A 72,089-nucleotide genomic window follows, 5' to 3' on the forward strand; every position below is an offset into this window, starting at 1 on the left:
ATTTGTTGAAAATATTTTCAATTTTTTGTCAGCCCAGATCACTGCTTATTGACAATGACCTTGCGTTTACCTGTATGGAGCTAAAGAGGTTTCGCTTTGGAAACGCCATTGGACACCTCACCACCAATTAATATTATCCTCAGCGTTCTGTTGGGAAAAAAGTAAACCGGACCCGTAATTTTCGTTAGTAATATTCCGTGCATGGGCTCAGAAAAAATGGGATGTACTGATTCTTTTGTTAAATTTGTCTTCCATTTCCTCTCTTCCTGAGGTTATCAAGGCAATTCCTGCCCCTTAATGTAAAGCTACCTCCTTAACTCTCCTTTGGCCAACTTGTGGTCGAGAAATGAGCTCCTCCCTGATAAAATTACTCCGCAGACTACTGAGCAATATTGCAGAAAAGCTAGGAGGAACATAGAGCTTCAACATAGCAGTTAGGCCCGTCGTTATAACTGGGGGAGACGTGACTTTAGGATCAAGGTTGGTGTTTTCATTTTCAGTGCTGCAACGAGTGGGGTTGCTGCGATTTCTCGTAAGTTATCCCCTCAGTTTTTGGGCTGTTGTGGGGTGATAAGGTTCTCGAGTTCGCTTGACCTCTTGGTTCATAACTTGATCACAGAAAACACAACATACAGAGGACATATCATCCAAGTAAAGAAAACTGAGACGGGCGGAAAGGTCTTGTATCCATTCCGTTTTCAATAGGAGTCACGGCCTTTAGTTTCCGGCTGGTCGAGTCGACGAGGTAGCGCACAGCGGTGGAGGCAGTGTTGTGACGAGTACGGGCAGCTAGTGTGAAAGTGGACGTGAAGTGAGTAGAGACATGGAGTGCAAATCTGTACGGCCGGGCAGTTGGATTTGGTATTTGTTTGCTCATAGTATGATGTGCCCTGTTCGCGATGGTCGCGCTGTAGCGCCTTCCTGAGCGTGCCATGTTGTAGAAAATAATCCGCCTTCACCGTGGTCAATGATTTATTTCTTGGCTTACTCGAAAGTCGTTCCGTATTGGGAAATTGGATTGTTATATGTGGGAACTCTCTCATTCCATACTTTTCAATTACTTTCGCTTGGTTGTAGCTATATCAATGTATGAATTAGAAAGATCTTTTTAAGCTATTATATGAAGTTCGCACCTCGATATTTGTATGTTACCTCCTGTTTTTAAGAAAGGAAAGGAGGAAACTGCTGTTAATTTCCTTGTGAGTTTCCTTTGAGCTGACTGCTGAGCCAGCATAAACTTGGTTTTGATGAGCAAGACGCTCTTTCCATGACGTTGAAACTAAACTGTGTGCCACCATTTTCTTTTTATTCCTTACATTAAAAATGTAGTGTGTTCTAGTTGTTTTCCTTCGAGTGCCACTAACATAGAACCTCAAAGTGCAGAGATCAGCCTTCTAAGGAAAGAGCGCATGTTACACTAAAAACATGGATATCGTCGACATTCAAGAAATGTTAAAAATAAACCACATACTCGCACCATGAACACCAAATCAAAAATGACTCAAAACAGTAATTACAGAGTTTCACATCATCAAGATAGAAGGAGGACTCCTGGGGCGTTACAGCTAGGTATCCTCTCTTAAAAAATCCACGTAGAATCATATTGATGTAGCGAAATTATTAGAACTGACGGAATGTGATGGCATGCAACCGAATGCGAAACAGTCTGTCGTGGAGCGTATTATAAAAGTAGCTATCATTTCTGGCGTAGCTGCAGTTAATGCGCTATGTTTTATAGGCACGGAAATAAAACCATCCAGAGGCCGAATTTCTCCAGTGATCCAGGTGGTATGAATTGCAGTGTTACACTATTCAGGAGGGGGAGTTTGATCTAAAGGAGTATGATTTTGATACGGAGAACAGGTATTACTGAAAAGCAAGTTATTTTGACCAACTATTGGCTAAACTCAATGCTCATACCATAGCTGAAGTTCTCTTACGCCGATTTTCAGCACCTGCTTGCTGTGTAATATTCCCTGCGGCCATTGCAAGATCACATACACGAGAAAGAATCGTAGGGGTAAGAGCACCTCCAACTTGTCGCAGCACAATAAATAACTTTCCAGCCAATAGACTGTCCAGATTAACAGTCGGCATAATAGTGTACGAATGCGTTAGGGCATTGATGCTAGTCGATCTTGATACAGCTCTTGTGGTACCTCCAACTTCCAGAGTTCCTTACATATTCATTTTCATTTCTGGCACGGAAAAAAAACACCCAGATGCTGAATATGTCCAGTGGTTCCAGGTGGTATGAATTGCAATGTCACGCTTTTCAGGAGCGGCAGATTGATCTAAAGGAATATGATTTTTATACGCAGATCGGGAATCCACCAAAATCAAGTTATTTTGACTAACAATTTGCTAAAGGCAGTGCTCATACCATAGTTGAAGTTCTCTTACACCCATTTCGCACACTTGTTTGCTGTGTAATACTCCCTATTGTCCTTCAAGAACTCGCACACGAGAAAGAATCGTAGAGGAAAGAGCACCTCCAACTTGTCGCAGAAAAATTATATACGAATACAGCTGTCTTGGTACCTCCAATTTCCGGAGTTCCTTTCATATTCATTTCCTATTCAAATTCCGAATGGTCTGATTGCAAAACAAATTTTTTACTGAACGACGGGATAAGTCTGCTTATCTCTTCTACAAATTTTTGGGCCCATCCCGCAGTGTGCTGTGTATCATCAAGTTGACGCTTTGTCTGAAATTTCGTTGACTCACGTCTTCCAAGTTTGCAGCCATCCGCTGCTTCCCTTGAAATTATTGTAATCTGTGTTGCACGCAATCTGATGTGCATAACTTGGTAGGTCACCATCATGCACATTCTGTAAATTTTAGCGGGCATCCTTGAACAGCGCAAACACCAATTTTTGTAACAAGTGCGCCTACTCCTCCCTGGAATTCGAGTAGTTTTTCTGATGCACTACACTGTCGTACTGCTACGGAATTATTCGAAATCTCTTCACAATTGTTTTCTTTTACTATGATGTGAATAATCTTCCACGCAATTAATTACGTTTAATACCTACTACTCGCACAACGATTGTCCTATATTAGGTTTCACTGGAGACGGGATTGGTCGCTCCCTGTCAGACAAGGATGGTGAACTGCATGGCTCGACGTTTGTTTCAATATCATTTTCACTTGCTAAGCACGAATCGTCATCATTTTACTCGTCATGTGCATTGTCAGCACAGTTGGACGTATGCAACACATATCCAACGGACATTTTACCGAAACGCTAATATTTCATCTGTCATTTCTTTTTCAGTCTGCGGAATTCCTTGGATTCCTTTCTGATGAAAAATCGTAACTTCAGCAACTGTTGTTGGAGATCTAATGCAGAGTTTGCTTTGTTTATCGTTGTCATTGCTCTGCAATCTATCAACACTACACCTCTAACACTGTAGCACTGTTGTGAGTTACTCTTCGTCTACGCAGTTCAACTACGATCGGTAGCCTCATGCTGTGCACACCATTAGATAACCCCAGTCCTCCCCCTACAGCCATTAGCAGCCAATATCGTTGTTGCGTAGTAGGCAATATGTCGAGCGTCTAATGCCATAAACATCCTTGACCTTTTCCTACCTCACACTGAAGGGGTTCTTCGTAAGAGCCGTTGCATGCTTGGACACGATCCGATTGTGACGCCTGACGCTTTGGGCATGTCTTTACGTGTACCCACTCGTACACTCGATGGAAAAAATTTGCGAGGTGAATACTGTAAGATATTTTTGTACAAGTAGCAGTCCTTTATGTTCCTTTAGATATTTAAAAGTTAAGTTTCGATGTTTGTGCTCCTCTGAAGGCTAATGATAGTTCGTAGCGCTAATGTTATGTTTCGAATACCTGCATTTTGATAAGCAAGCCCTCACAGGGTGCATAACAATCTTTTATTTGAAGTCACTCTCACTGTTTTATTGCGTCGCTACGGCAAGAAATTTTTGAAGTTTGCTACTGTTGATATGTGTCTTTAGTAACTAATTAAAGATGCAGCTTGAGGTCGGGTCAATACTAATTGTTACTTCATTCTTAATCCAGCCAAACGCTGTCAATGAACTATTGTCACGGTAATGATTAAAGTTAGGAAGTAAATTTTAAAGCTTCTCTGTTTCTGTTATTTGTAGCTTCTTTTCATTGACTTTCCCTAAACCTGCTCATTCTACTCTCTCTTTCGCATCGAGACTGGTACTAAACGCTAACTGATAGTCTTGTGGCTGTACTGTAGGTGCACCTGGCCATAGATGTGTTATGTAGAGGCTTGATAAATGTTATACTCTTGCTGTGTCTTTTGACCTATCTCAGCACTGGAAATCGTTTTGCAATCACGGCCGGCGTTCAGTACCACCAGCCAGTTTAGACCAGCACCTTGATGTTCGGGCACAGCCAGCAGACACATGAGAATGGTCAGGTACCATTTCAAGCAGCTTGGTACTACGTGTATTCTGCTTATTAACATTTTTTTTTGTTTTGTTTGGCCTGTTGTCACGACCAGAGGAGTTAACAGTTTTCCTAATTTTAAGAGTCTTGTAATTTTTGCGATTGCTTATGTGGTTCTTTCATTCTTTTGGATCTTAAATTCTGCCTATTATTGTTTAAGACTGTTAATTTATTTTAATACGGCTTTACCTTGAGTGCAGCTGTTGTTTTGTCCAATTTGGAATTGTTCATGTAATTTCATGCTACTAAAATTTCAGTCCACTCAATGTTTTCTTGGACAATGAACTCAAAAGAACTTTTTTAACTTTTGTAAAGTCAGCAGTTGTTACTGTCAATCCTTTTAAAACCTGAGTGTGAAATAAAGCTGTTGCCTCTTTTAATGGTGAATGATGTTTTAATTTACCCGAAGTCCAGTTCTTCCACTCAACATCACTTGCCGGTGGCGAAAAACGTACAGTTACCAGGCTGACTAGGCTGTACCTGTTTGTGTATACTTCACCTTTCCTTTTTGGTGAGATTGTTCAGTGGGTTAATCTACAAACTTTTGTTAACTGAGCCTAGCGGATTGTTTAACTTATAATTTGGGAGAAGCTGTGGTGTTTTGATGTCAATATAAAAGGGCAAATAAAAACTGCTTTATGTTAAAATTAATTAAAATGTTATTAAACATTGTACCTCTCCCAACTCAATCATAGCCCTACCACCTCAATTAAGATGATAGTTGTGGGTCGTAAATTAGATTACGTAACACTTGTGTATATGTTACTGGGATCACAAGTGATCGATTCTTTTGCATTAGGATAATTAATTGCAGAGCTTTATTTACATGGTATGGATAGGCCAAGGTGCCAGTTTGTTTCCATAAGGAGAGCAATGAGCACATTGATCCTGTACTCTCTTTGCTCCTCTACTATCAATAATTGTTACTTTCAACACTAAAGATATATATTTGTTGGATACATATTGCTTAATAAACAGTGTATGCTACACCGTTATTGGGAATATCACGATTAAATAAGTAAAAAGAAAATACACCTAACTCGTGATCATGAGTGTTCTAATGCAAAACTCTACCCACTGTCTTAACTTGGGGAGTATGGTTGTATTTATTAAATGAAGATTCGTGTCAAATATGTGATTACAATGTTGTCAGAATGAGTACCTATGACGTCCATTTTTCATCGAAAATAAGCATGGGAAGAAATTTTGTAAGAGAAATTTTTACATCTGGTTTGCAAGAAGTTTCGCTGTGACGTCCATGTGCGAGAATTTTGGTTCGCATTCAACAGTAGAAAGTAAAGGCTTATCGAGTCATCTCTGAGTCTCCTGCACCTCGGTAAGTTTCCGTCACTATGAACCTTAGCCTGACAGGAGCTGTTGTATTTGAAAATGGTTCCAGCCATAACTAACATCGTAGCTTTTAAGTGGACCTAATCTCGAGTATTCCTGAGTACCAATGCCCTCCTATTGAAGAATAACGCAACTCTTACAAAAGCATTTCACATTAACAGTCTCATCTATACTGTCCAAAGGAAATATTACGCAACAGCGATATTTTATTAAATAGATATGTGCTACTTCTTTTACGACAGTCATTCGCTTCATTCATTTATACAGCATTTTCTAATCACAATATAAACGTGTTCAAAACAAATAGATCTCTGGCACAAGCTACATGTTAGAAACCGCGCACGTTCACACGACGAATAAAAGTGCATTACCAATGTCAGAACAGTATATCACTGAATTTTCAAAGTGATCTGGCCAGTCGCTGTTGCAGCCGCTTAGATACTAATTCTACTGGAAGACCGACCGAAATACTGGTGCGTATTAACTGCTTGTGAAGAAGAGATTGCATTTGAGGGATGATACTGCGCTGGTTGAAGTTCAAATCGACACCTAAAAGTTGTATCGATTTGGTAAACCTGGGGATAAAGCACTTGAATATACGAACGCCAAATACATCCAGCAGTTGACTGTATCTTGTTTCACCTGGTGGGATAGAAACTGCTGCATCTTCTACATTCTCTTCACGCGCTGACAAGCTTTTCGTTGACGGAAAATTAAAACTCTTCTGCTGCCATCTTGTAGAATTTTAGAAAACATCTTCTGTGTTGAATGTTCGTCCTTGATTCTTCCAGAAGATGAGGCGACTGCTATAACATTGTCCGCATGACGCAAACTTCGTTAGACTCGCGCTCCAGACGTTCCACTCAGAACTTTTCCTGAACTGTACTCTGCGCATGTGTAATTTATCTAATAGTTTTAAGACTTTGTTAAAAGCTGATCATGTTGCATTTTACGGTTTGCCATTGCTAAATGTGGTATAAGAAACTGCCTTACATGAGGAATAGGCTATTTTAGAAGAATAGACATTATAATTTTTTCTTACCTTTGATGATGATTGAAACAATCGTAAGCGGTCGAATAAATATAATTTATACAGCTGCCTGGTAAATAAAAAAAAGCTTTTCTATAAATATCACACGGCTGTAGCCAGTAACCTATACACATCCTAGAGAGATCCAGTGCGTATTCGAAAATCCGCCAGGGTTTGATCTTTCGAGGAGACAATGGGCCAAGCTAAATAGAATAAGAAGGAACCACAGAAGGTGTGCAAACCCCTTGTATAAGTTCCTGAGTGTGACTGCAGTGCTGAAAGACAAACGATTCGAGACATTATCGAGGAATGTCCTCTTAAAAAGTAACAAGGACAGACTGTTGGTTTCCTGAATGAGACCGAACAGGCCAACGATTATTAATCTGGATTTATATCTTTATTTATAACTACGTTGACATTTTTCTTTACGAAATTGTGATCTGCCTCTTACTTTTATTTGTGTTCTTCTCGTACATTTACGAATTTATGTGCTTTTCGCTGTAGTATGTTTTTTGCCTACCCCAATTAAAATAAATTGTTTGGATAAACTTCACTGCGAATCGTTTGTCGTAGAAAACCGTTCTTACTTTGTTATTTCTACTACGTGATATCATTTTGTCAACTGCTGCTGAAATGTTACTACATTTTGTCGATGCCGCTCACAAACATACATAACATACGTAGCAAAACTGACTTTTCTTAAACGTGGTGATCCGCAATATTTCATTTTCTGATTAATTTAGTATGTACGGGCCTTAAACGTTTAACCTAACGTTTTGTTATATATTCAGTCCTCTCAAATCTCAGACTTGTGGCTTTACATTCACTTAACAATGGAGTAATAAAGGAACATTCATGCCATTGTAATGCAATGCTGTCCCAATTACGCAAGGGTCAGTAACACTTTGTGTCCCCAAGAGCTTCAGTTCATTACAAATATACCAGTGTCATTATATAAAATATTTCCGAAACACCTTTCATGTTAACATATCGATTGTGAATAGTCTTAATACTGATGACGATACAACGCCACTGTGTGGGAGGGCTCTCTCTAAATTCACTTTTTATGTGCCTACCAAATATCAGGACTTAAGTCTCATGCAACAGTTATCAGTATCAAAATAAAACCGCAGGGAACATTTCATTGGCTACACGTGTCTTGTAGATAACTCCTTCACTCTGCTGTAAGCACAGGCTGTTTCTAGTTACGCGCCTATCCTGTAGAACAGCTCTGGAACGGGAGATAAGTACTGTCGTATCGGTCAAGTATCATAGTTACATAACACACAATCTACTTTGTTACCATCTCATTGACGTACTGAGTGATATACAATGATCTTCTACACCCAAATCAGAACCCAGTTGGAGCTTTACAGTGTTTCGGAACGTGGAGATACCATGCAATATCTTGTGCAACCACGTCATTTGACAGTGTGTACCACTTAAACAGCAAACAAATGAATTAACTACGGCCAAAGTAGTATTGTAACGAAGTCCTATTACGGTAATGGACTTCTGAATGAGTGTGAAAGACAAAAAAAGTTATACATCAATGAACAATGGAGCTTTTGGTGGTGGAGGTGCCGCTTATCACCACCAAGATGAACAGAAGAAATACATCCTCTGATTCTGTTAGACTACATTGCTGCCACATTATTATGTTACTTCACAACAGATTTATTCTTCAGTAGCATTTTAGCAGGAATGACCGAAGGATTAACCGAGAGCATTTTGATACTGTGATTAATATTAGTTCGCAATGTTCAGTGAACCGAACGAAATGGGAAACCGTTTTGAAATGAAATAGCGTTGCCGGTATGTTTGGCCTAATAATCATCATTTTGGAATATTTTTGTAATGTACACATGATGCACAATGGAACGCTTTTATCAAACATATATAGACGTGTAACACTGTTTCATTGACATAAAACAGTTATTTTCCCATGGAGCAGTGTCTAAGTCTAAATCTGAGTTAAAATATTTCTTCATAATCTGAAATGTTCCAGTTGTCTTTCCAGTTTTCCTTCCTGCGTTTCGGTGTATCTACTGAGCTATCTGGTTTATCCTTGTAAGGTCATGCAAATGGATGAACAGCAGGCTGGTAACAAGTGCCATCCACATTTCAAGTTACTGATAAGGTATGCAGTACCTTGCTGTTAACTGAGAGAGGACAAAGAACAAGGAAGTCCTTCAGTGACGTGATACTCGTTTCAGTAAACACCTTCGTCCAGTATGTCTGATATCTGACAAAATTTCTGTCCTGATATTGACAAGGCAACGAGGAAAATTTCTGCGAAGGGAAGTCGCACAGTTTATCACTCTCCGCAGTTAGCAACACCAGTAAAAATTTTGTCTCCACCCGTCAGCAACACCTTTTCATAAAAAACTTGTTGATTAAAAAGCAGTGAGACAGTTTCTCTCATGCTTATTGTAACAACCGCACTACGAAAATAAACGAGATGTGTACAGAGACTTCTACAATTTCATATAGGCTGTCTGATGAAAAGTATCCGGGCACGCCTATTTAATGCGGACCGCACCAGTAGATGTCACGACAGGCAGACATGCAAATGGAATTGGGGAGTACTATCTAGAAGAGTACTACACTGAAGAGACAAAGAAACTGGTACACCTGCCTAACATCGTGTAGGGCCCCAACCAGCACGCGGAAGTGCCATAATACCACGTGACATGGACTCGACTAATGTCTGAAGTAGTGATGGAGGGAATTGATACCATGTATCCTGCGGAGCTGTCCATAAATCAGTAAGAGTACGAGGGGCTGGAAATCTTCTGAAAAGCACGTTGGAAGGCATGCCAGATATGCTCAATAATGTTCACGTCTGGGGAGTTTGATGGACAGCGGAAGTGTTTATACTCACAAGAGTGTTCCTGGAGCCACTCTGTTGCAATTCTGGAAGTGTGGGGTGTCGCACTGTCTTGCTGGAATTGCCCAAGTCCGTCGAAATGCACAGTGGGCATGAATGGATGCAGGTGACCAGACAGGATCCTTTCGTACGCGTCACCTCTCAGAATCGTATCTAGACGTATCAGGGGTCCCATAGCACTCCAATTACACATGCCCCACACCTATTACACGCAGTGTGGTTGCAAAAAAAAATTTTTAAACTTAACATATTGTTTTACCGATTGTTGCAATATATATTTCCTTAATTTGCAGAATTTAACCTTGAGGTCTTCAGCCATCATATTGCGTTTGTTTATCTCTTACTTTTCATCTTGTGGGTCATCAGCCCTTTTATCATCTTAAAACATTGTGGCCTTCTGCCTTCAGTAATCATAATAGTATATTTGGAATTTTGAGATTTAATCCGGCAACCATCAGCCGCTCCGCATGCTGATCTCATATATGTATACAATTTATCTTACTTGTAAATTTAACTGTGTGTCATGTCTTTTCAAAATTGAACTTATTCTAAAGCATTTGTTTGGAGGTCTTCAGCCATGAAGCAAATTTAATTCTTTCAAAAGTGTTCCAATTTTTCCTCCTATCTATGTAATTATGTAGTTATGTAGTTCTCAATTCGTTCGAGCAATCAATCATTCATAACAGGAAACACAATCATAACTCAATCACTCAAAATGATTCAGAAATTTTACTTGTTAGAATGAAATCAGGCGATGATTCTTCTTCTCCACAAGCTCGTGCTTTGTGGCTGTCTGCTAATCTGTACAAATAAAATCCCTCATAATTCTGGGAGCGTTGTATAATCAGTCAGGAAACCTCAGATCTAGCGGATATTTCGCTTTGATGAAGTTTAACCTTCCAAAGAAGTAATGGAGCTCTTGGATTATTAAATGCAGCTTCGTATCCAGTCTTTTGGAAGTTCCCTTCTGATTAACAACTACATAATTCATCAATGAATATCATTAATTCTCAAATGTCAAATACACACCTTTTGTATGAAGTAGCAATATATATATATATAAAATTTCCCTTTTAATTGTACAATTTCGTATCAGTTATCTTTTGTCATAAATCTCAATATTCAGATTACAATTCTTCAAACAAAGCTCAGGCTAATCGGCACGAAGACAATCTCGGAAGTTTTTTTTCTAACAAGCACCAGAGGGAGTACTACAAAGAATAATTATGTGCTCATGGCATAGCTATTGTATGAAACTACTTTGCACATGGATTCTGCGAGTATGAAGATAGAAAATTAGTAAACATCATTCAAGGGTAGAATTGTATCAGAATAATTCATCGAATATAATGAGATATTACAGTGTATTTGGGAACTAAATGATAATAAATTACAATTGTGAAATGAATCCGGCCGCAAATCCCTTGGAACTTTCCACAATCCTAATTACCTGTTAGCCTTTCATGACTTAGCGGTCGTTTCACCGATTATAGGCTTATATAAACAGCAACAGAAAATCTTAACATAATTTCACATATCGCTGTATTTCCATAGGAGATTTTTTTTCTAGAATTCTGATAGGGCATCTGCTAAGACACCAGGGAATAACTGCAAGGTACTCGAGGAAGCTGTAGAGGGTAAAACTGTAGAGTAAGACAGAGACTGGAATACATACAGCAACTAATTGAGGAAATGTGTTGCAAGTGCTGCTCTGAGATGAAGAGGTTGGTACAGGAGATGAATTCATGGCGTTCACATCAAACCAGTCAAAATATAGAGGACTCAAAAACAAAAAGAGAGGTTTTCACTCAGTGGATATTACAGGACAAAGCAGAGGTTTCTCTATTGGCCTCGTGAAGGGAAACTTGCCAAGGTAAGAGAAAAAACAAACTGAAAAGAGTTAAAATCATGGAAAGCACGAGACTGACAAAGAGAATGTGTTAATATCACATCAGGTTGTAGGTTATGTGGCATGTACTTGTGACCCATGTAAACCCATCTAGATTTATGATTGACTACCTCACTGTCCATGGACCATACCCTGAATATTTCTACAGGAAACCACCTACAAATAAGTTCTCATGTGAAAAAGTGGTACATCAGACCACATTATGCTGTAGCGGTGAAGTCTATGAAGATCTACAGACTCAAATAACTGGCACTGGTACACTAAGTGAAAGTGTTAGAGGCAATGAGAAATGGCACCTGGTGAAGGAGGTAGCAAATAAGATATCTTGGAGGAAACTTAGATAGTATTTAGAATATAACAGAGAAAATGAGTGAGGTGTGAGTGAATATGACCGAGGATTGAACAATTCCAGACATGAAGAATGTGTAAGTTATGGCAGAACTGGCTGAATGAATCGGAGTTTATAGGTGACTTATATGAGTCTCCCAACAAGAACAGATAGGTTGGTGTGCTGAATGAGTTAAATTCCATTGATTGACTCCACTGGGATTGTATCCACTGGGACTGAGGACGATGACATGCTTCACCAGTGGCCCCCTCTCAGGACAGACGTACTGTGGTTTCAAGATTGTTTCGGAATGATGTGGGTTTCTTGGAACTCCAGTTCTATACATTTAGCAACAGGCAACTCACTCACTCATCTAGCTGTAAGTAATAGCAGTATGAGTTATGGATGTAGATATCCATGATTGCAGCTACCTGAAAAACATGTTTTGCAGTGGTTGAATCAAGAATTCACAGTAAGCCACCTGCTGCAAAGATGGTGCAGATTATTAACAAATGTAATATCATGCTTTAAAGATTTTGAGTGTTTCGCCTTTTCACTGAATATTTAATAAATTTTCTACTTTCCTTAAATTAATTTCACTAATTACTGGAAACACTTAAATTAAAAACCTTAATCACATTTGTATACAACTTTCTGTAGCTGTTTGAAAACACGACCCACATTTAACTCCATGTTGCCGGTGGCAGCACTATAAGCAATGGTAAATAAATAAATAATTAAGAATAATTAATTACCATTCTTCGTTAGACCTAATGTATCTGTAGCACTGAAACACCCCCGTTATGTCCTTTATTGGGTTTTGTGTGATTTACCAAAGCCGCCAAACAGTTAATTATAATGAATATATGACCGTTTGCTTAATGGATGAAAGGCCATCGGTATTCCTGCTGTGGTTTTGCGGGTATTTGAACCGAGTGCGGCTGTTCTGAGACGGAATAGTTTGTCTATTATTAATGACCATAAAGGTTGAGATATAAAACTGATATGTATGTTCTACTAACACAGAAATTCTGAGGCAGTTTCTACCTTCACCTTACACATTTAATTATGGTTATATCTTTCGCTGGTTGCTGATTTTAAGTACTTTGTCACACGCAATGATGGTGCTTAACATTCACAACAATCCTCACTGCAATCCATGGTTGTTGCTGGCTGATGGGGTTGACATGAAACATGTAATCGGAACTTGTCACTTTCGGATTTATATCAGTATCGGTGACGGTCAACCCCACGATAATAAGGGAGATGCACTCATTTGTCACACTCTGGTGAATTTACCATTTACTACTCACTCAGCACATCCGCCATTGGCTCCATACTCAGCTCGACCGTCATTCTTGCCCGTCTTAACACTACTGCTGCTCACTCGATTCTCATCTCACTGCCTCCTGTAGTGCTCAACAATCGACTCCTGTCTGCTATCGACCTGGGTGTCGAATACTAATATTTATGTTTGTGGTATCACGGATCCCTTACAGCACACAATGGTGTGCTGGTGCCATTATTACTAACGTATCTGATATGCGTTTTATTTTTGGTTCACAAATGCCAGAGATGACCTACCAAATTTTCAACATTGTTACATTGACCTGAGATTACGTGTTAGGCTTCCTGTCACTAGTTCATTTTGTATTATTCCTTGGATTACGCAAGATGCTCAATTTCTGAATTTCAAGGATCTGAATTGTTGAAGTCGAAAGCTTCTATGTACACTATCTGATAAAAATATCTGGATACATAGTGGACATTGGTACGAATTTTGTTCCCCCTTCGCCTTTACGACTTGAACTCCACTGGGAGGTCTCAAAGTGAGGTGACTGAATGCCAGTGGAGTAATTGCAGCCCAGCCTTCCTCAGGATCTGAAACCAAAGGCAGTAGTGATGTTAGACGCTGGGATTTGGATGAAGTCGCCGTTCTGACTCATCCCTCCAGGTGTTCCACGGGGCTCAGGTCAGGACTGTGGGCAGGCCAGTCCATTTCAGGAATATAATAGTCCACAGGGCATTGCCCCATAGACGTTACTTTATGACTGCTGAAACAAGCGAACATCGTCTCCAAATTGTTTGTCTGCTGTACACAGTCCACCATTCTGATAAATGTGTGTGCTTCCTTCAGCGTAGAACGTTTCCTTAAGTGCAATAAGGAACTACACTCCAAGCAAGAAAAAAAATACCCCCACAGCCTACTCCATACATCACCGTTGGCACTACACATGAATGGCAGGTAGAGATTACCAGTCATTCAGCAAACCCAAACGGTTTCACCAGATTGCCAAAGCATAGATTCATCGTTCCAAATGTCTCGCTTCCAGTCATACTTTGTCCAGTGGCATTGATCTTTACATCATTTCATGAGTGGCATAGCACTGTCTACAGAGATGTGCGACATATTTGAGGTTCTATAAGACTCTCTACACGAAATCACTATACTAGCTAGACTGCTGGTAGCGCTTTGGCGAGTGATTCCTTCTGTTGGCCTCACGTGATTTTTAGCATCACCCTCCCCAATGCTCGATATATCCTATCCACCAATACATGATCGCTGCCACGTCCTGGTTTAACTGTAGTTGTTCTCCTGTGTATCCACTTCACTTTTGCATCATCATCAGTCAAGTTGAGAAACTCTGGAAGGACTGAAATATCCCAAATGAATATAAGAGATGAGGTGACATCCAATGACTACTGCACGCTCAAAGCTGCTGAGCTCTCCTGACCGACCAATTCTGTAGTTATTGCTTTTCTACTAACAATGCAATACTCTCTGCCTCCTTTTGTACTCACGGATCTGCCTCTCGTAACATCTAGAATTTAAATCCGCGTTTTACATGGATGTCCGGATTCTTATGATCAGATGGTACACTCCTCACTTTGATAATACAGAGAGGCTTGTGTCGGGTGCTATGTTTTTATGGATATAAATCCTAACTCTACTGGCAGTTGCTAGCGCCTTTGCATAACTGATCTGGAATTAACCCAGAGTTAAAGAATAGCCCATCGGTTGGCTGATGTCCTGGAACCCAGTCAGAAGTAAACCATCCAAAAACTATTTTTGTGAACGACTGCCAACACTAATAATGGTATCGCTATTAGTCTGACACTTTTCACTAAGTCTTTGACAATCAGAATGCCGCAGACCATGTCATGTACCAAGACAGAATAAGCAGTTGATGGTAAACTGGAGGACGGACAGTCCAGATACTAGGGAGTTCAATAAGCAATGCAATTTTTTTCTGAAAGCAAGATGGTTTTATACAGGATTTCAATACATCGTATTATTTCCAACTCTTTTGGCTACAAGATTCTGTACTTCATCATAATATCCATTCATTTCGACGGCCATACTCAAATTTACTGGGATGAACTATGTGCCTGCCTGGTACCACTCTACTGGTCGACGTCGCAGCCAAAGTCTTGTTGTATTAATATTCTCCCTATCATCCACGTACTGCATCCCATGGAGTGCATTCGTCGTTGGGAAGGAGAGATGGAAATCGGAATGTGCGAGATCCGGCTGTAGTTGGATGCAGAAGAACAGTCCAATGAAGATCTGTGAGCTCCACTCTGGCATGCAGACTTTCGTGAGGGCTTGCATTGTCGTGGACAAGGTGAAGCTCGTTTTCAATGTTGTGGCGACGAACACGCTGAGGACATTAAACAGAATAACCCTCCAGGATTCAAGAAGATCGTCACCATGGCTTAGGTGGCTCTGGATGCGGCCTTGAACTTCTTCATCGGAAGAGAGCTGGTGTGGGGCCATTCCATCGACTGCCCTTTTACTTCCGGTTCGAAGTGATTTACCCATGTTACATTGCCTGTGGCGACAATCGACAAAAATTGTGTCGATCAGCCTCGGTAACACGCAAAAAATTCCGCGTAAATGGTCCTTCGTTGCTCTTTGTGGTCTTCTATTAGGTGCCGAGGAACCTAGCTGGCAGACATCTTTGAATACCTCAACTGGTGGAAGATTGTGTCAACACTACCTTCGGAAATGTCCAGTAGCGCAGTGTGGTGTGCTTGTGATCTGTGGATCACCTCGAATGAGAATGTCTATACTTTTCAGAACCGCAGCAGTTGCATCTCCATACTGAAGATTGGAGCGCGGGAGATCAGACAAGTTTGCGCGACCTCGATGCGATGGTGACAGGCACCTCGCCCAACGACTCACTGTGCTTTGGTTCAGTATTATATATCCGTATACAACAAATTCAGCATTTTTCCAACTGAAATTCGCCAAGAAGAAAAAGGGTTGCGTTAGTTACTGAACGCTCCACGTAAATGGGATGCCATCTAAAATGATAATATATTGATTTTAAAGTGTAACTGTGGTAAAAGTAACAACAGATCTGGAGTTGAAATTGTGACAATGGTTTTTCGCAATACCTGTCTCCAAATTGGGTGCAGATACTAAAATGATAGTAGAACGCTGCGAGCACAGTATACTCAGTAAATAACTACAATAAAATGGTACTGTTCCCTTGCAGAAGATGGTCTGGCGAGCAGCACAAAAAGGAACAACAGTTCAATTTCAGCTCAATAGTTAATGAAGATTTATAAGATATAGCAAAATAGGTACAAAAGAAGTTGTGGCTATGAAGGTGTTAGCTGAAAATATGTTTAAACTACGTGAAAGAATATGTGCAACACAGAAAAAAATCACATGAGGTCTTATAAAATCCCAATCTTTTCATAAGATTATGCTGCCATTACACAAAAATAGGTTCTAGACATTTGCTGACAACTTATACAAGGCATATGTTGCAAAACTTGCCAAGATTATGTGCTCTTTGATGCCTGCCCGGCCGCCTACTGTCAGTTGTTGGTGGCTGGATGCTCAGTCCACTGGTCATAACACTGACAGGGGTGATCAATTATACATGTCGTTCTGTCTGCAACATATTTTTACACCATTTATACACAGAGGTTGCCCTGGTTTGGCCCATGGCTGAACTCTTGTCTCTCTCTTCATTAAACATCATCACAATTCGACCATGTCACAGAACTGGCTTTTACAACATAAATAAATAATAAAATAAATAAGAATAAGGGCTTATGACTATCGAATTCTAGGTTTTCATGATTTATCAACTCTCAACTGTCTGCAAAATTTTGTCTGCACTTGTTGCCACAATGAAGTAACAAGATGCAGAAAACAGGAAAACTAAAAAAAATATCATTATGCATTACATATGTAGTGTACCAGGTTTAACTACAGGACACATCACACAGCGAGTGATTAGAGGATTGTATTTATAATTAATAGTACCTTTGGTATATTTCAATCAGTGTCAATTACTTAACTGGTGGGAAAACTGTTTGATGGGTTTGTCAATTTTTGCTTGTAGTATTAAAGTTGCATCTGAATATCTGAAACAGCTTGTAGTGCAGCAAATACTAATCTCTTTCTCTTAATGCAAATGACCGCAATGTGCACTGCACTCACATAACAGTTCTTTAAAAAAGTCTGTATTTAAAGTGTAGTTTCTGTTTCTTGTTATGAAACTAAAAAAAATCTGTTAAATGGCAAAGGTCACAGTTACAAACAAGTGGCAGTCTGGTACTGATAACAGGGTTGTAATTGCCTAACATGGTGTTGATATTTTTTGTAGTACCATGCATTTCCAGGCAGTTTTTATGGACTTTCAATAATCACCACAGCTAAAGTTTTGATTACTTACAGTCATTATCAAAAGAATATGTCTTGCTGTTCTTAACAATGTAAAGAATTTCATCCACATGTATTAAGTACTATATTGGTTACAAGGTATCATTTGTCTCAGATAATCGTATCAATAAAATTTTTTATCTTTCTTTCACTTCAACTTTATCTCCATATCTTATCTCATGTTATTCTGATATATTTAGAATCTGTCATTTCCAACTCATTTTATACTTAACCACCATAGTTTGCCTAGAATAATTCTATACAAATTAGTATCAAAGTTGTTCCAGGGTTGTATTTGGATCTATATCTATATGCATAGCAGAGTCATCCTTGTTTTACACATGAATGACCACTTTTTTCTGACATGATGTTGGTGAACCTATATTGCTATTATTTTGGAAACTATAATATGCCTGATAAATGAGGATTCATGTACTCATAGAAGTAGATAATTGCATAGTTTTTGAAAATCTTAATAGCAGACACAAATCATTGCAATTTCTGGCAGCTCCTGTATTACTGTTCATTTGTAGAAGCATGTCTCCCTTATGAAATATATAGTATGTAACAGAACAGAGAAAGTCATTTCAGTTGTTAGTTGATTGAATTTATACATTATCAACCTACTGATATCTCAGCTGCACATGGTCCTGCTTTAAATTTTCAAGTTTCATATTTTTTTTTTGCTGTTTGATAAGTAAGAATAGAATTGTTTTTATTGGATAATCTGTTACTGAAGCTACATGTGGTTTCATGAATTTTTGTTGCAAGTTATCTTTGATAATGAAATACCATTCTACACAATAATTTGTTATTTTCTGCTGCTCCTTTCTTTTTTATATGCCAGTATTAAGTTCTGTCTTGTCTGTATGTTTTCCTGTCATGCGTTTTTCGACCTCTTATACCAATTTAAATTTTCGTTTAGAAAATGTTATTTTTTCTTCGATTACTTATTGTAACTGCAATACAACTGTGAACCTTTGCACATTGCTATAGAACTTAAAACTTATCAATTTCAAAGTTAAGGTAATTTCTGTGCAAAATTTGTGTGACAGTTCAAGTGAAATTCAAAAACGTATCTTACCATCTACTCCTTCCACATGCTATGATCATGTAGATTCAATAACTAAAGATTTCATTTACCAACCCTCTTATAACACACATGTAACTATTATTTATAAGGAATATGGGTGTGCTTATGAGGATAATACTAATAACTAAGAAACACAACTGCTGTATTCTACACCTGAGGAAGTATCATTTTTTCTTTTCCTTTTTATTACAGAAAAGGTACTAACTTTATTCTTATTGCTACTGTGTTAAATTTAGTATGAGGAAGCACAAATAGTTTACATGTTTATGGGAATATTGGTTGCTCAGAGACAATTCTGTTGTTCTGCAGCATTAAGGAGCGCATGGTGTTAATATTTTCACTTTTTTTTCGTTTGACATAACTGGCTGGGAGGCCCCTTACAGGGCAGGTCCAGCCGCCTTGGTGCAGGTCATATTACATTCGACGCCACATTGTGTGACCTGCGCGCCAGATGGGGATGAAATGATGATGAAGACAACACAACACCCAGTCCCTGAGTGGAGGAACTCCCTGACCCAGCCAGGAATCGAACCTCAGCTCCTTATGACAGCAGTCCATCACGCTGACCATTCAGCTATCAGAGCAGACAATATTAACACTAAAAGATGAAAAATTGTTGCAGAATGGTAGATAAGAGTGAACAATATTTTGTGCTATAGATATCTGTTGACTGAGTGAACTTGGAACATAAGTGTTAAATCAAAGATTTTGTTACACGAAAAATCGCGATATTTTTGTCTCACATGAAAAATATGTTAACACAAATAGCGACAGAGGCTGGCGTCCATTTTTGATTTGGTTGGGTCTATTTTGGAACTGTCTGCTAAATAAGACGAAGTAAATCTTTCTAATACTGCAGTGACTGTAACAACACCAGGTAAAAGACACTATTTTGGCACAAGTTATCATCTTATGCAGCTAGTTTACAAAGACAGTAGGCTATATTATTCACAAAGTACTGATATCAAATGTATATTACTCCAAGGAAACAGTATATTTTAGGAATCAATCTCAATTTGTCAGTCGTGTGCAAGAGTACCTCACTTACAACAACTTAAAGCCGTAATACTCATTCCCCTAACAAACAAAATTTAGACATAAATTGGCCATCATCTAGTCCTCAAAATAATTCGGACGAATTCTCCTCTTTAATCTCACAATCAATTCTGATAAAATATCTTTATCTCTGCCTCATTCTCTAGCTATTCCCTCTATAGCCTGAACTTTGTATCCTGATAAACTAGCTAACCTGGCTGGCATCTCCAGTTAACCTGTTCCTGATTTATACTCCAGTTAGGTGTTATGCAAGGTTTGTACAAAGTGTTTCCTGTGCTATTCAATGAATTTAGGTTAAGCAGTTGTTAACAGGAGTTTGTACAGTGGACCGTATGTACTCCACATACTCTACTGTCACAATTGTTAATTCGTTCTTTTAGCTGGATTCTGTATCTTGGAGCAGTCTTGTGAGGTACTAATTTTCTTTTTCTTTTATTGGGTTTGCTTATTTAATGTAAACAGTAGCATAGGCAGTTTTTGAATTCAGTTTTCTTTTTTTCCTTGTTTATTACGTTTATATTTTCCTACTGTTCTACTTCTTACTTCTTAAATTGACCTATAAGTGCATCATCAAAGGTGATGTCCATTGTGTGTTTGTGTCTCAACCTAGAAGACTACCATGTTTTTCAATGTTGTTTACAAACACTGTAACTTCATTGCCAATAATAATCAGTTTAAGTCTGTCTATGGCTTTGTTGGCAAAAAATGGTTAACTGTATAGATTAATCTTTTAGAACATATGCACTATAGTTCTTTTAATTTATTATTATGCTGTTCTGCCAAGAAGTGACAGAAGAACTTGAAAAATTTGCCATCACGGTGCAGAGGTTGGTATTTTATTGTAGGCTATTGAGATACAAAGCAAAGTTGACACAACAGATTAGGTTTAACAAACAGTGTTTGCAACGTAAAATGGCGCCATTGTACATCACCGTAAAGTCAAGAGGAACATCTGCCTCTGCAAATAAACTCATAGCAGGCCCAAGGTATTAGAGGATAAAGGAAGAAATGAAGTGCAATCACGTCCTTTGCAACATGATCGAATAGAGTTAGGTTAATGGGAAGGTCAAGTCAACTGGACCTTGGTTGTAAGTTGTAATGGATATTGTTTCCTGTGTCTTCCATCAGATAACTCAAGAAACTCTTCAGCCCAAACCAATTAAGTTACTAATTGCTAAATTAGAGGTTTGAAATGTTTTACTGCTCATTTTGTTTATCGATTGTTTGTCAGTTCAGTAACAATTTTAGGGAAGCTAAATACATCATAACAGCTCGAAGTGTTATCTCTGCACAACAGATTGATATATTTGTGATTAACCTTAGTTAAACAGTTTTTCAGTGTCTTAGAAAGAAAGAAATATGTGGTTAGGTTAACTGGACACCATAGCTGTTAGAGTATGATTCAGTTAACTCCAATATAATTCTTTACTTTTATAATTTATAGATCTTCTTAATTTCACAAATATTTTACATCATTCGGTACAGTAATTGTGATAAAATGTACTTTAGATCTCTTTATATAAATCATAATTTCTTACTTTCCTGTGCCACGAATTTTGTTATTGATATCACCACAATGCAGTAAAAAATGCAACCACCCGATGTTGCCTTTTATGGGCCTTTCTAGTCCTATTGCAACACAGCTTGCATCAGGTAGCTACTAAATCATCCTGGTCAGACACTTCTTATCTGTGACATATGAGGCCTACTGAAACATTTTCATCTGTTTTCGCTCCCTCGAATATCAGCAAAGGTTTCAAAGACACAGGAGTAATGTTTCTCAGCAATGAAACATTGTTTGTGTTCATCTGTGACAGACCAGACTTTTCAGCCATCTAAGAATTAAAATTGTTTCAGAAAGTTGCTATTACAATTTCAGCATTATTTCTGGCATCTTCTCCTATGTCTGCTACTGATTCAGTGCTTTCTACATCTAATACTTTTGTTGGTAATCACATTCCTTCTTGTCCTCAGGACCAAGAACTCCAAGCAGGATAATTTGTGTGTTCTGAAGTCTTGCTTCCATATCCACATTGTGGTCCCTAAAAAGGAGATTGGCATTGGCGAAAGAAAGAAGAATCTTTTATTGTTACAAGTTCATCTGCAGAGGCCCACATGAAAGACTGAACTTCTGCCAGAGAATCAAAGAAAAATAATTAAAGAAACGTTTTCCATAAGATCGGGATTGATTGCCAGATGAAAACAATCACTTGGTATTAGAAAAATCTGGCTGTTCTTTGGACAAAGACATTGAGGAAGATGACGATTTTTCAAAAACTAAAACTGTTGACTTCATAACTGTTAAATTGTATGGACTAAGAAAAGACTCAGTTTCAATTTTGTTGGTGAGTTTGAGAAGTCTCTTCAATCTGATGCTCAAGTGGCACATACCTTCCAACAGATGTTCTATAACAGATGATAATGCATATGTTACTGCTGTTGATATTGTTACAAAACTTTCTCATCCCTTTCGATACTTACGTCACAGATTCATTTCAGTGTACATTTTAGGTGAATATCGTATTTGCTAACACTGTTTTTATTTAAAATTTCTAATAGTTCTATTTCATTCATCAACAGCTTACAACTGAATGTTGCTGCAATAAACTTTTACAATGTTTTAAAATTAAAAGTAAGTATATTTAATACATTTCCTCTGATTTTATTGCCTAGACCAGTTAACCTTACTAGCTAGGCCCAGTTAGGTGAAGTGATCACTTTCAAAGTTAGTTAGTTGCCTCAGATTTCACAGAAATAGAATGTAATACGGATTCCTTGGGCACCACATTGTAAAGAAAAAATATAACTCACATTTCCTATGAAACCTGATGTTATTGAGTTACATAGATGATGATTATGACAAATTTTTAAAAAGTGAGCCAGTTAACCTAACTCTACTCATCTAAAAGCGATAGATGTAACTGCTGCATCGAAGTTGCATCGATATGATTTTGATGTTTTTGATGGTGACGTTTATCAGTATGTTTGGGTTTATCTTCATGATATATTCTTGTTACAGAACAAGGAGTTACCTGTGTTTAGTGCTGTGGATCCACCTAATAATCCTAAATTGCAAACAAAGGCTTTCCCAACATATAACTAGCCTGTGGGACTTTGTCATTTCGACAAATGAACAGAAGGTGCTTTAGAAAGGTTTTTAATACTCTCCATTCCATCCTCTATCAGAAAAGCAATTAAATGTGATGAAAGAAGATACAGAATAAGCTTTAACTAAAGACATTAAAACAAAATATCTAGTTACTTATGCCCTAAAAACAGGAAGAACATTTGAGTGTATTACTCCACAGGCTACTGATATTCGCACCATCGAAACCATCAAAAGAAATTACACAAGCAAGGGACCATTGTCACAAAATCACATAAAGGCATTAATATTTTACTTTTGTAGAAGCCTGATCTTGTGGAAAAGTTAATGCTTTCCTATTGGCCCCACTAAATTATTTAGATATGATATTAAATGTGTAAATAGTTCATGCAAAACAATATTTTCTGATTTTGAATCGAAGCTATTAACTAATATGAATCCAGTTCCTTTCAGACTGTATGGGCTTACTAAACTACATAAGTAAGATATATCCATCCATTCATTTTTATCTCCATTCACTGCTCCATCTAATAAACTAACTACAGTATTGGTCACCTTAACGAAAACAAACTTAAACACCCAACAGAAAAATACCCTGTTTTCAAAGTAAATTGGTATGGAACCCATAAATTTCATAGATCTCACCGCTGATATCAGTACACAGAGGCATTGAATCAGAATTCATAGAAAAACTGCACCTACAGACACAATAGTACCTTCCTGGTCACAGCACCCAGTAACACAAAACCAAGCAACTTTCCACTGAATGGTGCACCAAATCATATCCGTTCCTATGTTCAAAGAGGACGCCAAAGCAGAGTTGTACACAATAAAATTTATTGCCCAACTGATAGCTGCAGTCCTGCCCTGACTGAAAACATCTCACACAGAAAAATAAAATTGAAAATAATACCCATCCTCAGTGCTCCATTGATGACCCTTGAATGGCTTACAGGAAGAGGTGGACGTAATCGACAGGGCTTTAGTGTACAAAATCCATCACCGGTCCTTAATTAAGGTTGGCTACAGCGGCAGTATGCCCAACGACTTGTTGAGTCCGTGCCATGTTGAGCTGCTGCATTATGCCGGCCTAAAGGAGGTCTGACACGATATTATGCAGTATATCATGACTTTTCTTACCGGTGCATTTATCTGATTCGTGTTCTTGGAGGTATAGAACATGTCTCATTTTTATTGTGCTGTTACAACTACAAATTTTTTCACCAAATTTGCCACCTATGCAAATGGAATTTATTGCATAATATGATTTTTACTGGTATATAAACTTTTATTTAACCTGTGCCTGTTGTACATGTAAAAAACTTCTTCGGGTGCTATAATTCTGAGAGGTTGCCTTTTATTCACCTTTGTACGATATTTACCTTTTATATTCTTCCTGTACATTAGATGGTGACATTTTTACTGTCTATACTACGTAAGGTTCTTGGCATTAGTGTTTTGTGCAAACATATTAAGCTTTAAGATTACTTCGTAAAAAAGCTTTTTCTAAGGCGGACTTAAGTGTTTTGTGCTATTTTGTAGATCTGAGGATAATTGCATCAGCACGTAAAACTAGTCTAGTTAATAAATATTAATCTTTATATGTGAGCACAGTCTAGGTTATTAAGTAATTTTTCAAAATAATTTTACATTTCAACAGTTTACGAAACATCGCCTCCTACTTCTGTAAAAGTGTCATGCATTACTGAGGATCAAAGATGTAAAAGACAAGGCATAGTAGAAATCCATGGATATGAGAGGAGATGCTGAATTTAACTGATGAAAGGGGAAAATATAAAAGTACACCAAGTGAAGCAGGTGAGCGGGAATACAGACATCGGAAAATGAGATTGGCAGGAGGAATGCAATGGCTAAGCTTGAGTCACTAAGTAAAGTGAAGTCTATACAGGTACATATAACTAGGGGAAATCCACGTACCACTTACAGCAATAGTCAAGAGAAGCAGTTATATGAATATCATATGCAAAGAAGGGAAAGCTAAAATGTGGTAGAAATATATGGACGATAGATCAAGGGATATTCCATATTATAGAAAGGGAAGAGAAAGTAGATGAAGATGAATTGGGCACACAATACTGCGAGAAGGACTTGACAGATGGTTGAATTACATAATGACATTTTAATGACTGAATATAAGTTACATACAGAACCATTAAGACTAATCATGAAATGTTCGCTTTCGGAATGCTAAAATAAACCTGCACTCGAGATATATTACTTGTTCTGAGAAGATCAGCTTGTATGATGTTTATATGTCCAAATACTTTACGAAGTTATGAGAATGAATGTAGGAGAAGCATACATATATAACGTGGGTATTAATACGATAACAAAGGTGTAGTCTTTAGGAGCCTATAGAGATGGATGCTAATTTAGTGGATACTTTCGGTTATGAATGCTGATTATGATATCGGTATAAAAGCAAAAATTTATAGCACATTTCAGTTGATCTACAGACATATTTGTATATATCTGGCGTGTTGCGTCCATGCCAATGAAGAGGGAGTTTATTAGCATTAAACATATGACTTTATTATGCGTTCTGAAAGGAATGTGTACAATACATAATCACATTAGCATAAAAATTTTTAACATAATATACAGTTCAAATATATAAATGCACTTTTCTGTGATTCACAACCAGTACAAGAAGGCCAATCAAAATCCTGTAGTTTTACACACAAATGCAGTCACCCAGACATATCCAGATTATTGCTACATCGTCTACAATATACAGTACTGTTGGTTTTATATGCAAGATACTGGGCAATAAGGACTAGATCATAAGCACGACATGATCCCATTGACTTGTAGGGGTCTTGATCACCTGACCCTATGGAGCTCTTTGGTTCTGCAGTAGTTGGTGTAGCTGATGTTGGACCATCTGTAGAGGCATACTTGTTGGTCAAGCTGTAGATGAGCTAGATGCTACGGTTGATCCTGATTTACTTGCGCAGCCAGCACGGTATGGCCAGTCACATACTTCCAGAGTAGGGTTGAAGTGGAGTCCAGCAGGGCAGTCAAACGTCACGGGTTTCCCATGGTCACATTTGCAGAACTGACTGCAGTTTGAGGCATGTGGAAGGTGCTTAGCAATTGAAGTCTCATCTTCATATATTGGGCATGTGCCGACAGCTGGACATTCTCCTGGTGGAGGAGGCTTAGCTGTTGAGCTTGATTCTGGAGTTGATGCTGATCCACCTGTGCAACCTGCATCTTCTGGCCAGTCACATACCTCCAGAGTAGGGTTGAAGTGGAGTCCAGCAGGGCAGTCGAACGTCACGGGTTTCCCATGGTCACATTTGCAGAACTGACTGCAGTTTGAGGCATGTGGAAGGTGCTTAGCAATTGAAGTCTCATCTTCATATATTGGGCATGTGCCGACAGCTGGACAGTCTCCTGGTGGAGGAGGCTTAGCTGTTGAGCTTGATGCTGGAGTTGATGCTGATCCACCTGTACAACCTGCATCTTCTGGCCAGTCACATACCTCCAGAGTAGGGTTGAAGTGGAGTCCAGCAGGGCAGTCGAACGTCACGGGTTTCCCATGGTCACATTTGCAGAACTGACTGCAGTTTGAGGCATGTGGAAGGTGCTTAGCAATAGAAGTCTCATCTTCATATATTGGGCATGTGCCGACAGCTGGACAGTCTCCTGGTGGAGGAGGCTTAGCTGTTGAGCTTGATGCTGGAGTTGATTCTGATCCACCTGCGCAACCTGCATCTTCTGGCCAGTCACATACCTCCAGAGTAGGGTTGAAGTGGAGTCCAGCAGGGCAGTCGAACGTCACGGGTTTCCCATGGTCACATTTGCAGAACTGACTGCAGTTTGTGGCATGTGGAAGGTGCTTAGCAATAGAAGTCTCATCTTCATATATTGGGCATGTGCCGACAGCTGGACAGTCTCCTGGTGGAGGAGGCTTAGCTGTTGAGCTTGATGCTGGAGTTGATTCTGATCCACCTGTGCAACCTGCATCTTCTGGCCAGTCACATACCTCCAGAGTAGGGTTGAAGTGGAGCCCAGCAGGGCAGTCGAACGTCACGGGTTTCCCATGGTCACATTTGCAGAACTGACTGCAGTTTGAGGCATGTGGAAGGTGCTTAGCAATTGAAGTCTCATCTTCATATATTGGGCATGTGCCGACAGCTGGACAGTCTCCTGGTGGAGGAGGCTTAGCTGTTGAGCTTGATGCTGGAGTTGATTCTGATCCACCTGTGCAACCTGCATCTTCTGGCCAGTCACATACCTCCAGAGTAGGGTTGAAGTGGAGTCCAGCAGGGCAGTCGAACGTCACGGGTTTCCCATGGTCACATTTGCAGAACTGACTGCAGTTTGAGGCATGTGGAAGGTGCTTAGCAATAGAAGTCTCATCTTCATTTATTGGGCATGTGCCGACAGCTGGACAGTCTCCAGGTGGAGGAGGCTTAGCTGTTGAGCTTGATGCTGGAGTTGATGCTGATCCACCTGTGCAACCTGCACTATCTGGCCAGTCACAGACTTCCAGTGTAGGGTTGAAGTGCAACCCATCAGGACATTCAAACAGTACAGGAGCTGCGTGATCACATTTGTAGAAAAGTGAACAGTTTTTGCTGTCTGGTAGATGGTCTGTGTGGTCTACTGGATCTACTGGCGGACAGTCCCCTACAGGTGATGCACGGACGGCAGCAGTAGCAATTACGACTAACACGGTCGTTAATACACTTGCTGAAATAGAAGAAGTGTCAACATTAATTATCTTTTGCTTACAGACATTCTGTTTGTTAAAATTTAATATAAACTGACAGCTTACTTCACACATAAGACTAAATTTTCCATAGTTGGACTCAAATAGAATATCATACTGGAATTGTAGGGGCCTTTGGGTGCTAAACCAATATTTTTTGCCCTCTGCTGTTATACTGGTTGCCACTTTATTTATTGTCCTAACACAGAAGTGAATTTTTTGCTAATTTTAATAAATAGATGGAAAGAAACTTAAACAAAATGGATAATACCCTATGCCCATATTACACCCTACGCCTGACGTCCTTCTTGGTTTATAAATACTTATTGGTAATTATTTCTCCGTACATTCCTAGAACGAATGATACAGTTTGTGTATGGTTTCAATGAAGCGATAACAGATCATTTTCTTTAAACAAAAAATTCCATGACCATGGCTCCATAGTACACTGGAAAACTACTGGAGTTGTATGTTTTAATTCTGGAGTCCCAACAAGATTTCTCATGATACACTTGCCCTCTACAAAGGACAAAAGCTGGTGGAGGATGACGTGCGGTTGACGAGAGGTTTCTTTTCTTTACTGGGAAACATTTATGTTATTGTAATGACTGTACGAATGGACTTTTTTGTGTGTAGAGTCATGTACTTTTCCGTCAGGAAGAAGTTTTATTTCGTTGCCAAACTAACTCGTCAGGCTGTATTCGAAGATAGCACATTGAATTACTCTTCCCATTACAAAAATATCAACTCTAACGCTATGTTAATCCTATTATATATTTCTCTTGCAGAAAAAGAATGACCTGTCGTTTGTGTTTCGCTGTGAACCCGAGATCAAGTCCGTGAGAAAGTTTGGAAACGTGTTTGTTGATGCAAATGCGAATCATGCCAATTGCTGAGTTACTATTCATCGTGTTTAAATTCACGTCGTTACACACAATTCAATATTTTTTTTATGAAATGTAGTAAAATCCAGTTATGTAACACTGAATGACATGACTGAACATCTAATTCTTACCAGGCTGTTGCAACATTTACTTGCTAAAGTAGTGTATCTTACAAACCCGGAAATATTTTTCGGCTATTTTCTGAGACCACAACCTCCCGGTACCCAACGCTTTGAGGAACAGTTGTACGCTTATCTGATAGTCATAGAATCTCCTAGTGGGAATATGAACAGTATAAGGGAAAGGATGGATTGCTTCTCACTGTAAAGATGAACTGGTGATTTGCAGACAGGCGTAACGAAAAAAATTGTTACGCATTTAGCATTAAGCCAAAGCCTTCTCCAAAAATGTAAATACACACATACACACGAATTCATTTACACAACCTAAAACGCTTCACTCACATGTGGCCGCCATGTGCGGCAGCTAGAACCGTTTTTGCTGGTCCGAGTTGACGGATGTGGCGCTCTAGTGTGCTTGAGTCGTGCTAGCTTGTGTGAATGAATGTGTATGTGTGCTTGTGTGTTTTGCTTTCTAGAGAAGGCTTTCGCTGAAAGCTAAACATGTGACAACCTGACTGCAATCCAACGTCTCAAGTTCATGGTGAGAAGCAGTGTAACATTTTCTGATAGTTATAGGTAATGTAAAGTACAAATAATCTTATTTTTCCTCCTTATGTTTGTAATCGAAAAATCAAGATCGTTCCAAGACAACTTTCGCATTAGACAGATCGTTTTAAAGCGATCGAAGTCCAGGGTATATTACACGCGAGGAAGGCGGGGAAAACTACTGTTTCCTCTGTGATCACTCACTGTTATACACCAATGCCGGTTGAGCTTCTAGATCAGTTTGAAGAGTGTGGAGAGTGATACATCTAAAATAAAGAAATTCGGGCTCTTGTTGTAACTTAAAGTGAACTTTAAATCCGTTATGAACAGTGGTATGATATTGCTGTCATTGTCATTCTTAAAAGTTTAGCCATTTATATCGGCATTTGTCAGTTAAAAGCTTTCAGTAAAGGGTCGTAATACTCCCATTACCTTTACTGTCCGCCAACGGCAGTAACATAACTATAACAATTACGTTACTCGATGTCTTGAGGCTCAGATTTACAAGAGATCCTTACAGCCAGCACTGTTGAATACGGTTTCATATCGGAGTCGTCTGTTACGTCAGATGTTCCTAACAAGAAAGCGGGGCAAAACCAGGCCAAACGTTTCATATTTTAAGGTAAAAGCCCAAGAATCTTCAAAAAATTATAACTGCAGTATTCGTACGGCTATGTAATACCATCAAATACTTTCAAAATTATGAATTTCATACAGTGCATCATGCATTTGAAACTAATGCAGGTCAGAATGTCGTAATGAAAAAAAACTGTGATTAAGATGCAGTTCTGTACCTTCCATGATTGTAAACTGAAATATTAATCCTCGGCGAGAGTATATATACAAAAGAGAATAAGGAAAATAAAAGAAACTAACATGGGTAGTGCAGCAAATAGGAAACCTAGTGCAGTACACAATCCTCTACATTCTACTCATTGGTTTAAATAATACAACAACCCTAAGTATGAATTTACTCAAATAGCCGGCAAGGTAGGATATATACTTCGTGAGAACGGGATAGCCAATTTCTATCTTTTTCCTGCGTCCTACGGCTTTGGAACAACTGGATAGTCCACAGCCGTAATTACGGACTTTTAGATTACACCATGAAATGTTTTACGTCTGTCATTAAAAGGAATAACTGTCACTCCTGATTCCGTGGCTTCGATCGATTCAGAAACTAGAAAATTTTGCGATTATTGGGTCTACGCCTAATGTTGACTAACCCACAACGGAGCAAGCAACGACAACATTTAATTTTTTGTAAGCAGAGAATACTCATTTACTGCAAAAACAATCGGCACCCATATGTTTTTTATGAATACCGAACTGGAGGCTTTCTATATCATTTTATAGCTACAGTCATCTCATTCGACTTAAGTAGATACTGATGTACTGAGTGAACCACAAGTTTGACCAGTGATGTAGTACAAAAGCAGCCACTGAATTCTAAATATTACAGAAGAAGTCCAGTGAAGCTCTCGTAAAATGAATGCCTTGTTTTCTCGAATGATGTACTACCTTTAAAGAAAATTCACAATCAACCTTTGTGGAAATAAAGTAACCATGTGAAAGAAACAGTACTACATGCAGCAATGTAGCAATCACGGTTAATTAGCTCATTCGTTTCAGCCTTGAAACATTTTTCCACACACATCATGTAAATAACACGGCAATGTACACATGGATTAGGAAAAACAGCAGTTACATGCAATGAGATGAATGAAATCGTTGCTGATATGAGAATATTGAAGACAACGTGGTCCTGGCCAAGACGTGTCTAGCCCTGAGTTAAACACTAATTTGAACATAAATAGGATACTGGTCTTCCAGAACGGCCTGCTAAATTAGGAATTTTTTTTCATTGATAGTAATTTTGAACTTGTAAGCTTAGAAAAAGCTTTTCACGATGTTGACTGGAGTATTCTCCTTCAAATTCCGAAGGCAGTAAAACGCTATTTACAAAATGACAAAATTTACAGATACCGAACGGCAATTACAAGGGCCAAGGGCCATGGAAGTGAAGCAGTGTTTGATAAGGGAGTGAAGCAGGGAGAAAAAAATGAAAACTATGGTGTGACTGTGACAATGTAATTCTGTGAGATACAGCAAAGGACTTGGAAGAGCAGTTGAACGGAATCGACAGTGTCTTGAAAGGAGGATTCGAGATGAATGTTGACAAAAGCAAGACACGGAAAACGGAATTAAGATTTAAGTGTTGGGAAATCTTTCGTGCATATATTTGTTTGGGTTGTAGCCATGTATGGAAGTGCAACATGGTCGATAAACGGCTATAAGTATTTCATACAAGAAGAGAATAGAAGCTCGCAAAACGTCACACTACAGAAGAATGCTAAAGGTTAGATGGATAGGTCTCGTAACTAATTAGAAAAATGGAGAAAAGAAATCTGTGGCTCAACCTGACTAGAAAAAGGGACTTGATAGGACACTTTCTGGGACATCGAGGGATCTTAAATTTTGTACTAGGGGGGCGGGGGGAATGGTGGGGGTGGGTGGGGGGAAATCGTAGGTTGAGACCAACAAATGATGTAGCAAGCAGATTCAGAAGGTTGCAGGCTGCAGTAGTTATTAGCAGATGAAGACGCAGGCACAGGATAGAGTAACACACTGAGCTCCGTCAAAGCAGTCTACGGACTGAAGACCATAAGAACAACAATAATTTCGGCTGTTGAATCCCTGTACACAATTAAAGAATGTGTATACTTTTCCTAACTTTACCTCATGATTCGGGGTAAAGAGGTGCAGCAACTGGGGTGAGAGCATTGGGATAGTCGTTTATTTTCTGAGCGGTTAGGAGTAAAGCCTTTCAGTACTATTTTCGTGACTTTCACAACAGTGATAAAACCACTTTCGTGTACATTACTTCAAAGACACGTCCAGTAGCCCTCTTCAGGTACTATTAGCTAAAGAAACAGTAAAGGTGTACTGCATAACATTTATTAACAGTCAAATTCTGTCCCAGGGTAGTGCCTTGTTTGACCCATCTGAACAAAATCATGTTTTCGTGAACGAAGGAAATAAATGATTTTCAAGATACCAGAAAAACATCTGTCAAAAGATAGAGAAGATCCCTTGTGTATATCTAACATGTGCAAATGAGGGTTAGACAACTCTTTTGGAAAACCTACGAAACAGCTATACCTACTAAACAACACATATAAGAATAACGATCTTGACTGAATATAATGAAGTGTTTGTAAAACAAGTTAACACATGGTAACATACATTATGGTAGAATTCCTATCGAACTGGTTGAGCAGAGAATTATATAAAAAATTTACATTCGAGTCAGGAGCACAATTACACAAGGAAATTACATAAGTTCTATGTGGAAAGTGTTATGCTATTAATATCGAACTACAAGTCAAAGCTTGGTGCCAGAGAAAAGCGATTTTTATTTAAAACGTAAAGGTGTACTGCATAACATTTACTAACAGTGAAATTCTGTCCCAGAATAGTGCCTTGTTTGACTCATCTGGACAAAATCATGTTTTCGTGAACGAAGGAAATAAATGATTTTCAAGATACCGGAAAAACTTCTGTCAAATACCGGCACAGTAGAATAAGAAACTAAACCGAGTGGTATCAATCATAATACATCCACTGAGAGCTCAGTAAGTTTTAAATTTGTGACTATAAGCAATGAACCCATAAATTCTATCTGACCTTGTCCTGATTGTTCATTCGCCTTTCAATTAACTGAATTTTGCTGTACTTACAATAACGAATCAAAAAATCTGCAAATCACAAGTGGTAAACTTTCCGACGAGATGAAAACGTTGCACCCTATTCCCTGTGACAATACACTTGGGAATCGCTCATAATCATAAACAGAAACGTACCTGGTATAGAGAAGATCCCTAGTGTATATCTAACATATTTGTATTGGAAATCCTTTGAAAGAGAAAAGCAGGAAACAAATGGAGACGGTAGAATAAGCTATTGATGTAACTCACCTCGTAGATTCATGTCGGAAACTCGTCCGAGCTTTCGACGATTCTAAGCGAGTGTAGCTACTATGGATAACGAGTGGAGGCTACAGCTTATATATCACAGCATTTATCGAATTATCACAGTTATCTTGATCTTATCTCACAAAGTGCAACAGGTGGTATGCCACGAACGGGAAATGCCAAATTTCGGAAGGTTACAGTGCAAAGAAAAACGCCCATTCTTTCACACGCTCTTGACATGGTACATCACGTCATATCGTTAGGCATGGAGATACGGGGATATCTTGGCGGGGAAATGCACTACGCGCATAGATACAGCCGTTGGACTCCAATACACGCTCCTACTAATTACATATGACGGAAATAAACAGTAGTGTTTTTCAAATATATATTTAACTTAGGAGATAACGTTGTCCCTCAGAAAAAAACTGTATGCCAGGTGTTTCTATTATTCTGTTATATTACAACGTTTTCACGTATATCTGTAAGTGGGTTACGTTGCAGAGGAATAATGGATATGCTGCTCTCTTATAAAAAATGTAGAGCAATTGCAGAAATTTTTTATGTTCAAAGTAGTTTTATAAGATATGAAGCTCAAAGACTCCATTGAATTCAGTTATTCCCCGAACTAACTGTTCCTTCGTAAAATGTGGTAAGGTAGCTAACTGGAGTACTCTCACAAATTTTTTAGTTGGCGCGATGGTCTGGCAAGTAGAGTGCTGGACACAATTCCGAGAGATCGCGCGTTCAATCGTGTATACGAGTGGGGATTTTTTATCGTTTCAGTCCGCCAAGGTTGACCCCATGTCCACTCACCATGCTGTCAGTTTGAGAACCTTTCCCGCGGATAAGAGGGCTATTACACAATCAAATTTATTGGACAAAGAAATCTGATCAAATATTGGACAAAGATGTTTGACGTGCCGAAAAAAAGGTAGTTTTATGCTCTCATTCAATATTTCGTCAAAGTGTCAGAATGGCAGACAAAAAGTTATTATTATGCCCTACAGTTGTGTATTAAGATTGCATTATGTTCGTATTTGGAAGAGGAGCAGAAAAACATGAAAAGAAAGCATGCTTAGTTGAAGCCATGGGCTTCACGCCGAGATAATAAAAGCATTTAACAAAATTTCTTAACGGAAGCTGGAGGCTGAGAACATAAAGCCGTATGGAAATTAGCTACATGCTAATAAAGGAGAGTACATTTCAATACGTACTCAGTAAAGTGACTCATCTACATCCGCAAAAGACAGACTCACAGTAATATTGCGAATTCTTGCGACAGGGGAGATGTGCTCTAGTTTACACTACAGCCCTCAAATACCGCAGTGAAAATTGACAAAAATAGTAACACAAATGAAACTTCCTGGCAGATTAAAACTGTGTGCCCGACCGAGACTCGAACTCGGGACCTTTGCCTTTCGCGGGCAAGTGCTCTACCAACTGAGCTACCGAAGCACGACTCACGCCCGGTACTCACAGCTTTACTTCTGCCAGTATCTCGTCTCCTACCTTCCAAACTTTACAGAAGCTCTCCTGCGAACCTTGCAGAACTAGCACTCCTGAAAGAAAGGATATAGCGGAGACATGGCTTAGCCACAGCCTGGGGGATGTTTCCAGAATGAGATTTTCACTCTGCAGCGGAGTGTGCGCTGATATGAAACTTCCTGGCAGATTAAAACTGTGTGCCCGACCAAGACTCGAACTCGGGACCTTTGCCTTACGCGGGCAAGTGCTCCACCAACTAAGCTACCGAAGCACGACCCACGCCCGGTACTCACAGCTTTACTTCTGCCAGTATCTCGTCTCCTACCTTCCAAACTTTACAGAAGCTCTCCTGCGAACCTTGCAGAACTGGCACTCCTGAAAGAAAGGATATAGCGGAGACATGGCTTAGCCACAGCCTGGGGGATGTTTCCAGAATGAGATTTTCACTCTGCAGCGGAGTGTGCGCTGATATGAAACTTCCTGGCAGATTAAAACTGTGTGCCCGACCGAGACTCGAACTCGGGACCTTTGCCTTTCGCGGGCAAGTGCTCTACCAACTGAGCTACCGAAGCACGACTCACGCCCGGTACTCACAGCTTTACTTCTGCCAGTATCTCGTCTCCTACCTTCCAAACTTTACAGAAGCTCTCCTGCGAACCTTGCAGAACTAGCACTCCTGAAAGAAAGGATATAGCGGAGACATGGCTTAGCCACAGCCTGGGGGATGTTTCCAGAATGAGATTTTCACTCTGCAGCGGAGTGTGCGCTGATATGAAACTTCCTGGCAGATTAAAACTCTGTGCCCGACCGAGACTCGAACTCAGGACCTTTGCCTTTCGCGGGCAAGAGCTCTACCAACAGAGCTACCGAAGCACGACTCACGCCCGGTACTCACAGCTTTACTTCTGCCAGTATCTCGTCTCCTACCTTCCAAACTTTACAGAAGCTCTCCTGCGAACCTTGCAGAAGTAGCACTCCTGAAAGAAAGGATATAGCGGAGACATGGCTTAGCCACAGCCTGGGGGATGTTTACAGAATGAGATTTTCACTCTGCAGCGGAGTGTGCGCTGATATGAAACTTCCTGGCAGATTAAAACTGTGTGCCCGACCGAGACTCGAACTCGGGACCTTTGCCTTTTGCGGGCAAGTGCTCTACCCACTGAGCTACCGAAGCACGACTCACGCTCGGTACTCACAGCTTTACTTCTGCCAGTATCTCGTCTCCTACCTTCCAAACTTTACAGACGCTCTCCTGCGAACCTTGCAGAACTAGCACTCCTGAAAGAAAGGATATAGCGGAGACATGGCTTAGCCACAGCCTGGGGGATGTTTCCAGAATGAGATTTTCACTCTGCAGCGGAGTGTGCGCTGATATGAAACTTCCTGGCAGATTAAAACTGTGTGCCCGACCGAGACTCGAACTCGGGACCTTTGCCTTTCGCGGGCAAGTGCTCTACCAACTGAGCTACCGAAGCACGACTCACGCCCGGTACTCACAGCTTTACTTCTACCAGTATCTCGTCTCCTACCTTCCAAACTTTACAGAAGTTCTCCTGCGAACCTTGAAGAACTAACAAGGGCAAAAGGCAAAGGTCCCGAGTTCGAGTCTCGGTCGGGCACACAGTTTTAATCTGCCAGGAAGTTTCATATCAGCGCACACTCCGCTGCAGAGTGAAAATCTCATTCTGTAAACATCCCCCAGGCTGTGGCTAAGCCATGTCTCCACTATATCCTTTCTTTCAGGAGTGCTAGTTCTGCAAGGTTCGCAGGAGAGCTTCTGTAAAGTTTGGAAGGTAGGAGACGAGATACTGGCAGAAGTAAAGCTGTGAGCACCAGGCGTGAGTCGTGCTTCGGTAGCTCAGTTGGTAGAGCACTTGCCCGCGAAAGGCAAAGGTCCCAAGTCCGAGTCTCGGTCGGGCACACAGTTTTAATCTGCCAGGAAGTTTCATATCAGCGCACACTCTGCTGCAGAGTGAAAATCTCATTCTGGAAACATCCCCCAGGCTGTGGCTAAGCCATGTCTCCGCTATATCCTTTCTTTCAGGAGTGCTAGTTCTGCAAGGTTCGCAGGAGAGCTTCTGTAAAGTTTGGAAGGTAGGAGACGAGATACTGGCAGAAGTAAAGCTGTGAGTACCGGGCGTGAGTCGTGCTTCGGTAGCTCAGTTGGTAGAGCACTTGCACGCGAAAGGCAAAGGTCCCGAGTTCGAGTCTCGGTCGGGCACACAGTTTTAATCCGCCAGGAAGTTTCATATCAGCGCACACTCCGCTGCAGAGTGAAAATCTCAATCTGGAAACATCCCCCAGGCTGTGGCTAAGCCATGTTTCCGCTATATCCTTTCTTTCAGGAGTGCTAGTTCTGCAAGGTTCGCAGGAGAGCTTCTGTAAAGTTTGGAAGGTAGGAGACGAGATACTGGCAGAAGTAAAGCTGTGAGTACCGTGCGTGAGTCGTGCTTCGGTAGCTCAGTTGGTAGAGCAATTGCCCGCGAAAGGCAAAGGTCCCGAGCTCGAGTCTCGGTCGGGCACACAGTTTTAATCTGCTAGGAAGTTTCATATCAGCGCACACTCCGCTGCAGAGTGAAAATCTCATTCTGGAAACATCCCCCAGGCTGTGGCTAAGCCATGTCTCCACTATATCCTTTCTTTCAGGAGTGCTAGTTCTGCAAGGTTCGCAGGAGAGCTTCTGTAAAGTTTGGAAGGTAGGAGACGAGATACTGGCAGAAGTAAAGCTGTGAGTACCGGGCGTGAGTCGTGCTTCGGTAGCTCAGTTGGTAGAGCACTTGCCCGCGAAAGGCAAAGGTCCCGAGTTCGAGTCTCGGTCGGGCACACAGTTTTAATCTGCCAGGAAGTTTCATATCAGCGCACACTCCGCTGCAGAGTGAAAATCTCATTCTGGAAACATCCCCCAGGCTGTGGCTAAGCCATGTCTCCGCTATATCCTTTCTTTCAGGAGTGCTAGTTCTGCAAGGTTTGCAGGAGAGCTTCTGTAAAGTTTGGAAGGTAGGAGACGAGATACTGGCAGAAGTAAAGCTGTGAGTACCGGGCGTGAGTCGTGCTTCGGTAGCTCAGTTGGTAGAGCACTTGCCCGCGAAAGGCAAAGGTCCCGAGTTCGAGTCTCGGTCGGGCACACAGTTTTAATCTGCCAGGAAGTTTCATATCAGCGCACACTCCGCTGCAGAGTGAAAATCTCATTCTGGAAACATCCCCCAGGCTGTGGCTAAGCCATGTCTCCGCTATATCCTTTCTTTCAGGAGTGCTAGTTCTGCAAGGTTCGCAGGAGAGCTTCTGTGAAGATTGGAAGGTACGAGACGAGATACTGGCAGAAGTAAAGCTGTGAGTACCGGGCGTGAGTCGTGCTTCGGTAGCTCAGTTGGTAGAGCACTTGCCCGCGAAAGGCAAAGGTCCCGAGTTCGAGTCTCGGTCGGGCACACAGTTTTAATCTGCCAGGAAGTTTCATATCAGCGCACACTCCGCTGCAGAGTGAAAATCTCATTCTGGAAACATCCCCCAGGCTGTGGCTAAGCCATGTCTCCGCTATATCCTTTCTTTCAGGAGTGCTAGTTCTGCAAGGTTCGCAGGAGAGCTTCTGTGAAGTTTGGAAGGTAGGAGACGAGATACTGGCAGAAGTAAAGCTGTGAGTACCGGGCGTGAGTCGTGCTTCGGTAGCTCAGTTGGTAGAGCACTTGCCCGCGAAAGGCAAAGGTCCCGAGTTCGAGTCTCGGTCGGGCACACAGTTTGAATCTGCCAGGAAGTTTCATATCAGCGCACACTCCACTGCAGAGTGAAAATCTCATTCTGGAAACATCCCCCAGGCTGTGGCTAAGCCATGTCTCCGCTATATCCTTTCTTTCAGGAGTGCTAGTTCTGCAAGGTTCGCAGGAGAGCTTCTGTAAAGTTTGGAAGGTAGGAGACGAGATACTGGCAGAAGTAAAGCTGTGAGTACCGGGCGTGAGTCGTGCTTCGGTAGCTCAGTTGGTAGAGCACTTGCCCGCGAAAGGCAAAGGTCCCGAGTTCGAGTCTCGGTCGGGCACACAGTTTTAATCTGCCAGGAAGTTTCATATCAGCGCACACTCCGCTGCAGAGTGAAAATCTCATTCTGGAAACATCCCCCAGGCTGTGGCTAAGCCATGTCTCCGCTATATCCTTTCTTTCAGGAGTGCTAGTTCTGCAAGGTTCGCAGGAGAGCTTCTGTAAAGTTTGGAAGGTAGGAGACGAGATACTGGCAGAAGTAAAGCTGTGAGTACCGGGCGTGAGTCGTGCTTCGGTAGCTCAGTTGGTAGAGCACTTGCCCGCAAAAGGCAAAGGTCCCGAGTTCGAGTCTCGGTCGGGCACACAGTTTTAATCTGCCAGGAAGTTTCATATCAGCGCACACTCCGCTGCAGAGTGAAAATCTCATTCTGGAAACATCCCCCAGGCTGTGGCTAAGCCATGTCTCCGCTACATCCTTTCTTTCAGGAGTGCTAGTTCTGCAAGGTTCGCAGGAGAGCTTCTGTAAAGTTTGGAAGATAGGAGACGAGATACTGGCAGAAGTAAAGCTGTGAGTACCGGGCGTGAGTCGTGCTTCGGTAGCTCAGTTGGTAGAGCTCTTGCCCGCGAAAGGCAAAGGTCCCGAGTTCGATTCTCGGTCGGGCACACAGTTTTAATCTGCCAGGAAGTTTCATATCAGCGCACACTCCACTGCAGAGTGAAAATCTCATTCTGGAAACATCCCCCAGGCTGTGGCTAAGCCATGTCTCCGCTATATCCTTTGTTTCAGGAGTGCTAGTTCTTCAAGGTTCGCAGGAGAGCTTCTGTAAAGTTTGGAAGGTAGGAGACGAGATACTGGCAGAAGTAAAGCTGTGAGTACCGGGCGTGAGTCGTGCTTCGGTAGCTCAGTTGGTAGAGCACTTGCCCGCGAAAGGCAAAGGTCCCGATTTCGAGTCTCGGTCGGGCACACAGTTTTAATCTGCCAGGAAGTTTCATGTCAGCGCACACTCCGCAGCAGAGTGAAAATCTCATTCTGGAAACATCCCCCAGGCTGTGGCTAAGCCATGTCTCCGCTATATCCTTTCTTTCAGGAGTGCTAGTTCTGCAAGGTTCGCAGGAGAGCTTCTGTAAAGTTTGGAAGGTAGGAGACGAGATACTGGCAGAAGTAAAGCTGTGAGTACCGGGCGTGAGTCGTGCTTCGGTAGCTCAGTTGGTAGAGCACTTGCCCGCGAAAGGCAAAGGTCCCGAGTTCGAGTCTCGGTCGGGCACACAGTTTTAATCTGCCAGGAAGTTTCATATCAGCGCACACTCCGCTGCAGAGTGAAAATCTCATTCTGGAAACATCCCCCAGGCTGTGGCTAAGCCATGTCTCCGCTATATCCTTTCTTTCAGGAGTGCTAGTTCTGCAAGGTTCGCAGGAGAGCTTCTGTGAAGATTGGAAGGTACGAGACGAGATACTGGCAGAAGTAAAGCTGTGAGTACCGGGCGTGAGTCGTGCTTCGGTAGCTCAGTTGGTAGAGCACTTGCCCGCGAAAGGCAAAGGTCCCGAGTTCGAGTCTCGGTCGGGCACACAGTTTTAATCTGCCAGGAAGTTTCATATCAGCGCACACTCCGCTGCAGAGTGAAAATCTCATTCTGGAAACATCCCCCAGGCTGTGGCTAAGCCATGTCTCCGCTATATCCTTTCTTTCAGGAGTGCTAGTTCTGCAAGGTTCGCAGGAGAGCTTCTGTGAAGTTTGGAAGGTAGGAGACGAGATACTGGCAGAAGTAAAGCTGTGAGTACCGGGCGTGAGTCGTGCTTCGGTAGCTCAGTTGGTAGAGCACTTGCCCGCGAAAGGCAAAGGTCCCGAGTTCGAGTCTCGGTCGGGCACACAGTTTGAATCTGCCAGGAAGTTTCATATCAGCGCACACTCCACTGCAGAGTGAAAATCTCATTCTGGAAACATCCCCCAGGCTGTGGCTAAGCCATGTCTCCGCTATATCCTTTCTTTCAGGAGTGCTAGTTCTGCAAGGTTCGCAGGAGAGCTTCTGTAAAGTTTGGAAGGTAGGAGACGAGATACTGGCAGAAGTAAAGCTGTGAGTACCGGGCGTGAGTCGTGCTTCGGTAGCTCAGTTGGTAGAGCACTTGCCCGCGAAAGGCAAAGGTCCCGAGTTCGAGTCTCGGTCGGGCACACAGTTTTAATCTGCCAGGAAGTTTCATATCAGCGCACACTCCGCTGCAGAGTGAAAATCTCATTCTGGAAACATCCCCCAGGCTGTGGCTAAGCCATGTCTCCGCTATATCCTTTCTTTCAGGAGTGCTAGTTCTGCAAGGTTCGCAGGAGAGCTTCTGTAAAGTTTGGAAGGTAGGAGACGAGATACTGGCAGAAGTAAAGCTGTGAGTACCGGGCGTGAGTCGTGCTTCGGTAGCTCAGTTGGTAGAGCACTTGCCCGCAAAAGGCAAAGGTCCCGAGTTCGAGTCTCGGTCGGGCACACAGTTTTAATCTGCCAGGAAGTTTCATATCAGCGCACACTCCGCTGCAGAGTGAAAATCTCATTCTGGAAACATCCCCCAGGCTGTGGCTAAGCCATGTCTCCGCTACATCCTTTCTTTCAGGAGTGCTAGTTCTGCAAGGTTCGCAGGAGAGCTTCTGTAAAGTTTGGAAGATAGGAGACGAGATACTGGCAGAAGTAAAGCTGTGAGTACCGGGCGTGAGTCGTGCTTCGGTAGCTCAGTTGGTAGAGCTCTTGCCCGCGAAAGGCAAAGGTCCCGAGTTCGATTCTCGGTCGGGCACACAGTTTTAATCTGCCAGGAAGTTTCATATCAGCGCACACTCCACTGCAGAGTGAAAATCTCATTCTGGAAACATCCCCCAGGCTGTGGCTAAGCCATGTCTCCGCTATATCCTTTGTTTCAGGAGTGCTAGTTCTTCAAGGTTCGCAGGAGAGCTTCTGTAAAGTTTGGAAGGTAGGAGACGAGATACTGGCAGAAGTAAAGCTGTGAGTACCGGGCGTGAGTCGTGCTTCGGTAGCTCAGTTGGTAGAGCACTTGCCCGCGAAAGGCAAAGGTCCCGATTTCGAGTCTCGGTCGGGCACACAGTTTTAATCTGCCAGGAAGTTTCATGTCAGCGCACACTCCGCAGCAGAGTGAAAATCTCATTCTGGAAACATCCCCCAGGCTGTGGCTAAGCCAAGTCTCCGCTATATCCTTTCTTTCAGGAGTGCTAGTTCTGCAAGGTTCGCAGGAGAGCTTCTGTAAAGTTTGGAAGGTAGGAGACGAGATACTGGCAGAAGTAAAGCTGTGAGTACCGGGCGTGAGTCGTGCTTCGGTAGCTCAGTTGGTAGAGCACTTGCCCGCGAAAGGCAAAGGTCCCGAGTTCGAGTCTCGGTCGGGCACACAGTTTTAATCTGCCAGGAAGTTTCATATCAGCGCACACTCCGCTGCAGAGTGAAAATCTCATTCTAGTAACACAAATGTTTGAAGCTATTTATAAAGCACTGAAGGAAGAATAACTGAATGCATATAAGTATTTAGTAAATACTGCAACCATTAGGAAACATTTTTATTTCAACAAAAATTGTAGATTTTCTTCTTTACACCCTGAGGGATACAACCTGGCCACGCTTCACTATTAATGACCTCCGCAATTTTCTTATAGTTCTTGCGTATGGTTATTCTATTTTTGCTTTCAGCATACAGTACTTCGTCTGCCTCGCACATTTCTATCAATTTCCCAGAGGTTGTAATGTTCTTTTAACACACGACCGGTTTCGGAATCTTATACGCCCATCTTCAGGTGCCGCAACTTGGTGCTGTGACCCCGAGCGCCGTGGTCGACGTGTACAAGAAGCGGTGTGCTACCAACGAGCTCCACAGACTTTACCTTTAACACAAATGTTTTACCAAGGTAGCTCAACAGTGACAATTTTCGGTACTTTGCCAAAAAAGCAAAGGCAAAATACATAATCCGTGTACAAACAGACAAGGGCATACGCATTTCATTTTCCGAAAAAATGTAGCACATGGAACAGTACACTACGCTGTAGCCTCAAGCTGACGGCTCTATGTAATGCGGTGGCAAAAAACAAGCAAGTATCGTCACTATCGGCGCTTCTGCCTTCAAAGAAGGTCAAATTTACGAGTTTCACAAAAGAACTTCTTAAAACACTGCCGTCTTCTTGGGTGTGTAGGGACAGTTACAGAGTGCACGAAGTACTTTGGGGATTTTCTTCTTTCACCCTACTATGTTAAGCATGAAATAGAATTTGATTCCATAGATGAATGTTACTTTTAACGGCCACTTGACGGAATGAAAGCCTTTTTTATACCTCCTTCAGTTGTTCAGCATGACATATGGAAACAGCCTTTTTTGTTGTAAATGCCTTAACGACAATTTAACAAAATCATCTCGTCATTACCAGTACTGATACCTTTACAGTTATGTTATCTTCAGTCGTATACCAACTATCTACACGTTGAACACACCCAAACATACGTACACAAACAGTTACTCATCATAATTTATGCTTCGCTAGATTTTAGGAATTTTCAAGACATTTCTATGTTTGACTGGGTTTTTGACAAGAAAAATTTTCACAGCTGTTTTTGATAGAACGAACTGTATGTAACGTTAAATTTGAAGCCTTCAAGGCACAGCAGCATCATTCTAATTGATGCGCAAAATAAGTGGTCCTTGATAGTGCCCTTTAATATAAAAAAACATAAAATATCTCGTAGCAGTTGCAACATGGGATCTAATTCGAAGCCCATCTACAATCAGCCAACATGTAACTATCAACAAAGGTCAACTATAAGCATCAGCATCGATGTCTAAGATGCGAGGAAACTGCATTACCGGTAAGAAGCAAAGATCCACTATAAGGGATTCATGTGATAATGCTGCAACTTGCTCGTAAAAGACTTTTCGTTGACAATGACTTAACTGATGTATCTCAATGTAAACATCATTTGTGCTATCAACGACATCCTCAGTTTAAAAAAATAATTATCTAATAATCTGATTCATCTTGCCGCAGCCTCACACATTTTCTAGTGGGCCACGGCAGAGAATTTATTTTTATTGAAAATTGCCATACTCTAAAGTCACTATCACATATTTAAAAACGAGGAAATATCTCAGAACATGACGTGCGTTTAGAACTGTTACTTGTTTTAATAATTTTTAGTTTTAGTGCAGGTCTTTTCAGAAGAATACTAATACGAGTAACCCATATTTTCCCGAAGAAGAATGAGAAATGAACGTTGAAAAGGTTGCGACCATTGGATATCCACTTGTATTCATTCGGTGTGTTCTAGGCAACGCAGTATGATACTTCAGATACATACTACACAACTGTTGCATAAAGTTTCCACTGATGGACAAAATGGTGATTCTTTTGTTAACTGAGTTCCGAAATTTATCTGTGTCTATATGTCTGATGTCTACAACTACATTACATCTCCGTGATTACTCTGCAATTCACAATACAATGCCAGGGAGACGGTTCATCGAACCACCTTCAAACTTTTTCTCTATCGTTCCACTCTCGAACGGCGAGCGAAAAACGCGAACTTAAAAAGTTTTTGTGCGAGCTCTTATATTTCTTATTTTATCACGAATATTATTACTCCCTATGTAAGTGGGCACCAACAGAATATTTTAGTAATCAGAGGAGAAAGTTAATGGCTGAAATTTCCCCGAAAATGCAACCATAATGATTAAGGCCTTTGGTTTAATGATTGCCAGTCCAATTCAAGTATCATGTCCGTGGTACTTTTCACGATATTATAGAACAAGCTTCTCTTCTTCAAACTTTTTCAGTGTCCTTCGTCAGTCGAATATGAGCTGGATCCCACACCGCACAGCAATATTCCATGAAATGGCGGACAAGCGTGGTGCAAGCCGTCTCTTTAGTAGACTTGATGCACTTTCTCGCTTTCTAAGTGATCTGACAATAAATCGCAGTCTTTGATTTGCTATACCCACAACATTAGCTGTGTGATCGTTCCAATTTAAGTTATTCGTAACTGTAAACCATAAGTCTTTAGCTGAATTTACAGATTTAAGACGTTTAAATATGTGTCATTTCTCGTGTAAACGAAATTTAGAGGATTTCTTTTAGTACTCGATTGGATGATTTCACATTTTTCATTATTTTAAGTTAACTGACACTTTTCGTACTTCAAATATATCTTGTCTAAATTATTTTGTAATTAGTCTTGATCATCTGAAGACTTTAAAAGACGGTAAGTGACTGCCTCGCCTGCAAGCAATATAAGAGGGCCAACAGCAGCAGCGCCTATAACACTTCCAAGTGGAACCGGAGTGCCTTTGCTAGCAGCACGATATCGCCTATGGCTTCTCTCCAGGGCTCGTGACCATACCTGTTGGACCCTACGTATCTGCAAAACTGTGGCCTGGTCAGATGAATCCTGATTTTGGTTGGTAAAAGCTTATGGTACCGTTCGAGTGTGATTTAGACCCCACGAATCCATGGACCTAAGTTGCGGAAAAGCCACTGTACAAGCTGGTGATGCCTCCACAACGGAGTGGGATTGTGTTTACAAGGAATGGACTCGAGCATTGACTGGAGATGGTTATCTTCGGCCACTTCGTGAGATTTTTCAGCCATTTACGGACTTCATGTACACAAACAACGGTGGAATATTCGTGGACGACAGTGCGCCCTGTCACCGGGCCACAACTGTTCGCGATTGGTTTGACGAACATCCTGAACAGTTCGAGCGAATGATTTGGCCACTCAGATCGCCGGACATTTATGAGACATAATCGAGAGGTCAATTCGTGCACAAAACTTCCACCGGCGACACTTTCGCAGTTATCGACGGCTGTAGTGGCAGCGTGGCTCAGAATTTCTGTGGGAGACTTCCAACGACTTTTTGAGTCCGTGCCACGTCGAACTGCTGCACTACGCCGGACAAAAGGAGATCCGACACGATAACAGGGGATACCCCATGACTTAAGTCATCTCATTGTATATGTAAACTGCATATATCGCAATGGCGTGGAAATTATAACAATGGCAGTGCTAGGAAACAAAAAAAGAACATTCAGCTTTTCTTTTTGCAGCGTCAGTGTTTAGTGACAGTAAAAATTCCATTTACGTATTCCATAAAGGATATATAGATTGACCACGAAATTACTGAAATACTTTTCTTGAAATTCCACACTTTCTGATTCGAACTTCTCCGTCGTGACTATACAGCTCACTAATCTTCGCATATTTCTTGCCAAAATAATGAGAAAATTACATTAATAGCATAATCTATTCGTTACTAGTTCATTACAAAGTTAACAAAGAATTCTAAGACTCACTGGTTCAGAGACGTAACACAGACTGCTGTCATGTAGTAACAGCTGATAACCAAACATCTATGAAACATGATTCTTCAAATAAATTATATGGATCGATTCTGTGACACTAATTTTGTAATTTGAAAAACAGATATTGCAATATGCATCTTGTAGTGGCATTAGTAATTACTTTTATCGGTTTTCGTTTTAAACTGAGATTAAAAGTGTAGGGTGACTAGTTTTCAGAAAGTACACATTTTCGTACAAAAATCATGTAGGACAGCCTCATGATTATCCAGTGGAATAAAACAAGAGAATAAGTGAAAAAAAATACAATAAAAAGCAGAGACATAGCAAAATAAAGCTGAGAATCACGTGAATATCGACAAAAATGGTTCGGGCGATTCATTAACGATGAGACCGGCTTTGATTAAGTCAATTTGGAGGAGAGAAAATTACCCCGGTGGTGTCACAGTAGACATCCGCTACATCTTCTCATGAGGTACTGACCGTCTGATCATGCAGCGGGATAAATGTGTTGACAGTTATGTCGATTACTTTTGAAATAATAAACAGTTAACTTACTTTCTGCCGCCTGTCTTATTTTCATTAGACTCCCCCTGGAAGATTGATTGTTCTCGTTTGCAGCTGCGAGTCTCTTTCAGTTCTTCTATAGTCTACAACTTACACGGCTGAAGGATTAACGAGGTGTAGCTAATCTTGTACCACATGATCGTTACTGGTCCTCACGACCAGTGTGCCATGTCGTCTGTAACATGACGATATCTATAAACAAAATATTCTACGGAGTACATTTACTTTCTAACTCTTGCCCTGATTCTTCTAAATTAGTATCCCACGCGTTAGCTTTGTGTACACTGAACTGGTATGACCTAAGAGCGGGTAGTCTCCAAACTGCCATTGTTTTTGTAAAATATTTGGTCTAGGAAATACTATTTTTGTCTCTTCCGATATTCCATGTTCCTAACTGGTAAATTTACTTATAGTTGATGTTCCCGCAACGGTGCGAATTGCTCAAGGCTGCCACGACGCTTTTAAGAAGGGATCTTTCTTTCATGTATTCAGGTGTGCTGTTAAGAGAACGCTGCTTGCTATTACAAAATCGCAGTTGTACGTTATCTTCCCTTCATTTGGTATGATTGGCAAGGTTTCTTAGCCTATGTGCAGGACAAAGGAAAACTATCTGTACGGGCCAGGAGAAAGCACTGACAGTGAAATTTCGCAATGGCGCTCGTAGTTGTGCAACATGATAATCAACGGTCCTGTCCCACAAAGCGCCTGATAGCAGTGTATGAACAAATTTTTTCCCATTTTCTTGCTGTGAATAATAAAAGACCTTCAAACTGTAAAGAGATACTGCAAGTAAATGAAGCAAAGCTGCATCAACTCCTGGAGTTAGTTTTGCGATGAAGGTTCTCCTTTTCTTTTAATATATTTAAAATGACATGCTTCGAATTTACACGTTTTCTTCTCTACTGTGCATAATACCTCTCCTTTGATACCAAGGGACTTAATTGGTGCACAAAACTCATTTCTATCTTTTCTTACATTTTCATATCACAATTCCATAAAGAAGTGCCTATGTTTTTCGATATTCGTGGTAGTTACTGTGATACTTAATTTATTTGTAGTCTGCGGCAAAAATTTTAAGGGTTTGCAGTGAAAAATGTGGTCACTGGCTGCTTTACGCTAGGTTCGTTGTTGGTGATACGATGCTGTGTATAAAATGTAGCTGACATATTGCAACTATTTTTAAGTTGGAAGGGAATCCACATCTAACTACTGTGTGGAGGAAACAGAAGTTTAAGTATTTTATATGAGCGTGCTGCCTGGCGGCGCCACTTGCATACAGCCTGCTGCTTAGGCGTGAAAAGTTCGTGCTTATATACGCACGTTCCTAAAATTAGTGATCGCGATATATTTTTGTACTTACAGCTGGATCAAAATAATGACAAAGGATAAAAAATTCCCCACCAACAATTACACAGTCGAAACGCTGAAAAACATCTCACATTCTGGACAAATCTTGATGAAAGTTCCTTTGCGACAATTATTAAAAAAATGGTTCAAATGTCTCTGAGCACTATGGGACTTAACTTCTGAGGTCATCAGTCCCCTAGAACTTAGAACTACTTAAACCTAACTAACCTAAAGACATCATACACATCCATGCCCGAGGCAGGATTCGAACTTGCAACCGTAGCGGTCGTGCGGTTCCAGCCTGTAGCGCCTAGAACCGCTCAGCCACCCCAGCCGGCAACAATTATCAACTGTCATTTATTAAAAGAATATGATTCATATTGCCGATTATGTGAGACTGAGCATATCGATCTGAGCCTAATTCAAAACATCTGTAGAACTTAAATTTTAATGCAGCTTACAATATTCATTTAAATTAATACTTATTGTAATCAGAAATAAATTCGCTGGCTGCGAATACCTAGGTATCAGCTGTGATAGGGATAGATATTCTAACTATTAGTGATATGTTACACTCGTGTTCAGAAAAAAAACCAGAACAGCTGGAACCGCTGCAGGTAGGGCGTTCATATTCACAGGACGTCTACGTTAATAGGTTCTGTCGAAATGATTAGCATTTAAACAATGTCGGCCCGCGGTTTCAAGGTCAACATCGTTATCGCTGCCCAACACCAGCTACCCATAAAATGTGCCAACGGCTGTCGTTGTCACCATAAACCGAGGGTAATCGACCAATGTGACTTGATCAGAAGGGCAGGATGCCTCGCAACGTGTGCGCGAACCGTACCCTCAAATCAGTGAGTCTAAAAGAGGCGCATTATTGGCATGAGAGAATGTGATGTAGTCACCCGGGAAAGTGCTGCTTGTGTGGGACGAACTATTTCGGCAGAGCAACGGGTGTGTGCAGAATGGTTAACGGAAGACCGTAGAACACGACGAAATGGGTCGCGTCGCACCAAGCAGGTCACCCCCGAGAAGATCGACACCTCATCTGAAAGGCACTGCAAGCCAAATCTGCGTCCTGCTCAGTTCTGGCACAACAGTGTATCAGTGTAACACATCGTACACTATCAGGGATGCCAGTCCTTCGCAGTTTATTACGGCGTGGGTTACGTGCGCTGCACCCACTTCTCCGCCTACCTTTGACGAATGTACAGGAACATGCCAGACGGCAATGGTGTATGGAATTACGTTACTGGGCACAGGAATGGCATCAGATAGTCTTCTCTGACGAATCCAGGTTCTGTTTGTTTGAAAATAACGCCCGCATTTTGGTTCGCCACAGATAGGGTTTTGCGGTCTCACAATGACTGCGTTTGCACAAGCACACAGCGCCAACTCGAAGCATTATCGTGTGGAATGCTATCGGGTACTACCAAAAATTACACTGTGCGTGTCCAGCGCACTGTGACCAGTCTGACGTACGTGAATGACCTCCTGTGACCCGTAGCCATACCCTTTCTGCACACCACCACAGACGCCATTTTTCAGGACGACAATGCATGAGCACATATTGCGTTCTTGGTGTCACAGGATTCAGCCTTTTCCCCAGGCCCGCCAGATCACCAGACTTGTCGCCAATCGAAAATGTGTGGATGCGGAGAAACGACGGGTGCAGCGCTGTGAAACAGTGCCAACCATCACAGATGAACTTTGAAACCAGGTGAATGCAGCATGGATGGCTATACCACAGGAAACGATTCGCACCTCATCCGCGTCGGTGCCATCAAGCACGGAACAAGTTAACAGGGCACATGGCAGACTGTGCCTAAGAGGCAACGGGACACACTTCAGAACACACTAAAATACATGTCCTGTGAATATGAACGTCCTGTCACTAGTCGTTCAAGGTGTAATGTTTCTTCCGAATATGAGAGTAAAAATTTGTACCAGAACAGGAATCGAACCCAGATTTCCCAGTTAACACGAACAGTCACCTTAAACCCCTTGGTTCTCCGTGTACAAAAAAAATTGTTTAGAATTAATTTCGGGCGGCTGCCAATCGAGATTTATGAATGTTCATCCAGACACAAAAGTAATTAATATACAAGTGTTAATTTCACTTCGAAAACATGAATGAATATTCCAACACCGACACAATCACTGAAACTCCTGCAGTGTGTCCCATAACAGTTGTTTCTGTCGGAAGTAAAGATTTGTCGGCTCAATTTCCACGAAATGAAAAATTAAGAAGTAAAATAAAATTGCTCGAACGAAAAAAAACGATATTTATGAAACAAAGTAGTGGTCATCTGAAACTAAAAGCAGTTGAAGCTCACAGATTGCTTATGCGAACAGTAATTAACTTCAGTTTTAACTTATGATTTATCATAACTTGTTTTGTTACCGTTTCCTTTAGTAAAAGTTCGAAGTTAGTCAATTACATTACTTCCGTTTCCTAAGTATTTCCATTTCGAGCCATAGTAGTAAGCAGCTATTGTTTCGCGTTTACTTTGTTTCAATATGGCGTCGAGCGAAGAGTTCAACTTCATACAACTGAAAGGATCCGCACTCTGCTTGTCTTTCTGTATGCCATCTGCTATGTGATGTGGGTATAGTAGCACCTGATCTGAACACAGGTTCAAGGTAATATTAAACAGAAAGCGCCTGTACCACTTGAAGTAGCAATAGTGAACCTATAAGTCTCTTAACCCGTGGGATACAACCGTAAAGAAGACAGCATAACATTGCGTTGTTTGCAGACGACAAGCCGTATATCGTATCTTAAATATGCTATCAACAGCACTAAGTAATTGGTTAACCTGTAAGAGGAAAAAATAATAATAGGTCTAATTTTTGATAAATACCAGGGGTTTTATATTTCATAGCTCAACTGTGTAGTGTTTGTCACAGTATATTATTTTACATAGAAGTCGCTTGAAGCTGAAATCATACTAACCTGAAGAAAAAGTTACTACGTTAAAAAAGTGTTTAGGCAGAATACTATACACAGATGATGGTATATAAAAAGCTGAAACAAGTGTGAGTTAGATTATAATAAATGAATTATGTCTTGCATCAGATGGAAAGTCTCGCCAACGTTTTACGCAATTATTAAAGAAACGTGCATAAAGAAAAAAACAAATGAGATAAAAACAAGAAAATGGATATAAGATCGCCATATCGTCGTTCTTCTGCAACCGCATTGAGACTTTTATTCAGAGCGGCAGTGGAAATAGGCAGCAGTAAGTTTGTCATATCGAAATGAACCATTTAAGGCTATTATTGTGACCATTTTTAGATAATCTTTATACAGTATATGAAATGAAATGACTTGTCTGATTGACAGACTCATCATCGTCCAGCCCAAACCAGTATGAGGAGAAACTTTAAATTTGGAGAGTGTGTTGACCTTACACTGTAGACATCTTTTAAGAAGGTAGACATCGTTTAAGAAGGTATTTTACGAAATTCCACACCTGAAGGGGTGAAGTGGGAGATGAAAGGGTTTTTGAAAATATGTCCTTAGTATGGAAATTTTGAAACTGGAACTAACTTCTCAGTGAGAAATAAAAAGAATTCATAATTCCATGTTTCTGGATATTCAACCCCTAAGGGGGATGGAATATGGTGAGACTGATTCACTGGTTCATCATTGCTCAGCCCAAACAGCTAAGGATGGGACCTTGGAGTGGGTATTGATCCTAAACTGTAGACATCATTTGGTAAGAGACTGTTCGAAGACCCAGCCCTAAGTGCGTGAAGTAGGGGATGAGAAGAATTTTTTAAGGTATGTGTCTGTTAAGGCAGTTTTCTTTTTCTTTTTTTTAAGTCATCAGTCTTCTGACTAGTTTGATGCGGTCCGCCACGAATTCCTCTCCTGTGCCAATCTCTTACTCTCAGAGTAGCACTTACAAACATATGTCCTCAGTTATTTATTGGATATATTCCAGTTTCAGTCTTCCTCAACAGCTTTTGCCCTCTACAGCTCCCTCTAGTGCCATGTAAGTCATTCCCTGATGTCTTCTCTTTGTCTGTTGTCCACATATTCCATTAATCTCCAATTCTTTGCAGAACCTCCTCACTATATACCTTATCAGCCCACATAATTTTCTGTAGCTTCGATTCACTTCTGTCCTGGTCTGCCCAAGGTCTATGTCTCATTACTGTACAATGCTGTGTTCCAAACGAGCATTCTAAAAAATTACTTCCTCGAGTTGTGGCCTATGTTTGATATAGTAGACTTCTCTTGGCCAGGAATGCCCTGTTTGCCAATGCTGGTCTCCCCGCCATGCGTCCATCACTGTTTATTTTTCTGTCTACCTAGAAGAATTCCTTAGCTTCATCTGCTCCGTGACAATCAATATTGATGTTACGTTTCTCGCTTTTCTCATTACTGCTACTTCTCCTTACTTTCGTCTTTCTTCGATTTACTTTCAATCAGTATTCTGTACTGATTTGTCTGTTCGTTCCATTCAGCAGATGATGTAATTCTTCTTCACTTTCACTCAGAATAGCAATCTCATCACCGAATCGTATCATTGATATCCTTTCAACTTGAATTTTAATTTCACTCCTGAACCTTTCCTTTATTTCAATCATTGCTTCATAGATGTACAGATTGAATATTAGGAGCGTAAGACTACAGTCCTGTCTTACAACCTTCTTAATCCAAGCACTTCGTTCTTTGTCGTTCACTCTCATTATTCTCTCTTGGCTCTGGTACATACTGTATGCTACCCGTCTCTCCCTGTTGCTTACCACTATTTTTCTCAGAATTTCGAACATCTTGCACCATTTTACATTGTTGATCTCTTTTTCAAGGTCGACGAGTACTATGAATGTGTCTTCATTTTTCTTTATTCTTGCTTCCATTATGAACCGGAGCGTGATAATTACGTCTCTGGTGCCTTTACCTTTCCTAAAGCCAAACTCATCGCCATCTAACACATTCTCAGTTTTCTTTTCCATTCTGCTGTGAGCAACTTGGAATCATGAGCTGTTAAGTTGATTGTGCGATAATTCTCGCACTTGTATGCTCATGCAGACTTCGGAATTGTGTGATCGATGTTCCTCCGAAAGTCAGATGGTGTATCGCGACTCATACATTCTATACCGCAACGTGAATAGTCGTTTTGATGCCTCTTTCTTCAATGTTTTTGCAATTCTGATGGAATGATATGCTTCCCTTCATCCTTATTCGATCTTAAATCCTCCACAGCTCTCTTAAATTCTGATTCTAATACTGGATCCCCTATCACTTCTAGATCGACTCCTGTTTCTTCTTCTATCACATCAAATCTCCCCCTTATAGAGGCCTTCAAGGTTCTGTTTCCACCTATCCGCTCTCTCCTCTGCATTTAACAATGGAACTTTCGTTGCACTCTTAATGTAAGCACCCTTGTTTTTAATTTCACCGAAGGTTGATTTGACTTTTCTATATGTTGACCCAGTGCTTCCGACAGTCAATTCTTCTTCGATTTCTTCACATTTTTCATGCGGCCAGTTCGTCTTAGTTTCCCTGCACTTCTTGTTTCTTCCTCAACTACCTGTATTCATGTATTCCGCTGACCATTTTACCTTCTTCGCACCTAAGTTTTCCATTTTACCTTCTGTGATTACCCTTTTTGGACGTGACCATATTCGCCTGTAACCTTTTCTTCTTCTCTTCTCCTGCATCTGCATTCTAGTCCCCCATGTCTATTATAGTTCCATCACCCATTACATACTGTATTATCCGTTCAATATCCTCATAGACTTTCTCTATCTCTTCATCTTCAGCCTGCGATGTCGAAATGTGTACCCGAACTATCGTTATCGGTGTTGGTTTTCTGTCTATTCTAATGAGAAGAATCGTATCAGTGAATTGTTCACGGTAACACAATCTCTGCCCTACCTTCCTATTCATAACGAATCCTACTACCGTTATCCCATCTTCTCCTGCTTTTGATATTACCTTATACTCATCTGACCAGAAATCCATGTCTTCTTTCCATTTCGCTTCACTGACACCTACTACATCTATACTGAGCCTTTGCATTTCCCTTTTCAGATTTCTAGCTTCCCTACCAAGCATCTGACATTCCATGCCCAGACTTGTAGAACGTTATGCTTTCGTAAGTTATTCAATCTTTTTCTCATGGTCATCTACACGTTGGCAGTCCTCTCCCAGAGATCCGAATAGGAGGCCATTCCGGAATCTTTTGCCAATGGAGAGATCATTATGACACTTTTTCAAGTACAGGCCGCTTGTCCTGTGGATACACATTTTATGCCTTTAATGCTGTGGCTTTCATTGCCTTCTCCATCCTCGTGCCGTTGATAACCGCAGATTCTTCCTCCTTTCAGAGCAGTTTCCCACCCCAACGACGAGAGAGTGCCCTGAACCTCTGTCCACTCCTCCGCCTTCTTTAAAGGTCTTTGGCAGAATGAGGGTGAATTCTTACGTCGGAAGTCTTCGGCCGCGGGTGTTGAATATTAATCAGTATTCGGACACGGGGCACAGGGCATTTTGATTACTAATTAAAGATGTTGTCCCTAGACCACAGGTGACCGCTGCGAGTGTGAAATATTGGGTGAAAATATTTTTTGAAATTAAAGATTATTAAACAACTTCCAAGGTATTTTTATGCTCCACTTATGAGAACTGGTATTTAACTTCTCGGTAAGAAATAAGAAAAATATCTGTTATAGTGTTTCTGGAAATTCAACTCTGAAGGGATTGAAAGGGGGATAAATTTTTAAAGAAAGTGTTTCGTCTTGTTAGAATATTTTTAAAACTAAATGTATATGTATACATATTCGTATTGCACTCTTTCGTTTGCAATGATGAAGTGCGTTAGGAGGATGAATGATTCTGTGGGAATATCACCACAAGAACACAAAACACAAGCTTAACAACAACCACCTACTCCGACTACCAGAATCGCTCTGTGGTCAGAAGTACATTCGGAAAATACCATGCTTCTATGGTCTTAATTAGTATGAATAGTTTAGAGGGTGTTGCAGTTTGTGAACAACATAAAAATTCCTTTCAAGAAAAATTTTAAAAATCTGTTAAGACCATATAACATTACGCGAGCGGAACAGTGGGCGCTAAGTTTGTACGTAATACGTTTCTAGCGCCTGAGGAGTGAACTGCAAACACGCAGTCGTCTGTGACTAATCATATCACTTTTTCTTATCTCTGTAAGAGAAATGCATTTCAGATCAAAGACGAAAAATACCGCTAAATTCCCACTCAGCATAAATTAAATAGGAGTACCGCACAAACACTGTTTTCACGGTGTGTGACCGGTATAAATGACGCAAGTTCACTGACGTGCGCAGCGTCTAAAATTCAGAACATTTCTTCACCGGACGCACATGGGTAGTGGAATAGTTGTAACAGACAGACAACTAAATTGCACCGCAAAAGAATCTTACATTGTTCATCGTATCCGGTTTGATACATCTACCTTCCTGCAGAATGAAATGTCGAGCCAGGCGAATTCTCGTGAGTTTCGCCACGTAAGAGCTCTACAGGGTAAACCGAAATTCACACACACATACGTCACGGTGTGATTCCTTGCATACTATCAATAGAAAAATTCTGTTTTTAAGTTTCGTCCCGTGCATGTTTTCGCCTGAAACAGCTTGGCAGCACAGTACTGAGTCTTCACTCATTAGAGTTGCCAGGTTCTTTAAAATAAAAAACGGGGTGACGGTTCATTATTTGTTTACAACAACATTTTCGTATCCAATTCATTTTAATGAAATTTTGGCACTTTTTAATAACTGAATATCACTCTTTCACGGAGCAGTCTTTGATGGGTCTTCTTCGCAATCAAATATTCTTGACGTGAAACTGTAACGTTCTTTTACTATAATAAAATCTTTTGGATACTTGTTAAAATTATTCTGCTGTCTATGGAATACACTGAATGATGTCGAGTGCATCCAAATCAATGAAATTGTCTTACCTCTAAAGCACCAATGGTGGAACGCGATATATTCTGATCTCCCATGAAAAAAATAAAATATGCTAGCTACAGGTTCAGCAGTGTGCAGTCATGGCCATAATACTTTGAAATGTACATGAAATTCTTTTGGCTGATAAATCAAAACGTTTAAGAAAAATCCAACTTCTTTGCAAAACATGTGGCCTGAGCAGGGAGGCGGTATTGATTGTGGTGAATTACTAAGGCTGAGTTTTTTTTAGTGAAATTATATTGCGAGTTAAGTTTGGCTTTTCAAAAACATTTGACAATTGAAGTTACATTGGTGGAAAGAAATATCATATTTACTAATTGATCCACAAATAATGAGATTTATACTGCAAGTATTATCTAACCTCACGAAACCAGCTTAAATACAAATCATCAGATTAAGTATTCCTCCGTTCACAAATCTTAGAAACATTACAAAAGTGAAATACCTAAGTAGCCTCTTTATCAAATCAGTTTACGTACATTCTGGCGTTACTCAACAATTACAAATTAACAGCCAACTCAACTGTACTAATGCGCTGGCAAGACGAAAAGTCATAAATATTTAAAATCTTTACCTTGCTTGTGAGAAGATTTCTGCTTCCACGTTCTTGTAATTGCTATATCAATCCAACACTTCGTGGCTTCACAGAACACACCACAAAAACTGCCTATTCCAACTTCTTTCGCTACAACTATGCGCCCAGCGCTCTCTTACTCCAAGTCTTTGACCAGAAACAGTATCTTTGGTCCTGCGGTCCAGCACAGTCAGCGATCCGCATTATAAAGCATATCAGAAACATACATCGTTTATAAAATCGTAGTTCCATTTTGGTTTACACTAATATTATTATCATATTCCGGTGCCAAGTACAAGTGTACCCCGGTAGAGTCCTTTCACAACTCTCCAGCGCGGTTTAACAAATATGGCAGATATTTTGAAGTACATTGTACAACAAATGTGTGGTAAATTATCACATTACTGATAAGTAGAAATCTTGGGTATTATAAAACCATTACAGTGTGTACCTAAGGATCATTATAAAGCAAAATGCCATGACTGTACAAAAAATCTAACTGTGTAACATCATTAAAATTGAAAGAATTGATAGGACAATCTTGGATTAAGGAAGATTGGGGAAGAAATTTGCCTTCTGATTTACGAAACTCACAGGCAATTTGCACGGGGTTGTGAACCGCCGTCCTCCCGAATGCGAGGCTACGGTGCCAACCACTGCGCCACTTAGACCGAATCTAGGTATAATTTCTTTCTAGTTTCTTTTAGACTGCATTTTGAGGTATCTGAGCCCTTAATCGCTGACTACTGAGGCGACAAAAGTCGTGGAATAGTGATACACACATATACAGATGGCGGTAGTATAGCGTGCACATGGTATAGAAGGGCAGTGCATTGGTAGAGCTGTCATTTCTACGCCAGTGATTCATATGAAAAGGTTTCCAACGCTACTATGATCGCAGGACACGAATTAACAGACGTTGAACTCGAAATGGCAATTGGAGCTACACGCATGGGGCAATCCATTATGGGATTCGTTAGGTAATCAATATTCCGCGATCCACAGTCACGAGAGTGTGCCAAGAATACCAAATATCAGGCAGTACCTCTTATCATGGACAATGCGGGAGCCAACGGCCTTCACTTAACGAACTAGAGCAACGGTATTTGCGTAGAGTTGCCAGTGTTGAAAGACAAACAACACTGCGTGGAATAACGGCAGAATACAATGTGGTGTGTACGACGAACGTACCCGTTAAGGTCGTACGTAAAACTTTGGCGTTAATGCGCTATGGCAGCAGACAACTGACGTGTGTGCTTTTGCTAACGGCACATCACCTGCAGCGTCTGTCGTGGGCTCGTGACCGTTATCGCTTGGATCCTACACGACTGCAAAACAGTGGCCTGGTCAGATGGATTTCAGCTGGTAAGAGCTGATGGTAGGGTTGGAGCGTGGTGCATGCCACAGAAAGCCATGGACCCAGGCACACGACATGGCACTGTCGAAGCTGATGGTGCCCCTATAATGGTCTGGGCTGTGTTTACGTGGAATGTAATAGGCCCTCTGCCGGCCGTGGTGGCCGAGCGCCACTAGGCGCTACAGTCTGGAATCGTGCGACGGCTACGGTCGCAGGTTCGAATCCTGCCTCGGGCATGGATGCATGTGATGTCCTTAGGTTAGTTAGGTTTAAGTAGTTCTAAGTTCTAGGGGACTGACGAGCTCAGAAGTTAAGTCCTATAGTGCTCGGAGGCCCTCTTGTTCAAGTGACCCGACCATTAATTCGAGGTGGTTGTGTTCGGCTACTTGGAGACCATCTGCAACCATTAATGGACTTCATGTTTACAAACAAAGATGGAATGTTTATGGATGATAATACACCATGTCTCCGAGCTACAGTTGTTTGCGATTGGTTGAAGAACATTCTTGACAATTCGAGCGAATGGTCTGGCCATCCAGATCGTCTTACATGTATCCCATCGAAAATTTATGGGACATAATCGAGAGCCCGGTTCGTACACAAAATCCTGCAGCGGCAACACTTTCACATTTGTTGACGGCACTGGATTCAGCATGGCTCAGTATTTCTGCAGGAGACTTCTAATGACTTGCTGAGTCCACCCCCAGATCGAGTTGCAGCATCTGTCGGGCAAAAGGCGGTCGGACACGATGTTAGGATGTATCCAATTACGTTTCTCGCCTTATTGGACATTCAGAACGTCTTACATAAACATGTGCAATTAATTAGTTGTAACAAATAAATGAGAGTACAGTACCTTCCATTATTCCACTTTGAAGCGAAGTATTCAGAGATACACGATCCAGCTCGTTTTTTAATTTTTGAAGAAGCACGGAGGTCGATTTGATTATCTACTCTGAAGAATATATATGTTTTGTGAAAGTAGAGCTGTCACTGACAGTTTATTTATAATATTACAACATGCCATTCTTACTAAATTTAGTACATAGACTAGTACAGCACATAGACTAGTTTTATAATTATTTCTGTGTAATGACAAGTATTTTATTTTTAACTGATTATTACTCTCCATGGATATTAATGACTTCTCTGATTAATAGTAGTAGAACAAAGAGAGAATGGGGCTAATGAGCCCATTGTTCTCCTTGTTTTAAGAAACTGGCCACTTGGCCTTGCACGTTAATGAAAACAGAGTGGTGTAAAGTGTCTGTACTCCTCACTTCCACTCTTTGTAATGTTTACTCGAATGTTACTAAATGGTAAAATGCTTTTAGCCTAATCTGATGTATGAGCCATAAATAAAATTTTAGTTACCATAATTTATCATCCAAAATAGTCACCACCCCATCTTAGAAGCCCCAGTTATGTTTACATTAATACAGCCCTGATTTCTGGGGTTTCACTTTGGACAGAGATAGAGGAGGACCCCATTTAAGCATGGAAACGTTGTTGGTTAGGATACATCGTATGGTTACTGCACAGTTGACTTATCGTTTCATCCTATTATCTGACTTTCAAGAGCAGAGACGGCCTGGAAGTCCTAATGGTGGCCGTAGAGTGTAAATGCAGATCTGACATCAAGAGGCCTAAATCCACAGGAAATGTTAGACTATAGAAATGGCATCTGTTGATCCATTTGCCGTGCGGAGTGGCCGCGAGGTTTAAGGCGCCATGTCACGGATTGCGCAGCCTCTCCCGCCGGAGGTTCGAGTCCTCCCTTGGCAGAAGTTAGTTTAAGTTCGTTTATGTAATGTGTAAGTCTAGGGACTGATGACCTCAGCAGTTTGATCCCTTAGGAATTCACACACAGCTGAACAGTTGTTGATCCATTTCAATAGAACTGTGCAAGGAATAAGCAGAAGGAAAAGGAGAAACGTGCAAATGGAAGCAGAGATCACTACAGGGAACCCTAAACTGTTGTGATCGGCTTGAATGTTTTCTTACTTACTTTCCACCCCATGACGTCCTGTCAAAAGTGTAAATTTCGTCAAGTAATACTCACAGGAGCGTCAGTGTTTCTCAAAATTGCAAGACCTGCCCTCACTCAGGACACACTTACAATTCACAATCTTTCTAATTAAGAGTGCGTCACTCTTACACATAGCACACGTGCTGAAAGGTGGCTACACTGAGCCACTGCGCCAGAGATTGCGCCAAAGAGTATTATAAAGCCGCCTCCACGGTGCTTGTTGAGAGCTCGTAGAAGTCAGTGCTTGGGGAGAGCTCGTAGCAGTCTGTGCTGAGATGTTGTAGTGAAGAGTGATTATTGAGAGGTAGCGGCAGCCAGTTCTTGCCGAGAAGTTGTGATGGCCACTGCTTGTCGTAAAGTCGGAGTGGATATGTGGTAGTAGGGAGTGTTTGTTCCATGTTTTATCCAGTTATTTGATGGGAGAGATAGCAGATGTTATTCTAATGAAGATATTGTAATGATCAGAGTGCATTTCGTCAATATATATAAAGGTAAAAACCACTATGTTCTTTATTATTTGTGTGTCTGAAATAATGCATCATTACAGGTTCAGTCAACAAAGCATCTGGCTTGTGTTCTTGTATTCGAGTGTAATTCTGCTTTCATTACGCGATTATAGTATTTGTAATTTTCTTTTATCACGTCAGTAAAATTGGTATTTAAAAATTCTTGTCTTGTTGAAGAAGAACCGTGCCAGATGTGCGTTGAGTCATACTACCACACACAGAACAGCTACACTTGTGCTTGGGTTTTGTAGGTTTTATAGTTGCTGGGGACTTAATTAGTTAATTGTGTTAATGAAAATTTTCATTTCATTCTTTGTTGTTGTTCTATGCAGTCAGATTGCGTACTAATACTAGTCAGGGCCAGCCGTTTACGAGACTTGCGTAATCGGACTTACAGCTACTAAAAATCTAAAAATATTTTCAATCGTATTTAAGCCCCCATGCAGTGCCACGAAATTATGTCATTCAACGGACATAAAATACAAGAGCACTAGTTACTACACACACCAAATTTCCATAATGATACACAATATTCCAAAGTGTAGAAATGCGTTCATGATACAAGAAATGTGGGTGTCACAAAATGATGTCATTCAACAAAGATACAATACAGTATTTCTAAAACCTTGGTACATAGAAATATGATCGTCATTTTGACGGAATGTGATATAAATAAATGTCTTTTTTATTTCTGAAATAAAGAAACAAAATAAACAATATGGTTCTTATTCGGATGAATTTAAGACCAGGAGACGATAATCGTCATGTCCTGCGAAAAAGAAAAAAGAAGATACACAAAAAAATTACACGCTCACACACTTCATACATCTACATCATTCTCCGCAAGCCATCTAATGGTGTGTGGTGGAGGCTACCTTCGGTACCACTAACTGATCGCTCCAAACCTGTTCCACTCGCGAATAGTGCTTGAGAAGATTGATTGTCGGTAAGCTTCTTTATTGGCTCTAATTTCTCGAATTTTCTCCACGTGGTCAATAAGAGAGATGTATGTGGGGGGAGGTATTATGTTGTCTGACTCCTCCTGATAAGTTCTGTCTCGAAATTTGAATAGTAAATCTCCGTGATGCACAACGTCTCTCTTATAACGTCTGCCAGTGGAGTTTGATTAGCATCTCTGTCGCCAGCTGAACGATCCCGTGACAAAACGCGCCGCTCTTCGTTGGATTTTCTCTATCCCCTCTATCAGTTCTACTTGATATGGATCCCAGACAGATGAACAATACTCAAGAATCTGGCGAACAAGCGCCTTGTAAGTCACTGCTTTCGTGAATATGTTAAATTTTCTTGAGATTCTTCCCATGAATCTGGGTCTGGTGTCTACTTTTCCCACTATCTGTGTTATATGGTCATTCCACTTAAAGTCCCTCTGGATAGCTACGTCTAGATATTTTATGACAGATGGTGTATCCAGCTGTTTGTCATCAACAGTGTAGCCGTACAGTAGTCGATTTCTTTTCCTGTGAATGCGCAATATGTTAGATTTATTTATGTTCAGGGTCAGCTGCCAGATTCAGCACCATTCATCAATTCTCTGCAGGTCGTTTTGCAAATTCTTACTATCTTCTGGCGTTGCTACTTTGGTATAAACAACTGCATCATCAGCGAATAGCCTTAAAGAGCATACGACGCTTTCTACTAGATCATTTATAATATTGTGAACAGCGACGGTCCTATCAAACTTCCCTGTGGTACTCTGGACATTACCTTTACAACTGTCGATTTAGTTCCGTTAAGAGTGACGTGTTGAGTTCTATCTGCAAGGATCCAGTCGCAAGCCTTCTCCGATACTCCATAAGCTCGTATTTTTTTCATCAAACTTCAATGCGGCGCGGTGTCAAATGTCTTACTGAAATCAAGGAACACGGCATCAACCTGAGCGCCGTGGATCTCACGGAGGAACAGAGCGAGCTGAGTTTCGAAGGATCTCCGTTTGCGGAATCCATGTTGATTTTTACAGAGGAGATGATAATTTCCCAAAAACATCATAATTCTTGATTATAAAACATGTTCCACAATTCTGCCACAGATTGACGTCGATAAATGTGTGAATCTGTCTTACGGCCTTTCTTAAAAAAGGGAATGAACTGCGCATTTTTCCAGTCGTTAGGTACCTTTCGTTGCTCAAGCGGTCTACGATAAACTACTACTAGAAGGGTTCTTTCGCATAATCTTTATAGAATCTCCTCGCAGTGCATCGCCTAACACTGAACCTCATTCTTTCTGCAGAGGCACAAAGCATGTGGTTGCGGGAGGCTATTACAAGGTTCGGCCAAGGCTGTTTCTTCTCACGTCACAAAACTTCAGACAAGTACGCAATGGTGGGAGAAATGAGGAGAGGGCATCTACACAGTTCATTCCTTGCAGTCTACACACTTCCACCAAAAAGAAAAGAAAAAATCACGCCAAGACCACCCAAGGTTGCAGACATGCATTGTCAGTTACCAGACCCATTGTTCCATCTTTATTTATTATCCACAAGCCTTTTTAACCTGCAGTCGCCAGTGGGCCATTCTCCACCTTCTCTAAAAATTGCCATGAAAGGGGGGAGGGGGGGGGGGGGTGTTACAATGTGGACACCCTTTATAAACATTTCCACGATTTCTACTAATAAGATAGTGTGTTAATTAAACTACGCAGACTTAGGCATCTTGTTACGGTTCGGGTGGCCCCTCTCCGTCGGAGGTTCGAGTCCTCCCTCGGGCATGCGTGTGTGAGTTGTCCTTAGCGTAATTTTTTTTTTAGTATAAGTTAGATTAAGTAGTATTGTGTAAGCCTAGTGACAAATGACCTCAGCAGTTTGGTGTCATAGGACCTTATCACAGATTTCAAATTTTCAATTAGACTACCAGTCATTAGCACTGACTAAAATCTAACAGTTCTAGGATCTGCTTAATCATCTCTTTCGTTTCTTATCTAAAGGAGAACATGGGGCGAAAACGTCGACCATAAATTCGATGCTGCCTCACATTACACACTTTAAAGTACTCAGTGGGCACAACGGCATGTCGTTACAAACAGTCATTAGTCACTGGTCACCTCACCATATACTCAATGCCAGCACGAGGAATAACAAGAAAAGAAAGGTTACTGCATCTTCTAATGCTTTGTTTGCGTCCACGCAGGGAGGAATCAGCAAGCAACAGCGCTGTTAGTTTCTTCATAACTTAGGTGACGACGTCAATTTATCTGCGCTGGGGTGTTGTTCCGTATAAGTACCTCTCCTTTTAACTCCAAACCAAATTTCTAATTTTTCTATTTTATTAATCACTTCCTCGCGCCACTGCTTAATCGTCTCTAAACTGGTTCGTGCTTTGCCCAAATCCTGTTTATTGTCTTTAGCAAAGGCATCAAGTTTCATGTATTGTGCTTCAGTCTTTCCATCTAACTTAGTTTACAGCACCTAAAATTGATGTAACATTTGATTTCATAATTCCACAAAACCGAAACCAAATGCAGATGGTGAGTTTGCCAGCAGCAGAACTGTCATGCTTTTGATTTCACAGTCTTTTGTGTTACCTGGTCAGCCACTGTGAGTAATTATAGACCCACGCTAACTCTGTCAGTTATGGGGTGGTCTCCCATGGTGTGCAACTTTCAAGATGGTGCCTCTGGGGCCATATCGCTCCAGCGCTCATCATCCACATGGAGAACACTCTGATCCCTTGAAACGTTTTCAGCTTCCCTTTTGAGGCCCTTGTTTGGTGTACTAAGGCTCTGTTCAAATCCGTTTGAAACAGTTTTTGCTACTGAGATCTAGTGCATCTGTAAATACCACACCACTCAGAGTACCATCCGAAAACCATAGACGAATTTTAAAGAATAGCCCCATTTTCGTTAATAACTGATCACAGACACTTGTTGTTTTACATACACACTTGTACTATTCATAACTACAATTATTACAACTCCATAAACACACGAAAATAACAGCAATACGAGGCTGTTGTCTACGATGCTGAAATTCCAACGTTATGACCATGCAACACAGAAATTGCATAGTTCCTACAAGAATTAATCACACAGTAAACATTTCCTAGCACATAACGCTTTCCAAAGATCCACCGTGTCTAAAGCATCCTGTCAGAAGACCAAGGATGAAAGACACCCACAGCTTCCTGAGTTTTAGAAACGCGTAAACATTGCTTGTTAATTCTTTGGTGGACGACCATTTGCCCTAAAACTGGGACTTTCCGTAGCCGCTCGTGATTTCCGAAACTGCTGCTGCTCAGCTGCTTATTTGTGCAGTAACACACAAAAATACGGGCTGTGCTGCAGTTACATCACAATAAAAATATCATCAAAATTCCTTCTTCCTCCCTTCCTTCCTTTCTAAAATAACGCTCGGTTAGTGTCTTTGTCTTCTGGCTATGTTGTGTATGTTCTTGTGTCATGTAATTTGATTAGATTTTGGTTTTATTTAATAGTTCCTTATGGTAGGTACAGTTTACACACGTTTCAGAAAGATTTGACCCTTGATTTCCGTTGGTAAATATTGCAGATTTGGTGTACATAATCTCAAGTAGGTTTAGTTCAAATGCAAATAAAAAGCAATATTATAATGTCCATATCATCGGTTATATTTTTCTAGTGTAGAACATAATACATTGTCTCTGTCACACTAAACTCGTGCTTGCTAAGGTAAAGCAATACTGTAAAACATGTAAAAACGGCAGGTGATGATACCTCGTTCTATGAACCATCAGTAACATAACCTCATATTAAAATGTCAGCACCCATTCCTATTTTATACATACCATTACAGCACTAGACAAGCATCATAGAACAATTTAGATGTTGAAATATTTAATTTGAGGTTGCATGGTGCCTTACAACAAGTGTAGGCCCAACAAATGCAGTTAGATACACTCTTCCAGTAGCTGGAGGTAATTCAGACTGCCAGTTCCTTACTGTGTTTTATTACTTAGTACTTCTTTTAAGCCATCAACCATTTTCTTAAGTTCTTGGTCAGGTTAGTTTTGCTGTATCACCTCATTTAGGTTTAACATGGAAATTTTCAAATGATTCAAATGGCTGTTAAGCACTAAGGGACTTAACGTCTGAGGTCATCAGTCCCCTAGACTTAGAACTACTTAAACCTGACTAACCTAAGGACATCACACACATCCATGCTCCAGGTAGAATTCGAACCTGACTGACGTAACACCGGTAAGCTAGGAAGCCATGTTTTAGTCGTTGCAATATGTCTCGTATCAATGGTGAAATACATTATATTTCCGTATCTTCCGATTCCAGTTTTGTGTTGTATTTTTATCCTTTGAAAATGACGGAAAATCGATACGCGTAAGACTGTTCGAACACTAAAAGGGTTGTCAAGACATAAGAAAAATTATTAAAAGTCCACCCAAATGGCCGTGTCGTGTCACGACATTTTTAAGAAAATTGCCGCTATTACTGATATATTTTTGCAGAGATATTGAACTTTGAATTTAGATTGCGACACTTTGCAAGCGACAAAAAAATTTTAAAGTGGGAAATATTTGATTGTAGTGCCGATTGTGCTTTATACGATGTATGGCACAGAAATCGAACTTTGCACATTCACTATCGATGTTTGACCTGTAAGTTTACGGCATAGGCATGGTGTGTGCATGCACATGTGCATGTGTGTGTGTGTGTGTGTGTGTGTGTGTGTGTGTGTGTGTGTGTATGTGTGTTAATGTTATTGACGTATTTTAGAGATAAAAATGTATTCCAACATGTGGAATGGATGGTACAGTAACCAGGAATATACGATGAAGATAACTTTCAGTATTTCTACTCCAAAATTTGAATGAAAAACATGCAGTCTAGGTTGCAGAGATGTATTTATTTATTTATTTTTTTACCAATTACACTTTTCGGCTGGGTCAGGCATCTTGTGACTGGGTAAATATTATGTGGTGTTAGGTACATGGGGTAAGGAATACACAAACCTTGCGGCAAATAATTGCCCTCGTCAGATATCTGGAAACATTTTTTGGTGCCCTTGGTGGGGCATGAGAAGTAGTCCAACGAATGCAAAACAGGATCAGGGCTAGAAATATCTGCCACCATACAAACATATCAACTATTGTCGATGTCCAGTCTATACACATTCATGTAAATATACCTCCGACATGTGTTGCATGGTGACAGATCTATATAGCTCTAATCATATTTTGCATTCATTGGACTGTGTCACAAGCCCCAACAAGGGCAACACACAATGATTCCAGATATTTGAAGAGGACAGTTATTTGCTGCGGTGTTCTGTACACCCCATATCCTATGTACCTAACAATATCTGATATTTAGCCAGTCTGAAGATGCTTGAATCAGGCAAAACGCGTCATTGGTAAATAAATAATAAATGTATAAGTTCTAGGGGACTGATGACCTGAGACGTTAAGTCAAATAGTGCTCAGTGCCATTTGAGCCAATAAATGTATCCCAGCAACCAAGACTGACTGATTCTTCATTCATATTTTAGATATGGAAACACTGAAAGTTATATCCGTCATGTAATTTATTGTTACACATTTTTTAATACTGGGCAAAAGAAGTTCGTACCATTCAGATGCTTTGGAGCATGTCCAGGGAGCAGCTTTGGGGATACACTGTAACTATCTGCTTCATTTTAATGAACACTAATATCCTGGGGTGATATTGTATTGTTTCAATACTGCGCTGCTATTCACTGGAGATAGGAGGATTAGGTAGAGGAGGAGAGGGAAGGCAAACGGAAAGGAGTGGCGTGCTATGTGATGGCTATGACTACAACACAAACTTTTTAACTTCCATTCACTGCCAGCAACTGCAGCGTCATGACAGCGGCTCTGACACTTGCTGCTTGGCAGCCACGACTGCCTTATCTCACTCTCTGTGGTTTCTGATGTGGGGCTACCTGGAGGACAGAATTTACTAGGGAAATATTCACACATGTGCTGATCTGAAGCCCAGCGTATCAAGAGAGGTAGGCAGCATATTGAATTTATTCTGTCTTCCACGTGTACTTGAAATTAATTCAACCAATTTTGGTACTCTTAGGGTAATTAGTTTCCGTGTTATGACTTGTTAAATAGCGGAAGTTGAATTATCACTATATGGTATATGTCATATGGGTCTGAGACTTGAAAAGGTCTCTGGAACCACATAGCTTCATTTGATCAAAGCACCGATAGCTGGCTTTCAGGCAGGAACCCCCGTTTCGCTCGATGCTCCGATGCTATTCCAATACAGTTGGAAAACCTCTGCACTGCTGTTAGAGTTTAGGGGAATACCAAGTGGGCTGAGGCGTAAATCAGAATTTCAATCAAAGAGGAGGCTTGCTGGGGTACTCGGTGCAGCTGTGTAAAGACACTGTGCCAGGGTGGCGAAGTGGTTAGTGCATCTGCTTAGTGAGCAGGAGGCTTGGGCTTGGTAAAAATTTTTACTCTCTTTGCAGTCTGCATAAATATGTCTGCTAGGGAAAGCAAAATCTCGGAAATTTAACAGTAGGATTAAACCCAACTGTGATGTAAAATGCCTCTTTAGCATCGTTTGCCAACAAATTTGGATCAGCCCCTCTTTCAAGTTTTCACGCTAGCTAATCAAGCTTGTGAAGGTATGCACTACTCTTAATTAGGTCTTTCAGGCTTGCTGTATCTTTCTTATCTGATACAGCTCCCAGAGAGTTGAGCAATATTGAAGTATCAAATTAAAGAAGGTTTATTGTTCAATTTCTCAGTTGTGTGTGGATTCCTAAGGGACAAAACTGCTGAGGTCATCGGTCCCTAGACTTACACACTATTTAAACTAACATGCTATGACCAACACACACACCCATGCCCTAGGGAGGACTCAAACCTCTGAAGGGAGGGGCCGCGCAGTCCGTGACATGGCGCCGCAACTCGCGAGGCAACCCGCGCGGCGAAGGTTTAATTAGCTGGCCAGTTAGCCACCTGTTTTGTGGCTGGAATACACTTCCTACGAACTCTTCCAATGAATCTCAGTCTGACATTTTGGCGTGCCAATTTAAACCTCTCCATATGCATAGAAGAGACATTTAAGAGGATTTCTTTTCAGAATTTTTTACTTTCTAATTATTTGGTCAGATTTATTGTGTTTAAAATTGTTCAGTCTTATAACACTGTTACTAAAGCATAAATTGAAATATATTTTTCCAGCTCAACATTACAATTGAGAATGCAGTTTTATCCACCTACAGGGACACACTTCGACATATCACAGAATACAATAATGAGTAGACGAAACTCAGAACTAAAACCAAAATTACAGGCATACTCACACCAATTAACATGGTAAAATACAAACCTTTTACAGCCAATAAACAAATTTTATGGCGAATTTCTGCTTGTTAGCATAATATGGTCTACATAGGGGAAAATATTTTATCAGGTGATCATCCACAACTGAGGAACATATTTACAGAATAAAAATCCGCTTCAGTTGCTTATAAATTTCTTAATTTATTCCCCAACCGGTTTCGAAGCTTAAAGTTTCATCTTCAGGTGCCGCCTGAAGAAGAAGCATTAAGCTTAGAAACTGGTCCTTGAATAAGTAAGAAATTTACTAGCATCTGAAGCGCATACAGAAGTTTTAATTTTAATTAAAGGCCTGTTCGTCGTCACTGTCCGAGTTGGAATTTATACACATAAAAAATAATTTGTCTTCTGTGGCACAGTCATCGTGAGACTACCTTTTACATTTAAGGCACTGGGTCCGTTCTTGATTTCTTTTTGAATGGTTGTATAGTTTCGCGCAGTAAATACAAATACAGTTTTCATTCTCTTAATCAGATGGCTGCAGTTTATAAGAGAAAAGAAGAAGAACTGAACATAACATTCGTGGACATGGGAGTGCTTGCTAACACCCGCTTTGGAAGGACTATTTTGTGAGAGGAGACTGAGAGGAAGGAGGAGATACAAGAAGGTAGACGACAAAAAAGAAAGTGGAAACTATGCGGGCTTGAAGCAGGTAGCAGAAGATAGGATAACACGGAGAGAAAAAACCAATACTAATGACGACATCAGAGGAAAACTAATGCCAACATCAGAAGTAGGCCTATCCACCATTTTCCCTTTTCTTGCTTTTAGCAGTTTCTTGCCCTTATGTTAGTCCTTGCTACCGTTGAATTATCTTCCTGCTTGAGATTCATTAGGTTCAATTAGCTTTTTTGGCAATTTCTACCTTTTATTCTCATGCAGCTTCACTTTTTTACCCTTTACTGGGGTATTATGTTGACGTAGGAAAATAGTGCGTATACATGCCACAACAGAACTGCGTAAACATACCCCGTCGTCATGTTTCAAGTAGTTTCGAAACTTCAGTGGTAACTTTCAAGCTTTCAAATTATACCAATGTACCTCGAAAAGTATAATGATCTCCTGTGGACGAGTACGTGTCTATCTGTTCTCATCTGCATAACGTATGCGCCCTAGGAGCTTCGATATTTGATTAATAAAATTTGTTCACCTTGCAGAAAAATACAAATATATTCTTCTCGCCAAGATGTTTATTCACTTGGTGCCACAAAGTTTTTGAGAGTCGTCAGTAGATGGTACTATTAATCTTCCACTGTCGGTAGCGCTCTAGCACGAAGCGTTCTTGAGAAAAGTGCTCTGCCTAAGCGTGCCCCGTGCGTAAACGTGCCACAGTCTCCCCTGTTCCTGATGTTTAAATGGTTTTCTGCTTTCAGTGATTGCCTCGCAATCCTACAGTTATACAGCCATAGCTTTTTTAGGCTGTTTGTGGGCAATAAGCTAACACTTGCTAAATTTGAGAGATAACCTGCAACCGCTTCACCAATATCCATTCTCTGCGCTTTCTCCTGCACCAGGTTTCCAGCGTTACAACCTCTCTGTACACAACACCACCTTCCACGAACAGGCTCATATCCTTCATTACCCTGTTGGATCTTACTGTATATTGCTAAGGCTAATCGTTGTATAAAACGTCCTTGCAGTTCACCGGAGATTACTTTCACTTCTGGAGATTTCTGTCTGTTAAGAATGACTTAAAGTGTACTGCTTGCAGTTATCTCTTCGATCCAAAGCCGATCTGATATTTCGTAGGTTAGTACTATGTTTATGCGAGAGTGTGGAGCCATGTCGAACGCCTTTCGAAGTCAAGGTCAGGGAATCAACCTGGGTTCTGGTATGTACTAACTTTTTGGCCTCGTGGACCAACAAAAGAGGGTGGGAGGAGGAGGAGATTAGTGTTTAACGTCCCGTCGACAACGAGGTCATTAGAGACGGAGCGCAAGCTCGGGTGAGGGAAGGATGAGGAAGGAATTCGGTCGTGCCCTTTCAAGGGAACCATCTAAAGAGGGTGGGTGTCATACAATTGTTGTTTACGGAATTCATGCCAGTTCCACAGATTAAAACACATGAAATTCATTATCCAACAGATTCCTCTTCCCTTCAGAACCATTGGCGATTCGCATAGGTACCAATCAAATGAAAGTGAATCCTTCCTCTAAAAACTTTATAATATCGAACTTCACTGGAAATTTGATGTTTCATTCACATTTTCCAAAGATGGTGATTCAATGGATTCCATAAAAACATTTCCGAAATGCTCAAAAGATATGTTGCATTCCTTAAAAATATCTTACGGTTCGGTTTTGAAAAGAGAAACCCTCCTGGTGTCACAAGCAATTTCCTTTTCAAAATATTATTTTTTGTTCGTCTTTCCATTCGACGATAAAATATTACTCCAGACCCAACCTCGCGTGACGTGAACTGACTTTTACATACGTCATTTTAAAAATGTGGTTACCACCTTGACGGCCAGTTCTGAATCCGAAGTCTAGCTTTCCTCTCAAGTTCCATGAACTGCTACTTCATGGTCCAATTACTAGTACTTTCCTACATGATAAGTCTGTCATTTCGGTTAATGAATTTAATGGAATGACAACGCCTTGACTAAATGCCAATTTTTCTCTTTTTCCTCGTCGATAAATCACTTACCAAACTGACGGATAAGGTCAGTGTCATAATCACGGAAGTTTGCTATGAGTTCCCCTATTGTATGCCAGTATTATGCATTCGTTACTGCAAGTATTTCCTCATCTTAACAGAAGTACGAACTGGATTTAACTAGTACTTTGGCTAAAATAGAACAAATATGTTTCGATTCCTTAAGGTGATAACTTTCACTGAAGGGGATTACAGCTTCTCAGTGACTTCTTCATAACCGAGTACCACAATTCTTGTATTCTGTTCGTTATTTATGAGGAAAACGATATTCCATTTCACATATACGTTTACGTTAGGACTTGTTTACTGAAAAGAAATGTCACCTCCACATCGACAGCCTGCCACCCCGAATTAGTTAGCACACTGCCGTAAATAAAGTTACAACATAGTAATGAAATTTCCAGAATAAATTTGTCTGCGTAGCATATACAGGGTGTTACAAAAAGGTACGGCCAAACTTTCAGGAAACATTCCTCACACACAAATAAAGAAAAGATGTTATGTGGACATGTGTCCGGAAACGCTTAATTTTCATGTTAGAGCTCATTTTAGTTTCGTCCACCTACGCTCAATGCAGCACGTTATCATGATTTCATACGGGATACTCTACCTGTGCTGCTAGAACATGTACCTTCACAAGTACGACACAACATGTGGTTCATGCGCGATGGAGCTCCTGCACATTTCAGTCGAACTGTTCGTACGCTTCTCAACAACAGATTCGGTGACCGATGGATTGGTAGAGGCGGACCAATTCCATGGCCTCCACGCTCTCCTGACCTCAACTCTCTTGGCTTTCATTTACGGGGGCATTTGAAACCTCTTGTC

At 40.8% G+C, this 72,089-nt stretch overlaps 1 protein-coding gene and 4 non-coding genes across 5 annotated transcripts; 4 read left to right on the forward strand and 1 right to left on the reverse strand.

Annotated features, from left to right (window-relative positions):
• Nucleotides 1–25,817: 25,817 nt before the first annotated feature.
• Nucleotides 25,818–33,174, reverse strand: LOC124788875 (chondroitin proteoglycan-2-like). The gene is made up of 2 exons (XM_047256158.1): nt 33,162–33,174; nt 25,818–27,613 (listed from the first exon to the last, which is right to left on the reverse strand). Exons 1-2 carry the CDS (start codon nt 33,172–33,174, stop codon nt 25,818–25,820), a joined length of 1,809 nt encoding a protein of 602 aa, XP_047112114.1.
• Nucleotides 33,175–38,900: 5,726 nt separating this feature from the next.
• On the forward strand, nt 38,901–38,975 carry Trnal-caa. The gene has a single exon. It is a non-coding gene; the product is annotated as a tRNA-Leu (tRNA).
• Nucleotides 38,976–39,201: 226 nt separating this feature from the next.
• Nucleotides 39,202–39,276, forward strand: Trnas-cga. Its single transcript has one exon. It is a non-coding gene; the product is annotated as a tRNA-Ser (tRNA).
• A 1,731-nt stretch (nt 39,277–41,007) lies between these two features.
• Trnal-caa lies at nt 41,008–41,082 on the forward strand. Its single transcript has one exon. It is a non-coding gene; the product is annotated as a tRNA-Leu (tRNA).
• A 226-nt stretch (nt 41,083–41,308) lies between these two features.
• Nucleotides 41,309–41,383, forward strand: Trnas-cga. The gene has a single exon. It is a non-coding gene; the product is annotated as a tRNA-Ser (tRNA).
• Nucleotides 41,384–72,089: the final 30,706 nt, after the last annotated feature.

Source organism: Schistocerca piceifrons, chromosome 3, assembly GCF_021461385.2.
Source record: "Schistocerca piceifrons isolate TAMUIC-IGC-003096 chromosome 3, iqSchPice1.1, whole genome shotgun sequence".
In the NCBI taxonomy this organism is placed as follows: domain Eukaryota; kingdom Metazoa; phylum Arthropoda; class Insecta; order Orthoptera; family Acrididae; genus Schistocerca; species Schistocerca piceifrons.